This window comes from Barbus barbus, assembly GCF_936440315.1.
Source record: "Barbus barbus genome assembly, chromosome: 10".
In the NCBI taxonomy this organism is placed as follows: domain Eukaryota; kingdom Metazoa; phylum Chordata; class Actinopteri; order Cypriniformes; family Cyprinidae; genus Barbus; species Barbus barbus.
In genome coordinates this window covers 21,754,107-21,826,195 of record NC_136738.1, presented here as the reverse complement: position 1 = coordinate 21,826,195, position 72,089 = coordinate 21,754,107, and the positions used below count along the sequence as shown (strand labels likewise).

The 72,089-nt window shown below is 37.2% G+C and overlaps 6 protein-coding genes across 6 annotated transcripts; 5 read left to right on the top strand and 1 right to left on the bottom strand.

Annotated features, from left to right (window-relative positions):
• Positions 1–11,459: 11,459 nt before the first annotated feature.
• On the top strand, positions 11,460–13,594 carry LOC306875775 (oligodendrocyte transcription factor 2-like). Its single transcript, XM_079426502.1, has 2 exons — positions 11,460–11,543; positions 11,923–13,594. Exon 2 carries the CDS (start codon positions 11,965–11,967, stop codon positions 12,769–12,771), a length of 807 nt encoding a protein of 268 aa, XP_079282628.1. The 5' UTR covers positions 11,460–11,543; positions 11,923–11,964; the 3' UTR covers positions 12,772–13,594.
• A 9,708-nt stretch (positions 13,595–23,302) lies between these two features.
• LOC306875830 (oligodendrocyte transcription factor 1-like) lies at positions 23,303–24,007 on the top strand (the record flags this gene model as incomplete). Its single annotated transcript, XM_079426576.1, has 1 exon — positions 23,303–24,007. The coding sequence occupies one exon, from the start codon at positions 23,303–23,305 to the stop codon at positions 24,005–24,007; it is 705 nt and encodes a 234-aa protein (XP_079282702.1).
• Positions 24,008–42,864: 18,857 nt separating this feature from the next.
• Positions 42,865–49,608, top strand: LOC306875919 (DNA excision repair protein ERCC-1-like). The gene is made up of 9 exons (XM_079426738.1): positions 42,865–43,048; positions 45,856–46,236; positions 46,454–46,557; positions 47,744–47,843; positions 48,077–48,153; positions 48,300–48,399; positions 48,537–48,608; positions 48,839–48,907; positions 49,096–49,608. The coding sequence occupies exons 1-9, from the start codon at positions 42,986–42,988 to the stop codon at positions 49,156–49,158; spliced, it is 1,029 nt and encodes a 342-aa protein (XP_079282864.1). The 5' UTR covers positions 42,865–42,985; the 3' UTR covers positions 49,159–49,608.
• Positions 49,609–50,652: 1,044 nt separating this feature from the next.
• Positions 50,653–62,137, top strand: LOC306875640 (uncharacterized protein; the record flags this gene model as incomplete). Its single annotated transcript, XM_079426325.1, has 14 exons — positions 50,653–50,810; positions 50,907–51,054; positions 51,139–51,396; positions 51,496–51,568; positions 52,582–52,638; positions 52,820–52,964; positions 53,109–53,277; positions 53,355–53,615; positions 53,672–53,737; positions 58,223–58,322; positions 60,917–61,064; positions 61,220–61,388; positions 61,466–61,726; positions 61,828–62,137. The coding sequence occupies 14 exons, from the start codon at positions 50,653–50,655 to the stop codon at positions 61,984–61,986; spliced, it is 2,172 nt and encodes a 723-aa protein (XP_079282451.1). The 3' UTR covers positions 61,987–62,137.
• A 1,033-nt stretch (positions 62,138–63,170) lies between these two features.
• Positions 63,171–65,420, bottom strand: LOC306876234 (rab-like protein 3). Its single transcript, XM_079427243.1, has 8 exons — positions 65,385–65,420; positions 64,977–65,068; positions 64,762–64,891; positions 64,534–64,648; positions 64,250–64,400; positions 64,031–64,102; positions 63,891–63,929; positions 63,171–63,731 (listed from the first exon to the last, which is right to left on the bottom strand). The coding sequence occupies exons 1-8, from the start codon at positions 65,398–65,400 to the stop codon at positions 63,675–63,677; spliced, it is 672 nt and encodes a 223-aa protein (XP_079283369.1). The 5' UTR covers positions 65,401–65,420; the 3' UTR covers positions 63,171–63,674.
• Positions 65,421–65,696: 276 nt separating this feature from the next.
• LOC306875820 (dnaJ homolog subfamily B member 11) lies at positions 65,697–71,511 on the top strand. The gene is made up of 10 exons (XM_079426566.1): positions 65,697–65,866; positions 66,335–66,491; positions 67,518–67,615; positions 67,860–67,992; positions 69,379–69,521; positions 69,607–69,689; positions 69,787–69,844; positions 70,014–70,125; positions 70,215–70,374; positions 70,501–71,511. The coding sequence occupies exons 1-10, from the start codon at positions 65,793–65,795 to the stop codon at positions 70,563–70,565; spliced, it is 1,083 nt and encodes a 360-aa protein (XP_079282692.1). The 5' UTR covers positions 65,697–65,792; the 3' UTR covers positions 70,566–71,511.
• Positions 71,512–72,089: the final 578 nt, after the last annotated feature.

Here is a 72,089-nt window from a genome sequence, read left to right as displayed (position 1 = left end):
GAAGTCCTCAGACAGATCAGTTTAAGCAAGTAGATACTGTATACTGTAAAAATATCCGGTTAAATTTACATCAAAATAGACAGCTGTTGATACCAGAAATTCACTACAAAAATATGATGACGGTGTTTCAGGTATAATGGGATGGCATATTGATGCCTCTATATTGTTCAGCTTGTAACCATATATTTAATCAAGTGATGTATGTATATATACAGATCAACAAAATTTGTACCATGATTATCATTATAATACAGGTGGTAAAATATGGAGCCACATGATCAGTCAGAATTAATTATAGGTGACTTGTCCATAAAACATGGCCAATATTCCTAGTGCACAGTGTCATACAAAACACTATCAGGATAGCACACAACACTAAAATAATGCAAAAAAGAAAAACTGAATAGAAAATGTAACATTTTCAATGCAATACATTTCAGTAGAAAAGTGGCTAAAGTATCCGAGTGCATGTTATTTATAACAAAAATAAGAGTAAAAATACTTAAAAATATATATAATCATTTGTGATGTATCACACAGGGACTTCAGGGAATGTTCATTCACAATAATTATATGGTAATTCATAGTTTTTACTTGCAAAAAAACTTAAAAAAAAAAAGACAGTAAAATGACATATGATATAATGTACAATTTCACATTGTATATGGTAAGGTAACTCACAGTTAAGCAGTTAACAAGCTTTTACTGTAGCATTTTGAGTTTTTTTTTATTTCCATTTATTCTTTATTTAACCTCATTTACCTGAGGTTTCCATATCGGTGGTCCTATAAAACTTTAAAATCTATGTAAGAGACTTAAAAGGATAGTTCAACAATTTTGTCATCATTAACTCACATTCATGTTTTTTTTTCAAACCTGTATGACTGACTCTTTATGTGTGTGAGTAATATATATATATATATATATATACATACACATACACACACACACATATATGTATGTGTGTGTGTATGTATATATATATATATATATATATATATATATATATATGTACAGTGCTGGGAAGGTTACTTTGGAGATAGAAATATAGAGATAGAAATAGGTTACAGATTACAAGTTACCCTACTAAAAAAGTAATAAGTAGTGTAACCTTTCAGTTACTTTATTAAAGTAATGTAACTGATTACATTTGATTACTTTTTGATTACTTTTCTAAATTTCTAATGTTTTCAACTGTTAATAATTTTCAAACATGTAAACCAGGCAGGGTTAACCTTACAGTAGTACTCAACACTGATTAGTCAGACATTCCAAATCTTTCATCACTTGAATTATAATATTTTTATTTTAAAGGAGACATTGGATGCAAAATATCTTAATTTGCATATAACTAAAAATATATTAAAATACCTAACTAGATAATACTATTATTGTTAGAAATTGCAATAATATAAAAATAGAAATATAATGCATTTATACATTTAAAATTTTAATTAAAACAATAATATACAAATATGAAAAATGTATAAATACATTTTAAAACAATAAATAGTATAATGTATGTATATATATATATATATATATATATATATATATATATATATATATATATATATATACACACATACACAACAGAAATATATTAAATTAATTAAACTATAAATTAAAATTATATAAACACATATATACTCATAATATATACCCCTCAACTGAGCCTGGTTTCTCCCAAGGTTTTTTTCTCCATTCTGTCACAGAGGGAGTTTTGGTTCCTTGCCGCTGTCGCCTCTGGCTTGCTCAGTTGGGGGACACTTAATTTCTAGCGATTTAATGTCTATTTGATTTCACAGATACTATTTAAACTGAACTGAGCTAGACAAAGACATATCTGAATTCAATAATGAAATGCCTTTAAGCTATGAAGGGCCGACTTGATTTAGCCCAAAAAAACAACGTCCAAATGACGTCTGGTGCTGGGTGGGAAGTCTCATTAGCATGTAAAGAGAAATGCACCAAAACGAGTCGCTGTGAACAGAGCTGTTTTTGACAAGGTAAAAACGGTGTTGTTTTTCACGACCACTGAGACCATTTCAAGAATACCCTAAATAATCATACCAACTTGTGGAAAATGGGCATCCTATGTCCCCTTTGAAGCACAGCCTTACTTACAAAATCAGACTTACTTTAAAATCATTCTTAGGTTAAATACAGATTTAAAATCATAACAAGAAATCGTTTAATAGATATGATACTGTTTTTGAAATCAAATCTTTGATTTTGAATCTAGCTATGACAGGAAACACTGGAATCTACGGAGCCCCTTAGAGCTCATGGTGGTGGAAAGATTTTGGGGTGGGTGAAAAAAATTCGGGGTGGGAGGAAAAAATATTTTTCAAATCTTTTGCGTTCCCTCGCAAAACTTTGCGTTCTCTCGTGTGTTAAAAAAAGTTAATTAAAAAAAAAATAAAGCATAAACTCTATAAGAAATATAAAAGTTATCGGATAAGCATGTTATAAACTTCTGAAACATTGGTGTTCCGTATTTTAGAGCACTCGCTGCAATTTCTGAAAGAAATCAATTGAATCTGTATGTGGGATTGTGTGTGAAAAAATCAGATGTAACCCCGTTTGTAATCGTTAACATTTTCATAAGTAACTGTAATTTAATTACACATTTTTCTCAGTACCTGTAACTGATTACAATTACTTTTATTTTGTAATTAAATTATGTAATTCCATTACAATCCCCAACACTGTATGTATGTGTGTATATTATACACACACACACACACACACATATATAATCTGGTGGCATTTTCCTGAATATTGGTAGGCAAGATGGTTTTGTACCCTTCCAAATTCATTCTGCTACTGTCATCTTACATTAAGTCATCAGTAAAGTTGAGAGGGCCTCTTCCAGAGGCAGCCATGCATGCCCATGCCATGACACCACCTCCAGCATGCTTTACAGATGCGGCTGTATGCTTGGGATCATTTGCAGTTCCCTTTTTTTCTCCACATTTTTGCTTTCCCATCACTTAGATAAAGGTTCATCTTTATCTCATCGGTCCATAAACACAGTTCCAAAACTCTTCTGGCTCACCTTTGTGCTTTTTTGCAAACTGTAATCTTGCCTTTCTGTTTTTGGTGCTGGTCAGAGGTTTGCATCTTGGTGTGTCTTTAATTCTTTGTGAAAGTCCCCTGAGGACAGTAGATTGTCAGAGCATCACCCCAGCTTTCTGGAAGTTGTTGGTGATTTTACAGACACGTCTTTTAGGGTTCATTTTCCCAGCTTTTATGATTTGTTTGTCATCAACTACTGTTGTTTTCTCAGCCGATCAGGTCGTTGTTGGTTGGTCGCTGGTGGTTTCCAAACTCTTGATTTGTCCATGCCCTTTGTTTTTGCTAGAGCTTTAATTGACTTCCTCTTTTCTTTTAGCATCCAAATTGCTTGCTTTTCTCTCAAAGTCAGCTCCCTCATCTTCATCCTGGTTTGTGTGTGTCATCATCGAATGTATTCAGAATACAGAAGTAATGGATAGAACTGATACAACACATTCCCTTTTAATATCTGAAGAATTAATGCAACAGGACATAGATGATCACTTAGAAAGACCTGTGAGGCAACTGTTCCAATACTTATGCTCACATCAGATAGGGGGATGAAACTATAAATGTGCTGAACTTCTTAGCTGGTAAAACATCTATGTGTTGAATCACCCAATAATAAAATGTGACATTCTGTAGTTTTGTCTCATACTCATCTTTTAATCATATTTGTAAATGTCTTGACTCCACAGCCAACAGAGCAATTTTGTCTTTACTGTTCCAATACTTTTGGAGGGCACTGTGTACAGGTCCTTTTCAAAAAATTAGCATATTGTGATAAAGTTCATTATTTTCTGTAATGTACTGATAAACATTAGACTTTCATATATTTTAGATTCATTACAACACAACTGAAGTAGTTCAAGCCTTTTATTGTTTTAATATTGATGATTTTGGCATACAGCTCATGAAAACCCAAAATTCCTATCTCAAAAAATTAGCATATCACGAAAAGGTTCTCTAAACGAGCTATTAACCTAATCATCTGAATCAACTAATTAACTCTAAACACCTGCAAAAGATTCCTGAGGCTTTTAAAAACTCCCAGCCTGGTTCATTACTCAAAACCGCAATCATGGGTAAGACTGCCGACCTGACTGTTGTCCAGAAGGCCATCATTGACACCCTCAAGCAAGAGGGTAAGACACAGAAAGAAATTTCTGAACGAATAGGCTGTTCCCAGAGTGCTGTATCAAGGCACCTCAGTGGGAAGGAAAAAGTGTGGCAGAAAACGCAGCACAACGAGAAGAGGTGACCGGACCCTGAGGAAGATTGTGGAGAAGGACCGATTCCAGACCTTGGGGGACCTGCGGAAGCAGTGGACTGAGTCTGGAGTAGAAACATCCAGAGCCACCGTGTACAGGCGTGTGCAGGAAATGGGCTACAGGTGCCGCATTCCCCAGGTCAAGCCACTTTGAACCAGAAACAGCGGCAGAAGCACCTGACCTGGGCTACAGAGAAGCAGCACTGGACTGTTGCTCAGTGGTCCAAAGTACTTTTTTCGGATGAAAGCAAATTTTGCATGTCATTCGGAAATCAAGGTGCCAGAGTCTGGAGGAAGACTGGGGAGAGGGAAATGCCAAAATGCCTGAAGTCCAGTGTCAAGTACCCACAGTCAGTGATGCTGGTGTTGGTCCACTGTGTTTTATCAAGGGCAGGGTCAATGCAGCTAGCTATCAGGAGATTTTGGAGCACTTCATGCTTCCATCTGCTGAAAAGCTTTATGGAGATGAAGATTTCATTTTTCAGCACGACCTGGCATCTGCTCACAGTGCCAAAACCACTGGTAAATGGTTTACTGACCATGGTATTACTGTGCTCAATTGGCCTGCCAACTCTCCTGACCTGAACCCTATAGAGAATCTGTGGGATATTGTGAAGAGAAAGTTGAGAGACGCAAGACCCAACACTCTGGATGAGCTTAAGGCCGCTATCGAAGCATCCTGGGCCTCCATAACACCTCAGCAGTGCCACAGGCTGATTGCCTCCATGCCACGCCGCATTGAAGCAGTCATTTCTGCAAAAGGATTCCCGACCAAGTATTGAGTGCATAACTGAACATAATTATTTGAAGGTTGACTTTTTTTGTATTAAAAACACTTTTCTTTTATTGGTCGGATGAAATATGCTAATTTTTTGAGATAGGAATTTTGGGTTTTCATGAGCTGTATGCCAAAATCATCAATATTAAAACAATAAAAGGCTTGAACTACTTCAGTTGTGTTGTAATGAATCTAAAATATATGAAAGTCTAATGTTTATCAGTACATTACAGAAAATAATGAACTTTATCACAATATGCTAATTTTTTGAGAAGGACTTGTATGTATATATATGTATGTGTGTGTGTGTGTGTGTGTGTGTGTGTGTGTGTGAGAAAGAGAGAGAGAGAGAGATGGATGGATGGATGTAATGAAAGTCAGTTGGGTCCAAAACAATATTAGACTCAACTGAGTTTCACTGTATGGACAATTTGTTTGTGTTCTGAAGAAAGATCATGATGAGAGTGAGTAAATGATGAAAAAATTTTCATTTTTTTTGGTGAACTGTGCCTTTCGATGCAGATTGTATTAGATACAAAAACTTTTTCGTGATGTCATCTCAGCGTCCCCCCTCCTTCACACAAGAGCACATATGCAATCGCACACCCCTCCTTTTTATATGTCGCCCTCTTGCAGGATCAGGGGAGCAGGTTGTGGTAACATTTGTAGCATTTGGCTGCAGCAAATCCCACAGCTTTTTTCCTGAAAAGAAGCAGCCACCTTGAAAAGGGGGGGCTCTCCTCCAGTGAAGCCCCTGGTCTTTCTCCTGCTCTCAGCCTGCGCTCAGCGGTCTGCATGCCCCTCACCATCGTTTGCAAATCCCCCTTTATCTGCTGGCAGCCAGATGGGGTGGCAGGAATAATAGGCAGAGCCTGATGAGCACCATTCAATTTGTCCAGCCGTGTAAAGGAGCTTGTAAGCCGTTCCATTTGAGCAGGGTGTAATAGTAGCCAGGGGAGCAGAGGCTATGTTAAGACTTAATTACCTACTAATGGCTGTTGTAGCGACAAAAGACTTGTGTAGACCCCAACAACTTACACTCCTGTAATAGAGGAGAAAGGCTGGGAGAGGAAGGGGTTAGGGGCAACTGTTTATTGAGATGTTGTGGCCAGAAATTTGTGATGTCTATATTATTTTAAAAATGTAATCAATACAACTTTTATTCACTAGGTGTATGAGGTGTGTGAATGGAAGGAAAGAAAGGAAAGAAGAAAAAGACTTTGCTGCATGTACTTTGATTTTCTTTAGAAAGCTATTTGGGCTCAGAAACCTGGGAGAAAAGGTTTTCTTGTTTTTTTTTTTCATTCTTTTTTTTTTTTTTTTTTCTTATTCTCTTTTTTTCAGTTGGAGGGAAGATTAGCAGGATTAAGACTGGCTCACATATGCTGCTCTTCACTATTGGCATTCAACACAACACAAGCCCAACTGCCACCCAGACGGGGAGGGAAAGAGAAAGACAGAGGGAAAGTTTTCCTCTGAAATTAAAGCATTGCTACACTGAATCAAAACTGTTTGGAATAATTGTGGAAGAGAAAAAGGCTTTTTAGTGAGAATGGGAGAGAGAAATGGAACTGTTGGATGATGAGAGGAGGGAATCAGGATGGATTTATGATGGAAAATAGCTAAAGAGGCGCAGCATATACAGTAGAGTCCAAAAATGTTACACTATATTTTTTTTGGTCTTCATTTTTAAAGTAAAAATAAACAGTTTTTGATTTTGATAATTGTTAAAAAAGTTATATCGAGGGAATAAAATCTCCAATCACCGATCAATTTGAAGCAAATTTGTGACACTGAGCACACTCTAAAAAATGCTAGGTTAAATACAGCGATTGGGTTACTGCCCAGAAGTCTGGGTTAAACATTTAACCCAAATGTCGGTTGAAAACAACCCAGTATGTGTTTTGTCCAATATTTACCCAGCATTTTTTAGAGTGCATGTAAATTTCTTTATGCATAACATGATTGTCAGGTTTTAATTGTAGTGTTCATGAATGGAACAAACTTAATACTAAGAAATAATTACATTTATTTTCATTTTTCAATTCAACCTTCACTATTTATGCTGATAACATAATATAATGTATAATTATATAATGATTTATTTTAATGTACACTTTTCACAGACAATGCTTTCCCACAGTTAATAACATAAATCAAACAAAGTTTTTTTTTTTTTTTTTTTTTTTAAATGTAATTGACATTTATAATGCTGTACTTTGTATTATATTAATATTATTCATATAGTATTATACTATTATATTATATTAGTAATATTATTATATTAGGAAGATCAGCCCCTTTCTTTCGGAACATGCAACACAACTCCTTGTTCAAGCTCTTGTTCTGTCCAGGCTATGCTCCCTTGGCAGGTCTTCCAGCCAGTTCCATCAAACCTCTACAATTAATCCAAAAAGATACATCTTTAATGAGCCGAAAAGAACACACGTTACACCTCTGTTCATCAATTTGCACTGGTTACCAATAGCTGCTCGCATAAAATTCAAGGCATTAATGTTTGCCTACAAAACCACCACTAGCTCTGCACCCCTTTACCTAAATTCACTACTTCAGACCTATGTGCCCTCTAGAAGCTTGCGTTCTGCAAGTGAACATCGCTTTATTGTACCATCCCAAAGATGCGCAAAATCACTTTCACAGACTTTTTCATTGACTGTTCCCTCCTGGTGGAATGACCTGCCCAGCTCAATTCGAGCAGCTGAGTCCTTAGCCATCTTCAAGAAACGGCTAAAAGCACATCTCTTCCATCTTTATTTGACCCTCTAATTCTAGCATTCTCTGTTCTAATTCTGTTTTATCTGTCTGTTTTCTTTGTATTTATTAGTGTTTTTTCGTATCTATATGACCCTCTAACACAGGGCTGTCCAAACTCGGTCCTGGAGGACCGTTTTCCTGCAGAGTTTAGCTCCAACCCTAATTAAACACACCTGAAGCAGCTAATCAAGCTCTTACTAGACATACTAGAAACTTCCCAGCAGGTGTGTTGAGGCAAGTTGGAGCTAAACTCTGCAGGACACCGGCCCTCCAGAACTGAGTTTGCACAGCCCTGCTTTAACACTAGCTTTATTTTTTTTTATTTAAAAAACAAACAAAAAAACGAACAAACAAACAAAATCACTTGCTACGTGTACTGCGGTAAGCTAACCGAGACTTGTTGTAGCGTTTGCATATTGTTGCTCTTTTGTTGGTTTTGATTGCTTCTATTGTCCTCCTTTGTAAGTCGCTTTGGATAAAAGGGTCTGCTAAATAACTAAATGTAATGTAAATATTACTAAGGCATTATTTCAGAAAACTTGTTAATGTTGCTTTGTGGGTTTGTAACAATGACTATGAGTGATGGAAAATTTGGTTAAAAGTGTCTCCTAAATTCTCTCTTCTGACCACCATAATCAATCTCTCAATCAACTTATTTTGGTCATAGAAACACTGAAATTATCTTTTTCTTTTAGTATCAGAGCAAATGGATTCACCACTATACAAGTTACCCCAATAATGACTTCTGTTTCTCAGAATCCTGGAAATGTGTAGAGGTCCATTAGAAAAAATTGAAAATAAACACATTTTATTTTTCTATAAACTTTTTTTTTTTACTTTATTTTGTAAATAACCCCTAAAAAGAAAAATGTGCCATGACATGACAGAGTTAGATGTATCGCATGAATATTCAGGAAACATGAACACATACAGAAACAGACAAGCTTCTAAATACTGTAAAGTACTGTGCTTATGTTGAGTTTTGGGTTAACCGTGCAAAAAATACTGAAACTGAAATCCAGCTGGATTCATTAACTTAAGTGTGACTGCAGTTACAGCGCTGGCTAATTTAGCTCTTAGGGTTAACAGTTTTTACACATATCCACTCCTCTGCCCACCTCATTATTGGACACACAAACACATCATTATCTCATAAAGGTAATGAGAAAAGAAGAGTCTGGCTTTGCCAACAGGCGGAAATTAGCACTCAGTCTCCTTCCACACTCATCCACCAGGCTAACATTCATTCACCCCGAGGTGGCAAAAGCTCTTGTATCTCTCTCTCCCTCTTTTTCTGAGGCAGGCCTTCATTAAACAAATAGCTTTTAATTAAATGTTGAGTGACACAAAATGTTGCCAGTTCTGTATTTTTGCCATTTCAGTTGATTAAATTTTCTGCACCTGAACTGTGAAGTTTGAATAAGCTGTGAAATGCTGGCATTGCTTTCTCATTTTTTTTAAACAAACATGTTAAAACTCAGAAAAAATGATTTAGGTTAAAATGTTATATGTATATATGTATAAAGTAATAAAAAAGTATCACTTTGCATCATTTCATTTATTTAAATAATTACAATAGCAGCAGTGACAACTGGTTCACAAAAACCTACAATTAAGTACATTTCTCATTAGGCTTTCAGGCAGCACTTATGTAATCACTAATGTGGCCAGTGTTTATGCCTTAAGTCTTCTTTAAGCAGGTCTGTAAAAAATGAGTGTATGTCTTTGTCATTGGCTCAGTGTGATCTAAATCAAGAGGTAATGACGTCAGCCATGCATGCTCTTAATTAGCCTTAATTGGCAACATTCTCGGCGGACTACAGTTACCAAAGTTGGGATGAATCGAGGGCAGACCAACCCCTGTCTTTCTCTCTCTGTAATTGCTCCCAAGACAGTTGTCAGTCAGTGTGTGTTGTGTGGGTGCGTGTGAATTTGTGTGCATTCTTCCCCGGGTGACATTTCAGATAATTATATGCGCGAGGAATAAACTGCAGCTCTGACAATAGGGCTCTTTCTGTCCCCCGTTTCTAATCCAGACAGTCGCGGCATATATTACCATTTTGGTACACTTAACAAGTGAGATTACCGGAATCCATAATGAAGGAACTGAACTACAACTTCTCTCCGACACCGCCGGTTTAAACCAACTCATTTGCATAAGCGTATTTAACGAGAGTAAACAAGCAAACAGACAGACGGGACTGCCCGCACGGGGAAAACAACCAAACAACAAGAACTCAAAGATGCTTCAATGAAAATATGTTAAAGACCTTGATCTGGTGATGTCTCTCCTAAACTCATTGATGCGTCTGTTAAATCTTCACCTGTGGAGTCAGAAGATCAGACACATTTCCAGACACTTTTTATCTATCTATCTATCTATCTATCTATCTATCTATCTATCTATCTATCTATCTATCTATCTATCTATCTATCTATCTATCTATCTATCTATCTATCTATCTATCTATCTATCTATCTATCTATCAAACATAGGCCTGCTTCCACATATCTGCATTTATATCCAATTAATTTCCAAATAAGTGAAATGTAAATTGGTCATAAATACAGACACTGTGTGTAGCCTAATCCACCTATTTATGCCCTCCTCTTCTGCCCCAAGCAATAACTTCTGTTTGTCCATATTGGCCTAATTGAAATGTTTCAGATCATAACCGTTGAAAACCATTTTACACGCCTCGTTTATTAACGATTTAAATGCGCTTAACGGCTGAAATCAGTCAGCTGTCAGGCCCCCGCATGGGGTCACCGGGTTAAAACAATATGAGCGCATTCAAACCGCAAAATAGTGTCTGCAACTGACCGCGCTCAATCCTGCGGGAAATAGCACACGATCACCAAGAAAATCTTGCGTCGGCATTCTGCATCTATCTGCCCCTCAAACCGCTATTATGTAGCATTTTGCAAAGCTAATTGATTCATATGAATCAAGTGAGAAATGTAAAACTAATATAAAATAAGGTAATTTATTATTTATTTAAAAATGTATAATATTTCAAAAACGATGCAAAATGTTATATATATATACATATTACATCGTTTTTGAAATGATTAATTATTATATAGCCTATATATATTATATGTACTACATATAGCCTATGTAGTAGCCTATTAATTAAAAAAAGAACAAAAAAAAAGATCGGTTTATTTTATTTCGGTGTCAAACGTGCTCATGCAGTGCATTTAGAGTTAGGAAAGTTAATTAGTCTACATTATCAAACAAAGTTCTCTTAAGTTTTTATTTGTTCATGCATGCATCAGATAACTTAATAACGTAACTTAAGGACAGTCTGCACAGTTTGTTCAACCCACTCTCTGAAATCCAAACCCAACGATGTTCTGTGAGGATGCACCATATGCGAAGTGTGGCTAATGCATTTAATGAAGCCTCAGTTTTTTTTGCAATGACATCAGGTTTTAGGACCCCCACCCACTGGAGCTCATTGGTTCTTGACGGGCTGTCGGAAAAGCGTTGACATTGTCCCGGTGACTTGGCCCGGGTGATGGGGAGGAGGGACCTACTATAAAATAGCCCTCGTAACTCTCGGGCGTGCCAAACACAAACAGTGCACGAGTGAACTGGAATAACGAGTGAATTCTGCAAAGCCACACACAAGCACGCGCTTGCACCTGCTACCGGTAAGTCTGAATATATAGAAAATATTGATTAATTTGTATAAAAGTATAAAAGATATGTACACCAGTAAAGGCCCGCGTTAGTAATTTATTATATGTTACTATTTTGATAGCCTATATTAGATAATCGCTAACTTTTTTGTCATCATTTTATTCTTATAGTTTGCTGAACTGGAAAACTGTGTAACAAACTTTACAGCTTTACTTTTTGTAAACTTATTGAGTTAGTGAGTTATTAAGAATCTCTAGCACATATTAGGACTTTAAATCTGTTGTAGGCTACTGCATTTAATCAAACCGTATTAATTATTTTTTTAATTTTCGTTTTTATTTTCGTATTACATTTTTAAGTTTTAGTTTTTAACCATTCCCTTTTTTAAAGGAATATTGAAATCTGCGAGAATCTGAGAGCGGACTGAACACCATGGACTCCGACACGAGCCGAGTGTCCAGTAGACCTTCTTCTCCTGAAGGCGACGATCTCTTCCTGTCCGCTGTCAAGAAGTCCGTGGGTTTCTCCGGCGCCGTCTCCTCCACGCAGAGCGATTCTCCTCCAGAGTTAAGAGGCGCAGACCTGCAGGGCGTCTCCAGCGCCGACGAGGACGCGATGTCTCTGAAGATGCTCTCCAAAAAGGACCGTAAACTTCTATCCGAGTCCGAGCTGCAGAACATGCGCCTCAAGATCAACAGCCGCGAGAGAAAACGCATGCACGACCTCAACATCGCCATGGACGGGCTCCGAGAGGTCATGCCCTATGCCCATGGGCCATCCGTGCGCAAGCTCTCCAAAATAGCCACCCTGCTGCTCGCGCGCAACTACATCCTTATGCTGAGCAACTCGCTGGAGGAGATGAAACGGCTCGTGAGCGAGATCTACGGAGGAGGGAGCGGGGGTCATCACACCGGCTTCCACCCGTCCAGTTGTGGCGCCCTTACGCACGCGGCGGGCGCTCCGTTACCGGGTCACCCCGCCGCTGTCTCGCATTCGTCTCACCCGGTGCACCATCCTCTGCTTCCACCAGCAGTCTCCACCGCCGCATCTCTCTCCGGCCCGGGTCTCTCAGCCATCAGGCCGCATCACGGACTCCTCAAGGCACCATCAGTCGGCGCTGGTTTCCAGCACTGGGGTGCGGGGATCCCGTGTCCATGCAGCATGTGCCAGGTTCCTCCGCCTCACGTGTCCGGTATGAGCACCGTCAGCATGCCACGACTGACCAGTGACTCAAAATGAAGTACTGAACTTTGATTTAAAAAAAACTTTGAGGCACAACCATAGACTTTTATATAATAAAGCTGTATTATCTCGTGTTTATCAGTTTATGGCTGAACAATTTGTTTTTGGAAAGCACAAATAGTTCTGAATCGAAGAAAATGGATCAAAGCCACTAACATAGTTTTCTAACACTTTAGAGGTATTAGGTTTACTATCCATGTGCATTTCTGTGTATAAAGTTTGTGAAAATGGCATACCTTACTCTTTTTAGCCTTCAGACACTGGACTGCTATTTACAAAATAAGCTTAATACGAAACAGATTTATAGCATTCAATTAAGAATAAATTAAAACTTACAATTCATGCTGCAGTTAAAGAGGGCTAAATAGTTTAATGAGCCATTCATATTATACGAAATTCTACATTAAAAAGTCCTATAGCTTTGGAAAACTTAATGGACTGCACTGTGTAAATATGTAGATAGCATTTGTACAGTTTGAGAGATTTTATATTACCTTCCCCAGTTTATGTTTGGGGTCAGAATTCGTTTGCCAAGCGCTGTCTGTAACAGGAGAGATGCACCTGTTCGTTCCTGCACTGTTTTTCTTGCTCTGTCTTTATCTCTTCCTATGTCTCCCTTTGATTTTCTGTCTTTCCATCTTTATTTTTATCTGTTCTTTCAGCACAAGCTTTCCCGTCATGGCCGATGCGAAGAATGATCAACTTTTATTTTTTATAATAAAGTGTAAAATGATATTTATTTACTTATTTTGATGGTATTTTCAAATTAATGTGCAGTGAATGTTTGAGTCCTAACTGTAAAATAAATGTTTTAAAATGATGCATTTATTTGCTTGTTTGTGCTCAATTAACCTAATTATTATTTTTTGAATATACAAATTGACACAGGTTATAAATAGTTCCTCCAACATGAAAGGGACAGCAAGGAGAAACAAAATGAACAAAGACTATCTATCTATCTATCTATCTATCTATCTATCTATCTATCTATCTATCTATCTATCTATCTATCTATCTATCTATCTATCTATCTATCTATCTATCTATCTATCTATCTATCTATCTATCTATCTATCTATCCTCAACACGTCAAAAATGTTGAGAAAGAAAAATAAATTACAGCGCAGTTGATTTGACGAAAAAAAGTGGTAGTCTATTCTCGGAAACAAATAGCTTGTGCAAAGAACAAACAGACAATGCTCAGACCGACACCGTTTACTTATTGTAAACTGGAACAAAGATAGTCTAAAAAGGCTGAGAATATTCAATAACTTGCTTCGAGCTTATAAACAGACCCAAAACCACAGTCTGTTTTTATTTTAGATAATATCGTTTATAATAGGCTATAGTTTAATATTTTTTTTATTGAGGTTTATATTTTATTTTTTATTTTAGGCCAGCAATATTTTCATTAGTAACAACTAGCGCTTGATAAATTCTATAAATCTATTTTTTATTTAAGAATTATTTTTATGAACAAGGATATATTCATGATTTATCCCAACTGAATGATTTACACATTATCCTGTATTTTTTAAAAGTATGTATATAGGCAAATTAATTAAGCTGCAACTGAATACCGAGTTTCTTTTTAATTAACAAAAACAGAGATAAAGAAAATAATGTAGCTATTGATCATTCTAATCTACCCAATTAAACGAATTTTTGCTCAACTTTTGAGCCTTCATGCGTTCGATTGCGTTAAAATGATACATTTGTTTATCATAACCCAGTAATCATTGATTAAGTTCCGACACAGATTGAGACAAAATATAAATTTGGCACATCTAGGTGACATCAAGCTCTACTCGCCTTCATTTCTTCACTTCACTTCTGTGTCACCTGAGAACACCTTTACCTGTCAGCCAGTGATTCTGCTGCTGTGGGCAGCTTTCCAAACCTTGTAGATTTTCTTATTAACTTTTATGAAGCATATTCACTTCATTCTGGAAAAAATGAGATAACCTTCATGTTTTTAAGCCTCAAGGAGGGGGTCATTTATTTAGAATGCAGGAAACGCATTTGAAGTCTTGCACTACACAAAATATGCACCGAAAAAAAGGAGCTGCGAGATGGAGAGAATAAATAAAGGAGTATTAGGTGGAATACATAACTAAACGACAGCAGCTGGATGGCAGATTGCTCTTTCTGTTGCAATATTTTCCAAGGGATTTTTGAGCTGGAACGATATGGAGTGAAGCTGGCTTTTGAATATTCATATTTGCCACTTGTTTATTTGTCTATCTGTTTTAAAATTTATTATATTATATTATTATAATTCGTTATATTATTTTTTGTTTTACAACAAAGAGGGTCATTTTTATTTTATATGGATAAACGTTAGCTGATTATTATAAGATTATATTATAAGATAATAAATATATATATATTTTTTTTTTTACGGTTTCATTTACATTTTTTTATTTGCCGCTTTATCCTGGATGCATTTTGGGCAGTTTAATAACATCGAATGATTTAAATCAAACAAAAATGGCTCATGCACATCAACAAATCTGCATAGGTTATTTTTAAAGTTTCAATTAAAAAAGTTTCAGTATTGCACCCACCCAGCAGCAGTCAGTGTAATAGTAATTTCAACCCCAGATTGAGCTCCATGAAAGCAAACAGGCTGCTGAAGTCTTGTCTTCCTTCACTAACATCTGCTTGTTAGTAATTTTCAGCCGCCTCACCCATTTGCTCCGCGTAAAATGCAATTACTCCGAAAGGTAATGAGAGTTTCACACTATCACGTTTCCAAATTAATCAGAGCAGCACCTCCCCCGCAGAGCCACTGAACACAAACCACCTTAAGGAAGGTCTCCTCTCACTTACTTTCACATATTTACAGATACTAATAGACTTTAACTAATAAATCTACATAAGTAACGTGTTATGAGTCCAATGATAGAACTAAAAGTGCCAGTATCAAGCCTACTTTAATAGGTCACTGCATACATGTCATTGCATAGCAGATCATCAAATGTGATGTCAGTGTAAATTAAGTGAATGTATAATCGGTTGCATTATATAATATAACAGTGTTTAGAAAAAGTATATGGCTATGAATAATTTTTTTAAAATAGATAGCTAATATTTAACCAAAGTACTGCAGTCTCATGCATAGCATTTTCACAGATTGTGTTTAGTGTTTAATATTTATGTGTGTGTGGTGGTTTTAAACTCAGGTCTTAAAGCCATTTTTAAATCCTCTGATTCAGCACAGATGTTGGGCCATTCAGAGGCAAACACTGGCCCTTGTTAGCCCAAAGGATTAGAGCGAGAGGATTGAAAAGATGCATCAAAGGTGGTGAAAAAACACAAATAATGTGGAAAAAAGAAGAGCCAAAATAAACAAATAAATGAAGTGTATCTGTAACATTGTGGGACAATAGAAAGTAACAAGAAAGAGAGATGGGGAGAAGTAAAGTTATCCACTGTCTCCCTCAATCCTAAAATGTGTTCTGCTTCTCAGTTTCATTGATCCATCATCGTTATAGTGAGTGTCAGTCATTTATCACATAATCATTCCAAGAAGTACATTTTAGAGGAGGAGCAGACGGATGATTTGAGGTACCCATACAGTGGCCATATGAGACCACACCTCCCCTGGGACGAGTGTTTATCTCACCCTCCATCATCTGTTCATCCTTATGTAACACACCCCATGGAGTAGAGGACATCTCCATGTAAAAGACATTGTATTATTCTTGATTTTAATTTGTTGGGATTCATTAAGTGTCCTATGATGATTGCATGATTAATCAATCATGAGTAAAAAACACTGAAACAGTGAAACAAGACTGGCATGAATGTGGGTGATACATTCTACTGCATATATAAACTTCATTTTTTCATTACATTCATCATTTGCATCCCAATTTAGTATTCTTATACATTTCTTTCTTTCTTTCTTTCTTTCTTTCTTTCTTTCTTTCTTTCTTTCTTTCTTTCTTTCTTTCTTTCTTTCTTTCTTTCTTTCTTTCTTTCTTTCTTTCTTTTCGTTCTTCTTTTCGTTCTTTTTTTGTGTGGAACAAGATGGGGACAAGACATGCAAATTATTTATCAAACCTCTAAACAAATTGGTAACATATTTCTAACTTTTTTGGTGTAATGTATTAAATTAAATATTTTTGACAAGGGAAAATCAATTAATTTAGATGTTTCGACATGTAGTACCTTTTTTAAATAAATGTGTGTCTTTTTGTATTAAGCAGTGTCTTAATGTTAAATACAAAACATTTCAAACATTAGTATCACATTGATGTGACAACATAGTTCTTATATTTGTAATATTATAAAATAATAAAAATAAAAATAATAAAAATTAGAGTCAAAACAAAAGAAAAACATTTTTATTAGAGTGTGGCCAACAAACATCAAGGTTTTTAAGTGAGGCAAAGTTTTTTCAAATTGTCTCTGTTGCAGTGCTATTGGGCTTTTGGGAGAGAGAGAGACAGCATGAATGCGCATCTGTGTGTTTGTTTGCAGGTCATGAGCTGGGGTGCTGTGTATACCTACAAGTCTATGATTTTAAAGCCAGCAGACTCTCATACAGGGTGGATCAATGTGTTTACTGAGAGAGTCAATGTGTTTACTGAAAGAGACTAAGACAGATGGAATAGAGAAACTGAGAGAAAGAAAAGAGAGTCAAAGGAGTGTAAAATAGATAGAAAGATGTGCATTAGAAATGTTTGAGCGGTTAAAGAAAGAAGGGATAATCCTGTAAGGGGCTGAACTCTTGGATATTCATGACTGGCCAAGTGTGGATGCGCTGTGAAAAGAGGACAGGGCCTGGACAACTTAACATCAAAGAGCACCATGGGAGCTCTGCAGGCCAATGAGGGTTTGTGCCTGTTGGACCTTTTGTTTGTGGCTTTGTTGCTGTCCAGCTGAACCTTTTCAGAGAAATGATCTTATGAGCAGTGTTCCTTCTTTCAGAAAAACTGTGTGTGTGTGTGTGTGTGTGTACCCGATAAACTCTAAATGACTTTGCCCTGCAATCTGATTCTGTTCTGGCATATGTCTCTCTGCTTCAATCCACTGGGAACAATCTCTCATTCTCTGTCCTTCTGCAGCACAAAATTATATTAGTAACTTTAAGGAGTGAGCAAGAAACTTTCTCTGCCCCCTTCTGTTGTCTCACACACACACACACACACACACACACGCTTTCATTCATGCTCTGTATTGCTGCATTTAGATGTTGTGTGTGCATGTGTCAGGGCGGTTGATGGATGGTTGGGTGATAGAGGTGTTCCCCTCTCGGTTTGCATTTGTCTCCTGACTCTTCTTTTCTCTCATTAATCTTCACTCATTTTCAGCCGCCACGACAAGCATCTGAGAATCCATCCTTCATCAGGCCTGTGCTGCCTCAATGGAGGGCAGGCCGGCTATAGTTAACATTCAACACCGAAAATCTAAATTAGGTATTTTACTCTGTACACATGCTATATTCAAACAACGGAACATCTCAAAGCCTTGCTGCCTGTATCATGAGTTTAGAAGGGGGGTACTCTGGGTTCGGGCCATTCCCGAGCTTGGAGCCCTTCCCCAGGACAGCAGCCAACAACGTATTCCCATACTCGTCAAATACTCGTTACCTTTATCATGCTAAATATATGTAAGTGTGAACTCGTGAAAGTCTGGTAGTGTGTGATCCTCGGTCGTGTAGTGTATGATGCCCAGTTTTTCTTTGTCACTATTTACGAAGTCGGTAATTGTATCATGCCTAGTGTTTTATAAATCTGTTCAGATTTTAAAAGTCATGTAGTGTATTCCAGCCTTAACCCATTTGAACTATTTGTGAATATTTTATTTTAAAACATGAAAATTGCTCAGTTGATGTTTCTTGTCACATTAAATCACTATATGAAGCAGTTAATACATAGCCTATATTTTCAAATCAAAACAGCAAAATTTGGCAAAAAATAAATAAAAAAATAGTTTGCATAATTGTAAATTACTGTGGGTTGTTTGTCATTTCTATCTTTCTGTCTTAAAACAGTTGTCCAATATTTACCTCTGTTAAAACTGAAGAGTTGCACTGGAATTCATCTTTGGTTTCCATGAACAGTAAAGCTCAGTCTCAGTCATTTTGTTGAATGCTGTTAGACCGCTGAAGAAGATCACAAAAATGTACAAATAGGAAGTTGTGCAATGAAATGTAGCAGAGCAGCATGAAGAATATCAAATACTGGGGGGACATTTGGACCATATATGTTTAGTGGGAGGGACCCCAGGTTCACCCATGAACTGAAATGGAGTCAATTCTTTAATTTTGCACAACCCTAACACACAAAAATTAATACTTCCTAAATATTGTTAAGCATTTCAATCTAACAGAAGCCTTGCAATAATGTGGATAGGAGATATAGAAGTGTCCGTAGAAAAAAAACGTCGGGGCAAGAGCTAGCCTTGAAATAGTTACTTCACCCCCACAATTTACATGTCAAAATCAATAAAGAAATTAATGATGAAGTGAACTAACAAAAGTCAACGGTCTTTGCATTTATTCCTAAGTCAGTGCTGTAAAGAGATCAACAAAAAGGTGAAGAAAACTTTAAAAACCATGAAATGGAATTCTGCCTTACAAAAGCTTTACATTTCTTTTTTTACATGAAGCCTTTTGGCACAGCATTCTGCAATGCATATGTTCAATGTGACGTGTCAAAGTGAGTGCTCTTATTAGTGAAATGTGACACACACGGCAGCTGGCACTGAGTAGCCCGTGACGGCTATAATCAGTGTGTCCTCAGCAGGACTGCTTCAGAGCGTGCGTTTAAAGAACTATCCCCAGCACTCTCTGGACTTCAGCGACTGTGTATGATTTTGAATCTGTTGTGTCAACTGTTCTTTGGTAACTTGACAAAAGGCCCATGGGGTGACTCTTCGCCTTGTCTCATCCATCTGAGAAGCCAACCGTTCTGTCCAGGCCAACCTTTCCCAGAGCATGCTGGGAGTCACAATACCCAGCCTTCAGCTCATTGGTTCCGCCTTATTAACAGCTTGTAATCTTCTCATATCCATGGCCGCCAGCCCAGAGCAACACGTCAAGCGGGGTTCGCAGCCCTCTGAAGCTCTAGACAGCTCACCTCCCCCACATCAACTTTTTTACAGCATCTCCACCAGATACACATTCGTGAAAGTGAACGTGAATCGTCTAAGGGAGTTTGAGGCCCTCCAGTCTCGCCCTCCACACCTGCTTCCCTCCAGGGGAGAGAAAGAGAGAATAAAGTTGTGACATCTGTTAATTTCTCATTAGAACTTTTCTTTATGCAGGTTTGTTGGTGTGCGAGACAGCTCCGCAGTACGTGCAGTACGGACACAAGCTGGCGAAGGGCTGGCCAGCCGGCGGTTGAAATATCACGCTCGGCATTTAGCAGACGTTTCTCGGCATCCATGGTCTGGTAATGAATATGGAAGCAGACCTTCTCCGTTTCAATGTTACTGATTTTTGCATCAGCTTGTGTTGTGACCTTCCAAATCATGAAAAAGAGTTAGCAGTGCAAGCTGTCAAAGTTAGCACAGGTAGTCCAACTTCTTTATGTGCAATGTTTTCTTGTTGTTTGTGGTTTTGTTTCTGGGTAATTAAGCTCAGGTGTCTGTCCGAGAGTCATTGAGTTCCCACTGGTCACCCGTTTTGCCTTTGTGCTGCAGGATCCATGTTGCCCTTCGCATAAACTCTAGAAATAAGGAAATGGAGTGAGGAATTTGTTGCAAAATGTGTGGTCGATAATATGTATTTGTAAGACAGTAACTTAGAAATGTTAAAATGACAGAAAGGCCTAAAGATTGATCATTTATACACTCTTACGTTGTTCTAAATTTTTTCATCAGGGGTCAGGTTTTTCATCTTCTGTGAAACAAAGCAGCTATTTTCCAGAATGTCCTGGCATCTCTTTTTTATGCAATAAAAGTGACTGGTGACTGGGTCTGAAGCCAATATTACCTGTTTGTTATATTCAACAGGGTATCTGAAGGTTTAAGAGAATGAAATTTACAACATTTTAAGACTCTTTAGTGCAATAATTTCATGTAGTGAAGGTTTTAACACTACATCAATTCCTTTGAAATAGTGATTAGGGATATTATATTACATGACTATTTTTTAACAGCAGTTGTAAATCAATATGATATATATATATATATATATATATATATATACATTTATTAATTATATTCATTAATTAATTTAAGAAAGTGAAACTTTTTACTACCGTACATATGGTATACTAAATTATTGTTGATTTTCATGCACAGCAACGTTTAGGACTTTCTTTTTTATGTTAGATCTTTTTTATGGCCTTAAATTTTGAAGACATTTTTATGCATTTTGTTATGGATCCATAGACACTCTGTCCATTCACTGAGGCTGCATAATCTCATTCAAAATGGCAAGATGCATAATCATCTTTCACTGATCTTGATTCATCCCTCAATGAACATAAAAACATATCATTTACAGCAATCCATCTGTGATACATTAGGTGAAGACATTAGGTTTAAAATATATAGTTTTTCCCTTTTAGTATGGCATGAGGGCAGTTTAAACATGTGTTTTGTGTAGCTGCATTAAGTTATCGTGCATGTGTGTCTCAGAGATGGGAACCCCAGCAGTGCCAAGTGAACACCACCTCAGCCAGGCGTTTTACTGGTAACTACAGGAAACAGTCTTGGTGTGAAAGAGCTGATTGAACCCCCAGGTGCAGCTCCAGAGACCCAGCCCAAGCTCGCCGGCTTGGCCCAGACGGAGCACACACTGACCCCCACAAAGACAGCCCTCATCTCCCCCCTGCCTGGCTCCACCGGTCCCTGACCCGCTTCAGCCTCGCCATGAAACCCACGGAGGCAATGGGCGCTGGGGGCAGGGGGTACGGATGTGAGCCCCCCGGCACCGCGCCACCCCATTCAACCCCCCACAAGCTGGAAGGAAGGACGGAGAGAGCGGGAGGGGGGCGGTGTTGCGGGTGGACACCAGGTTCTTTCTTTCCCTCTCTTTTTCATCTCTTCTCTCTGTCTCTGTGTCAGAGCAGGTGTCCCTTTCGGCCCTCTCTTCTCGCCCTCCCTCCTTTCTGTTGCCGTTTCTTTTCACACACACGTTCACAAACGTACAGCTGACGAACATCCCAGCTCTAATCCATCACAGGCTGTCTTTTATAGGTCAGCTAGAGGCACACACACTTCCACACACCCCAACACACTGGCAGGTTGTGTTCTGTTGCCCTGCAGGTGCCTGGCGTTGTGATTGCTCTTTAAATTCTCTTTCCTGTCTGAGCCTATGAGTATGTGCGCATGGATGCCATGATACCATTCACCGGGACCGGGTGCCGCCACCTTCTTACCCTCCTCTCACCCCTGCCAGACAAACAGGAGATTCTATGTTCTCACCTCCTGCTCTCAACGTGAACAACATGCTTTCTGTTTACGTCTCTTCCTTCCTCTCACGTTTAGAGGGAGGCTAAATGAAAGTGTCTCAATAGTTTGGAAAAGGAGATAATTACACCATTTGTATGTTTTACAATCAGTCTTATCCTGGGGATGTCCGGTGTGCCACCTGTGACGAGAATCATTAGGCCTCCTGTTTGTTGGCTCACTTGTTCATTTGCTTCCTCATTCAACAGCTGATTATCAATGTCACAATGTATCCCACGCAGGCAAGAAAATGTCACAGTATTGCATTGATATATGCAGAAATAAAGACAATCCCATTCATTAAACATGGGGCATGTGCTCACGATCAAGGTTTTCAACCACTGGAAATGATGATCAAATCATTAGCATGGAGAGCAGATGAGGGGGCGTCAGGAGCAGAAAGAGAGAGAGACTGAAAGAGTAAGTCTTTAGCTCATTACAGCAGTACTTCTCTCATATTCTTCGGAGTGTGTTAGTTAGCCACAGTTTAAAAATCTCTATGAAGGACAACTACGTGGACAAAAGAGTAAACGATCTCATTGAGCATTTAACCATTACTGTTTTTAGGAAGATTAACTCACGACTAGATGAATATGGACTTGAAGAAGTGAACTGCTTTATTGTTACTCAAAGAATCCCTGGAAGAAGATCTGGAGTGTGTGGACCAAGAGCTTGAAGGTAAAGTCTTTGCCTACTAGTGGGACTGAGACAACTGAACTTTGAAGAGATCACCCAAAAATGAAAATGTTGCCATAATTTACTCACTTACTTTTCTTACTTTGTTCTTTCTTCTGTGGAGCCCAAGGGATGATATTTTGAAGATGTTTCTGTGCAATGAAAATCACAGGGGTCCAAATTTGTTTATAACCCCACTTTGATCATAAGGACAAAAACAGACATTTCTCAAAATATGTCCCACAGAAGGAAGAAAGTCAAACTTAATTTGGAATGTCATGGTGATGATAATTAAAGAATAAAATATTTTTTGTTTCTTGATAGAACACTCCCTTCAACACAATCTGTAAATCCCAAAGCTTTTTTGCTGATTTTTAAAATTTGTATTCTATTTTATTTTATTGACTTAAACATGTCTTCTTAATATCTATCTTCTCTCAGAATGCAGGCTGTGCCTGGCTTTAGGTGCAGAGAGCAGGGTGAGGGCTCTTTACAGCAATTCATGCCAAGAATGGTACAGGTAACAGGAGCAGGAGGACCAGGCTCCAGTGCTGGTGGTCTTCAGGGGCCTCACAGATCTTCAAAACCCCCTCGTGAGCTTAGTATGGAAGAGCAACAGGAGCTACGGAGAAAGATCAACAGTCGTGAGAGGAAGAGAATGCAGGACCTCAACGTAGCCATGGATGCTTTACGGGAGGTCATGGTGCCCTACTCTTCTCCCACCGGTGTAGGTGGAGCACTGCAGCACCCTTACCTCCCTCCTGGAGCCCCTCCGTCAGGACGCCGCCTGTCTAAGATCTCCACGCTGGTGTTGGCCCGTAACTACATTCTGCTCCTAGGCTCCTCCTTGCAGGAGATGAGGCGTCTGCTGGGCGAGGTCAGCATCGGGATGGGTGTCAGCGGGACTGTACCACGTCTGCTGCTGACAGGGGGGTGGCCATTTCTTACCGGGCCAGGACAGTTTCTGCTTTCCCCTCCTGAGCATCAAATGGGTGCAGCAAAGTGCCCTCTTCTGCCTCAGGGTACCCAGGAGGAGCTCTTGGCATGGGGGTCAGGCAGCATGTCAGAGAGCCCGGTGTGCCAGTGTGGGGTGTGCCGGACCCCACGGATGGTGCATGTTAATCCCGCCACACGTTTCCCAAAATGATTCCAACATGACTTGGAGGAAGGCTAAAAAAGAACAATAGAACCACATGCAGTTTTTAATGTCTGTGAAGGGTGGGGTGTCTGGTTCATTTTTTGGTAACACTTTAGAAAAAGGTTCAATTTGTTAACCTTTAGGAATAGTTCACCCAAAAACTAAAGTTCTTTCATAATTTCTTCACCATCTTGATGTTTCCAAACCTGTTTGACTTTCTTCTGTGGAAGACAAATGAAGAAATCAAACATTTTTATGTTCCACAGAAGAAAGAAAGATACATGGTTTTGAAATGCCATGATGGTAGACAAATGATTTATGAACATTCTTGGTAAACTGCCCTTAAGTATCTAAACCAAACACTGAGCAAAACGTTTACAGCATTTATTACATTTTGGTTCATGTCAGTTACCACATATACTAATACATTTTTAACATTTCAACTTGAATGTGCATATTTGCATTTGGCTAACTAAACCTTTTTTAAGTGTTACCACTTTTTCCTTTTGCAAAATGCTCCTATATATGTTTCCCATACAGTTGTTCTTTTCTTTGTGTTTGCTAAGAATTAAACTAGTAATACTGAAAGTGTGTGTGTGTGTGCATCGGTTGTTTGAAACTAGTGCAAAAGTTAATCTCTCAGCACATTTCCTGTTTTTACATCTCGTTCTCTGTAGTAAGCGTGTGCATGTGTTTGTGCTCGGCTGCATCCAAACGGATTGAAATAATTAATTGTGCACCCCTTTTGCAGCACAAGGACAGAGGCTTTCTTTCACCCCAGCCTTCCCTGAACCCACCCCATTCAACTCCCCAAACATCAAACCCGGCAGCCCTGTAATAATTAGCAGACACTCTTTCTCCAGCTTCATCATGTTTAATCCACTCCCTCGTTCGGTAAATGCGTTTACACGGTCCGGTGTAGCTCCATTCAGTACTCTCTGTGAACCACATATTCAAACGCCCGGAAAATGTGTTTCCACCAAAGGAGTTCACTTACCTAAATTACAAACAACACCCTCTCCAGCACCCAAACTCTGACATCCACCCCTCCGAAGACTTGGCGGTTGAAAAAAAGAAGCAATTCTTTCAATCTCAGGGCACGGTGAAAGCCATGAAAGGAGGGAAAAGCAATTCCATCTTGTGGATAGGGGTGCATGAATGAGAATGCAGATTATAATCATAAGAATAATGATAAAATACGAGGAATAATCGGTCCCACTGCAAAAGGGGATTAGTCCGGCCAGGCGCGTGAAAGAGGGCGAGAGGCTGAATGGAAGGAGTCTGTTGCCCATCGCCTGGGACAAAAGGAGAGGTAGATGCCATTAAGTGAGATTAGGGTTAATAGGCCTTGATTTTCTTACAAGGAGGTAAAAAAAGAAAAAGAAGTACAGAGGGGGGAGAGGTGGGACAGAGAAGTAGGAAAGATCAAAGTAAGACTTAAAACCCTTCTCTTTGCGAGGACGCACACACACACACACTTTAACTTGCCACCTTTTACATTTACATATAGCTGCCTTATATCCGCTGACAACTTGAAGAGATTACCTCACTAATTTGACCTCACTGCAGTGCTTTTCTTAAAGCCATCTTCTCCTGTCCTTCTCTCCTGAGGTGATAACTTTTTCTCTGATGATGGTGGGCGTATTGTGAGAAGGATGTAGGGGTCTGCTCTCTCTTTGTGTTCATTCTTCAGCTCATCAGTGGAGCTAAATCCAGCCAAAACAAAATGAGACAAAAGAAGAGAAAGTAGAACGGGGTGTCCTATTGTTCTCCACTAAATGCCAATATATGCTGTATATCTCACTGATATATGGCTTGACCAACCACTGTGTGAGTGTGTGTGTGTGTGTGCGCGCATGTTGGAGAGAGAAAAACAGATCGATTTGCCTGAGAATTTGTGAATTCACAGAGAGGTCAGTTTCATTAACTCTTTAATGAGAGGGAAATGTTAGTAAAACCAATCAATAAAGTATGTAAGAGAATGTGTGTGCATACTTGTGAGGACCAAGTAATAAAAAAATGTCACATAAACAAATAAAACAATACATGTTGAAAATCAAATTATAATGGAAAATGCAGCGATCTTCATTAACTGCAGGCTCTAAAATCATGTTTTGCTTTTTTTCTACTGATATCAACAAGTATGTTTTTAATGCTTTGGTGCTGAAATAAGTTTACGGAACTAAAAAAAAAAAACTTGTTTTTGGAAAAGTGGTAATTCATAAATAAAATAATGAATAATTTTTTTTTTCTTTTTCTTTTTATATTTAAAAAAATGTATTTCAATATTTTATTTAATTGCTTTATTTAATAACAACAGAAGTCTTGCTATAGGTAAACGTGTGTGTGTGTGTGTGTGTGTGTGTGTGTGTGTGTGTGTGTGAATGTCTGAGTCATTGCAAGTTTAAGACTGATTGAGGGCCATCCATCCTTAGCTATTGGTGAAAAGATGAGTGTGAGAAGATCTCCACTCCTCCTTTCAGAGCCTCTGCACATGTCCCAGGATTTATTTCTCTCCTCTTCAGGTTCTTTATTCCAGCAACCCGGCCAAAAAAACAACCTCTTTGTGACTTATGAAGGGTTAGAGAGTCATCAATATATCACACACACACACACACACACACACACACACACACACACACACCAACACAAAACACACCACACACATAGATTAAAAACTGATATATTTTCTGAAGTGAGGAGCAGAGGACTGTTTTTATATTCACTATGCAATTACATTATTAGTTGAGGTAAGCATCACTATTACTTTTGTTCATCCTTGCTACATTCAAGTAGTAAACGATGTGTAACACCATTTGTGTTACGGACTTAAATGTTGCAGCTTAGGAGAAATGTACAGTTATCGCATATGTTGGTAATTAGACTTATTGATTATAAAAGAAACTTGGCATGGGTTCATTTACCACAGGCCAGTAAGCAACCACCTAGTACACACTAGCAACCACAAAGCAACACCCTAGTAATCATCCAGAACACCTTAAAAACTCTCTGGCAACTACCACACTGGGAAAAAACAAAAACAAATTGGTGTAGAAATAATTTTAACTCAGAAATTGCTAGTATATTTCACAAATAATTATTAATAAACTGAAAGTAACATAGCAAATTAAATGTGAATTTTTAAAGTAAAAAGACTAAAAAAATAAAAATTTCTTGTAAAATATGCTCCAATGATCTTTGTTTATATTTTATATATAATTTAGTCATTTAATTATTTCAAATTAAATTATTTATTTAAAATAAAATGATCTAACTTTTTTTATTATTATTTACACCAACAAAAGTAATTTAAATAAGAATAATTTAAATCAAACATGATTTTCACACACTTTTCATGCTTTTCTTAGTATTATCTAAGAATCTTTTTCAAAAACATCTTCAAACTTTTTCTCTCTTCTGCTCTCTCCCTCTCTGTCTTCTCAACGTGGGGAGTCTTGGAGATAGGAAATGCTGAGCCATAAATTGGAACATGTGAATGAAAGAGAGAGTGGGAGGGAGGGGTGGAACAGGGGACCCCTCTCCTCTTCCCACCCCTCTTATTTATTTCCTCGAGCATTAAAACTCCCGTTTTCCCTCATCCATCCATTCCACCCTCCCTGCCTCCCTCTCCACCCCAAATTCTTGCCTACTGTTCTCCAGGCCAGATCAGCCCAGTACACACACTTTACTGGGCCCAGTAATGACCTGTGCCATTAACCCGCCGATCCTCTCACACCCTCTCTCTGTCACACACACAGTTTTATTGGCTTCCATAACAGCGTCTCATTACCCTTATGCCCCTAAGGACTGTGAGTGATTCAGGGTGGTGCGGCATGGGAACAAACCAGACCCCAGCAGTCAAACACACTCACACAGACATTAGAAAAGAGAGTTCAATGTCTTGCCAAAGATATCTGAAACATCACCAACAAGACATGTTGTTTTGCTTCAGTTTATGCCTATTAAATCTGGTCTGCTACAAAATTATGTGGCATTTTATACAGTTGCCTTGAAAATAATTGGGACATTTAAAGCAAAAATGATTGCATTACCAACAAAATATAAAATTAAGTGGCATCTGCAAACAAATGATGCTAGACATTTTCTCAGAGCTAAATAATTACTTTCAACTCACTAGTCTCAAGTTCATTTTAGTGGTAAGTTAGTTCCCCTCAAGTTCACGCAGGTATCCTGAAGCATAAAAAGGTGAATCTCTTTATATTAAATATGTACATGTTTCAATTGCATTTGACAACCAGAAAAAATCTAAATACTTTGTTTCTACATTTTGTAACATATATTTTCATTACTTCATTTAAAACTGTAGAAATTCTTAGAATTAAAAATATAATATAATATAAAATAATATAATATAATTAATGCTGCCAAATGATTAAATTGTGAAAGAAATGTTTTTCTTTACATAATATGTGTGTGTACTGTGTATTTATTTTGTTTATATAAATACACACACATACATGTATATTTAAAAAAATATTTTCATGTATGCATGTGTGTGTATTTATATATACACATAATAAATGTACAGATTTCACTATATTTTATGTAAAAACAAAAACCTTTATTTTGGATACGATTAATCGTGATTAATCATTTGACAGCACTAAATAATATACTATAATATAATATAATATAATATAATATAATATAATATAATATAATATAATATAAAGAATATATATATAAAATGTCAGATTAAAGTATCTAACTATTTTCTATACAGCCAAACAAACAAAAACCCTGCATTGAAATACCTTAGTGTTAAGAAATAAAGTTCTACAGGGGATTTGCATTCAAAGCAAAAACATAGTCATGGTTCAGTTCTCATAAGAGTCTGTGAAGTGCAATATAAATACACACTCACTCGCACTCTTGGGCCAGAGAGAGTTCTCTCCAGTCTGAAGAGAAGAGCAAACACACACACACACACACACACACACACACAATCACTCTCTCTCACACACAGACACACTGTTCGGATCGGGTGTCCCTGTCGGCGTGGCAATGACCCAGTGGCTCTTAGTTTGACCTGTGCCCCAGTGCTGCCCTGGGGTCCGGAATGCCAGTTAACACATCACAGAGCTTTCTCTTTTCACTCCCTCCCTTTTTTCTTCTCTTCTCTTCTTTATCTCTGACGTGTTCCTGCCCTTCTTGCCCTACAGAGGCGGCTGCGCAGCTGACAGGGAACAGGCTTTTCTTTTTCTCTCCCTTTCCCTCTCTCCTCTGTTCCTTCTCTTTCTCTTCCCTACTCTTTTCTGCTTAATTGAGTTGTTTGGCAGACGGGCTTGTCAACCCGCCGCCACTGCGTGGGGAGTCTATGTGTGTGTATAGACACACAGTGTGTGTGAGATGCTCTTTGTGCTCCACTAGACGGGTTAGTTTTTCAATGTTAGCGCTGCTTGACTAGATATTCCACAGTGCAATAGAGACAGAGAGTGGTAAAAAATATATATAATGATTTTAAGGTGTGAATATTCAATAAACAAACAGTTTCACTGCATTCCATCAATATTTATGTTTTAGACAGTATATGTTTTCATTAATCTCTATTATAAAGTAGTTACAACTGTATAATAACTGTGGTATTTTGGCTGTAACTACTGTCATCATGGTAATTTTGGGGAAAATTGTAGTGTCATTATAACAATTACTAGAAAGATTAATTCTCTGCAGACAACTGAAAATATTGAAGGCAATGAAGATTAAACTAACCTGTTTGATTTGAAAATAAAAGCAAAATGTGCTTATTATACAAATGAGTGTAAAGAATATGTAGTGTTCTAGTGTCAGAGGAAAAGTGCATAATTGTTTCATCAAATATATTGTTTTCTTTCTTTAAAAGGCACTGTGAAAAAGAACTCTCAGCTCTGACAGCCAAGCAAACACCATAAATATACTTCATTTGAGTTCAAGTTCCATTCATATGATTCTATGTGTAGTTATACTTCACCACAAGAGGCTCGCAAGCATATCTTTTGAACCACAAGACAAAATGGAAGTGCTCAGTAAACACTACTTGTGTGTAGCCTATTAATCACACGTGCCTCCTAAAACATAGGCCTACAAGTATTTTCTGTACATTCAAAGATTAAATAATATTTTAATATTTTTATGCAAGCATTATAAATTGGGTTCAGCACCTTATACCATTGCAAAATAGAACATTTTGAGAAATACCATAATCCACAATACTGCTGCTTCCAGTGAAATGCCCTCTCCCATCAAAATGCTTAGAAATGTTTTAGTCTGTTTTCACTTGTAAATGATGCTTGATCTGTGCATATTTCTCTCTTGATTGAGATGACCTAGAGAAGAAGAGGACTCTTAGCTGGAAGCAATGATGTAAAGTTAAAAATAATTTTTTTCAAGCATTATTTTAAGACATTAATCGATGGACTAGATTATGAATCGAACATATTGTGAAATGTAATACTTGAAAAGTGTGCTTTTTGGATTATATGGCACATATGTATCATACTTCTCTATTTGATGAAGTTGGCATCACCGATTCTGTTGCTTCTCTGTTTAATACGGTGAAGCTGTTTAGAAATAAACTCTATTGTAAGAAGCGTGACTAGATTTGTATTTACAAAAGTAACGGATCCACAATGACATGCTTTTGAATTCCCATTTCTCATTGCATTTGGTATGAGCCAGAAAAAACCACCACGGTAGTTGCTTATATGTGTGTGCAAAGCATGTGCTTTTCGCTCAGTGTGAGTGATGCTGTCATGCCCTCTTCCTTCTCCCCTGTGCACCCTGCCACTGATCAGAGACAGGGAAGGGCAAACGCTCTCTCTCTCTCTCTCTCTCTCTCTGTGTGTGTGTGAGAAAGAGAGACACGAGTGTTTGTGTCATTCATAGACAAGGTCTGGACTTGAGCCACCTTACCTCAGCTTTTCCCCACGCTACAACCCCAACCAAACATACACACCTCTCCTCATTTGGGAAACACTGACAACCATGCCAAGTCTCAGCACACACACACACAAACACACTCACCCTCTGGAACTGTACTGACAGCAGAACTCAGCCAGACTGTGGACAGACGTTGTGCTGACCAGCACAAACCTAAAAGACACATCGGCACAAGGGCAGTGGAGGGAAAGAAAGAAAGATGAGGGGAAAGAGAGAGAGGGGTCAGATCCTCTCCTCTCCAGCTTGCTGGAATGCCAAAACCAGCAGGCAGGATCAAAGCACACCGTGCTGCAGAATTCATAAACGGCTCAAAATCTGCAGGTGTATTTATGACTTACCATTTATCAAATGGTGGTTTACCAACATTTTTAATAGTGCATAATTTTTCACATGCCATATTCTGAAGAAAAACTAAAACTATTGATTTAAAAAAAAAAAAAATTAAAAGCTGAAATTAAATAATTAATGCAAAGTTAAAAAGTAATTAATCCCTGTAATGCATCATCATCAGTCATTACTTCAGACTTCAGTGTCACATGATCCTTCAGAAATCATTCTAATATGCTGATTTGGTGCTCAAGAAACATTCTTTATTATTATCAGTGTTCAAAATAATTATGTTGATGATACTTTTTTGGAGAAAAATTTATACAATTTTTTTTCAGAATTCTTAAAAAAAATAGAAAGCATAGAACAGCAATTGAACACCATTTATTTAAAATGTAAAAATCTTTACTATTAATTTTGATGATTTTAATGCATCCCTGCTGAATAAAAGTATTAATTTCTTGAGAAAAAAGTACTGTAGCCAGAGTTCTGAACGGTAGCGTATATAAAAAAACGTATTATTTAGGGATTTCATTTTTTTTTTTAAATATATGCGAAAGTTAAGGAAAGTAACAGTGCATGAAGTAATTGAAAATCCAGCTATTGACCATGAAGTCAGCTATGTCTCAGCTCAGTGGAGCTCAATTCCAGATGATTTTATTATTTTGCACATATCTCATGCTGATTATAAAGTCATTTCATTCAGCCTGTGTACAAATGTCCTTATGCTTATGGAGGGCAGTGAGAAAAGTGTGTGATGTAAAAATGCACTCTGTTGGAAGGGCACGTTCATACATACACACACACACACACGCACAGGTCACTACTGGTCTCGACTGGTCAGGTCCGCAGGTGCTGCTTGGCTTGACCGCAGCCTCATTTGCATATATTTGCATGCTGTCAGAGAGCGTCAGAGAGTTGGAGTTAACCCAAAACCAGAGAGAGAGAGAGAGAGAGAGAGGCAGAGAGATGCTGCTAGTTTGAACTCTAAATACAGAGAAGAGACAAGGTGATTAAGAGAAAATGAAAATATCCTGTTTTGACTATACTTTGTCTCCTTTTTTTGTCCTGCAGGTGTATATCTACTTATTAGCATTATTACAGTTATTTATATATTAAGTGTTTGCCGTATAATACAAGTTATTGTCTATAGACAGCATGTCATCATTCTTCAGTTTGAAAAAAGTGAATAATGCAATGCAATAAGCTTTTTAAAATATTCAACTATCAAACTGTTTGCTGGAGATGGGAAAGCACATACATTTTTGAGTATTAATTTGGACTGTATGCAAGTACAAACAAACTAGTAAGAGAGGTTTAAGACAAGTTGCCAAATATATGTATTTGATTTTCTTCTTAATTTAACATATCACATTCTAAAATGAATCTCTGCCCTCCCTTTCTCACCTTCTCTCTCAGTTTGTCCTCTCCTGCTGAGGGACACTGATGCTTGTTTACTGCCGTGGTGTCTCTGGACAGGGAGGCTTGTAGCACAGCATGAGTCTCACACAGGTGTGAAACAAACGCAAACACTAAATATTACAAAGTGAGCGAGGAAACGTTTCTGCAAAGTGTGGGTTTGATTTGATGCAGATTCTTGGAAAGGTAATTATTATCTTTGAATGTTTAATGTTGTATGCTGCTAAAAATGTATTCAGATTTTATATTAATAAAAAATAGAAATAATACATAGACATTGTGTCTTGTTTTATTTTTTTTAAATAAAAACTATTCAATGATCACCTTTACATAATTATATTTAAGAATAATAATAGCAGATTTTGGTATCTTGGCAAATCTGACCAATTTTGAGATAATCTATTGTTTTAAAAAGCTTCAGGTAATTTATTTATTTATTTATTTATTTATTTTTTATTCATATTTTAATTTAGCAATGATGCATCCCATTGATAAAAATGACAGTAAAGACATTAATAACATTACAAAAGACTACTATTTACTATTCTCTTTATCAAAGAATCTGGTTTCCAAAATAAATAAATAAATGCATTAATTAATTAAGCAGCACAACTGTTTTCAACATTGATTGTAGAAAGAAATGTTTAATGAACACTAAAATCAGCATATTAGTCTTTAGTGCGACAAGCTTTATGCTATATTTTTTTGTCAAATAAATGCAGTCTTGGTGGGCATAAGAGACTTATTAAAATCTTACCAATCCCAAACTTTTGAATGGTAGTGTATTTTCTGAAACTCGAGAAGAGACACATGTGAGGTTACTGTTTTTTTTTCTTTCCCAGGAACCTTAACCTGTAGTCCTCAGTCAATCTCATTGCTAGCTGAGAAACAATCAAGATGTTAAAAAGATATTGATCATGATTTGGGTCTGTTCACCTGATCATTCAAAACCAGAATTTCTAATTCACACCGAAAAGTCCTATCGCCATAAAAGGACTTGAGTGTTGATGGATGGAGAGATAGATGGATGGATGGATGCGAAAGTGTTACAGAATGACAATCGCTCTCTTTCTTTTGATACAAAGACGGGTCTGTTCCACAGCAGCTACGAGTAGCCTGACCATCTGTCAACAAACCCCCACAGTACAAACATTGTGTTTATAGGATGGACCGACACACACACACACACACACACACACACACACACACACACACACACACACACACATACACACACACACATGCCGGCACACGCACACCTGACCGGTCCAAAGCATTACATCTCAGATTGTATTCCTGCCAAGAGTTTATCACAATGGAGCGCATCTCTTCCCTGTGCAATGATATCATAGAGAACCCGCTGGGCTCTTTTCTCTTTTCTAACTCTCTCTCTCTCTCCGTTTCTCCCTCTGACACAAACCCTCTTTCTCAATGTGTGTGTCTTAAGCCGGCACAATAAGATCTGGTCCCCATACAGCAGGCGTGACAGTAGAGTATTGAAACGCTATTGGAGAAGAGAGACGCCACTGTGTGACAGAGGACAGAGAAGAGACAGCATGAGTGAGAAGAAGAGAGAGCGTGTTTGTCAGTCCTTACAGCTTATGGAGCCATCTTTCACTAAGATGCTCATTATTGCTGCGTTTGTGTGTGTGTGTATCTTTTCCAGCAGGTTCTCTCACACACACAGCTGTGAACAGGGTGTAAAGGGAAAGAAACCCCCAGACTGCACCAGCCATCACCTAGGAAACGAGATACCACCTGCATCTTTCTTTCTTTCACTCTTTATCTCAACTAAAGTTTCTGTAGAAATTTACATTTTTTCCAAAAATAGAGTGCAGTGTTACACTTTGCAGTGTAAAAATGTTTTGTGATCACTAAGTCATGGCAGTTTATGTTTTTCTATTACTTTAACTCATTAATGGAACCAATTTCAACTTAATTTTTAAGTTAAACAAGATTCAGCTAGATTTAAAGTAACGTGTACAGCCAGTTTGATTATAATAAAAATTTAAGGTAACTTAACCTAAATTTTTAAATCGAATTAGAAGGACATTTTAGTGTACTCCATTTTTATTAACTTTGAGAAACAATCTATTTTAGTGCACTCTTTAAAATGACAACAATATACTGATTTACTTTCATTTTTTATATATATATATATATATATATATATATAAACAAAAAATATAATGAACTAGGCCTACTTATATATATTTACATTTGAAATGTACAGCCTTTCTCTTCCAGGAAATCATTTGGTTGATTTTTGTCCAGTCAAATGCATTTTAAAATAAGACACAACTACAAACAGCAAGCAATTATCAAATCATGGTTCATGGCTTTGATGTAACTAAAAATGTTGCTTAAATATATCTAAAGTCTTGATATTAGGGCAGTGCCAATACAATTATATACAGATATACTGTATTATAATTCATTCTATGATAAAACTGCTTCAGGTTCTCATATCAATGTATTTATTTAATTATTAGTTTAAATCATCTTCCTACAATTCAGTTAATGAAGACGCAAGTTGCCAAAATAAGTGTAAACTCTGAAACTGGGGTTCCTCAGTTTGGCTAGGGCCACTTCTATGAGACATGTTATTTCACAAAAGTGAAGTGAACCACAAAAGAGAGATTGAAACTGATACTCCATTGGAACATACCTTTGGTGCAGTTATAACCTCAATGCAGTTATGAAATTGCGATGCACTGCAGTGTGTTGATTCGTGACATATGTATCGCTATGTATAAGTGTGGTAGTTGTGAGGTAATTGGAAAAAACTGGCCCAATTTGATATGCCTTGTTCAAGCCTAACACTACACAACAGAAAACTGTGTTTTTCAAATTAAATTTTGCAGTGTAGCTTTGCTGACTTTAAATGGTACATCCTCGTTTTGACATATCACGTCACTCTGGTGCAGTACAGAAAATGTGTAATTCCATAGTACCTCATGTCAATTTAAACAACTTGATAAAAGTTTTCTTGACTGTGAATGTGTATATGTTGCTTCAGCAGTAAATTGCACCTGTTACATGAGACTGCCAACATGGGAGGTCAGAATAGGGCAATATTTGGAAAGCCAAGTTCAGAAAAACAGTCAGGTTGCCAGCGTGCATGCAAGCAACAGTAACAATAACAAGGTGAAACAGTGAATGCATTGGGCTTAATTTCCCAAGTGACCCTCTGTTCCTCTCTCTAGCACACACACACACGGCAAAAGGCAGGGGGAGGATGATCTGCTCAAATAAATGTTGTCAGGTGTGTTTTGTGCTTTACCTCTAATTCTGGATGTTTATCCGCACTAATGAACAACTGAGTCAACGCAAGAGAGCTAATTGTGTGTGTGTGTGTGTGTAGCGGGAACATGGGTTAATTTAGTAGAAGAACACTGGAGATTCAGTGACTCTGACATTTATAGGCAATTAAGGATGGAGGAAGGATGACAAAAAAAACATGGCATATCTAAGGGAGAGGGGAAAGTAAGGTATATGTTTGGGTTTATGCAATTTCATACCAGTATCTGACACACTACAACTCATTTGATTGTTTTTCAAGAATGTTATCATCTATAGAATGAAGGTCATCAGTAGATATTAGCGCATAAATTGTTTTAGACAAACTGTGATGTTCAATACCTTTAAACTTCAATGAAGCATCTTATTTCACCATGGCCAAAAGTACATATACACCCCATTTTAATTAATAGGTTTGTCTATTCCAGTGAGGACAAATCTTAATGCTATGGCATACAGTACAATGACATTCTAGGGAATTGTGTGTCATCACACAAAGCTTTTACAGATTTGCTATGTGGCAACCGTTAAGGAAGCCCATTAAACAACTTTGGGATGAATGGGAAGACTTTTCTCTAGTTAGCATACACACTGGCTTGCTTAGAAAAATTCTCTTCAAACTGTTGCTCCTGTCATGACAGTAGTTGACCTGAAACAGAAAATTGACATACTGTAAGACAGTTTATGCTAATGCACCCATTAGCACCACTTGAGGCAATGCTGTGGATACAACATAAAAGAGTTAGTGCAGCTTCAAGTGATCTTATTTACATACTTGTGTAAAGTATGTTTCAGGCTAACATTTAACGTCTAGGGCCTGAAACATACTCTATGCAAGCAAATGAATACAGACACTTCTGGCTATGCTATAGCGTGATTTAGCCAAAAGGAGCGACATATCGTTTATTAGCATAAATGTCTTCTTTTTTTTAATCAGTTTCCTTCTTCAATGTCAAAAAGGTTTGGTAGCACTTTAGTATAGGGACCGATTCTCAGTATTAACTAGTTGCTTATTAGCACACATATTACTAGCACTAGCTACTTATTAAGCACATATTCTGCATGACCACATTCTACATCCCTAATCCTATACCCAATGCCTAAACCTAACAACTACCTTACTAACTTTTAATAAGCAGTAATTAGGAGTTTATTGAAGTGAAAATCATAGTTTATAGTTTGTTAATAGTTGGAACTGGACATAAAATAAAGTGTGACCAAAGGTTTTCTCTTAATTGCTGCCATGGTAGAGAAACAGGTGGAAGAAAAGCAAGTTAGCTAAAGTTATAGTGACTCAATAATAACACATAAGGATAATGTCACATGAATCTATCTGAAGGTAAAGCTTTATTACTACCAGATTAACCAAAGTACAATCATGTTCAACCAGAACATTTGTTGGCCAAATGTTTGTGATAGTTCACCCAAAAACGAAAATGCTGTCATCATTTACTCACTCTCATGCCATCTCAAAACTTGTCTGACATTCATTCTTCTGTGGAACACAAATGAAGATACTTTGAAGAACTACAGGTGCTTTCCAAATGAAGCACTCTTTAACAGACATCTTAGAGATGTACATTTGCTGTCTAGGTACTTGCACACAATATGTTTCTGGCCTAAGACTGAAAAATGTGAATGAATGTCACCACATGTCCTGAAACATAAAAACCAGACAAACCCTGGCAAAAATGATCACCCAATCTAAACTCACACACACATTGAGTCATCGTGCCTGATGCCCAAACATTACACAATCCAGCACGGCTGACAGTCATGCTCGTTTCCATCGGCAACAGCTGCTGGGAGGCGATGATGTCGTGCCACACAATACGGCATGTGAGCGCTGACAAAGGCGGCACTGTGTTGGCGCAATGCCGTCACGGCCCGCTTCCTAGTTCGGCTGCCATCAACGTTTGCTTTTTTTGTTGTTATTGTTGCTGCGGTTGTTTAGAGGCCTGTTTTGGAGACTGGGCAGAACACAAGGGTCTTAACCCCCTGGTCTCACAAATAGCCACAAAAGAAGGGTGCATTCAGCAGCCGCAAACACACAACAATGCACCACACGAGGGGGGAAGTAGGTCATGGGAAGAAGCTCTGGATCTGGATGGAGATGTGTTGTGGGTAGACAAGGTCATTTAGTGCGTGGAGTTTTGTGAAGGAACATCATGTATATTTGAGTCTTAGTGTCTGGTGAGGAAGTATTCCCGAGATATTCACCTTGACGACCTCTCAAATCCAGTGGGCAGTGTTTGCCCTCACTCTTTCCCACTTGAGATTTGGGTGTATTCTCATTAGTGGGCATTTTCAGTGTCTTTGTTAATTGCGTCTTGGTTCTCTCCACACCTGGCTGCACCTATCCTGTCCAAGATTATCCAGTCTTTCCCAAAATACATATTTTTTTGGTCTTAATTTCAGCCAACCTAAGATTTTATCTTCTTTCAGAAACTTCCAGAACGTCTTGTACATCTTTGAATTTGTTGTTATTTCTTATTCTTACCATTTCTCTGGTTAATTGTGCTCATAAGGATTTCCTCCCTGTCACAACTGGAGAACAGACCGTACACAGACAGCATGCAGCCTGCTACCAATGGCCCCCGGAGGCCCTCAAGATGGCCTGGCTGTCCCAAGGGCCACACCCACAAACACAAGTGTAAATGTACATTCAAACACATCTTCATCTCATTTAAGCCTTCTTACTGTATACACTTACTTTGTAATTTATATTGTCTTATGTAGCACACATAATCGCCTTAATTTCTCTCTTCCTCACTCAATGTGTGTGTACAGATGTACATGTCGGCAAGACAGAGCCACCAGGGGCCAATGAAAAATGGTGCATTGATATTGTAGCTAACAGGCAGTTTTGGGAATTGCTGGTCCCAGGATTGGAGGATGGGGGAGGTAAGATAGAGTAACGAAGCCTAACTGGGAATTCTCTTAATATGTGGCACTGGGACGTAGGGACCAATGTATTGTAACCTGACTGAGAAAACACACTTCATTATGTGTCTATGTGCTGAAAGGCGATGTTATTAATGTTGTAGACAACAACAGGCCTCCTGAACTAGTGTGTCTGCTGCAATAGGAGACAAATGCCATGATATATGGTGACAGAAACTGTAGAAGAAAAATAAAAGATGTATCTACTCGCATCAAGCCAGGGTATGATACAAACCAGAAGTTGTTTAGCTAATAAAGCAGCTCTGTAATTACTTATGATGCTCTAGCTTAAGGGTTTTGGCAACTATAATCCAATACACCCAGACATACTCAAACATAAAATTCACTCAGCATGACCAGAAGGAAAAAGAAATCTATGAACAACAATAACATATTACAGAACACACCTCCTTCTAATGGTAAATTTCTTCCCATTAATGATATTAGGGTATTTCTTCAATGTTTGTACACCAGGGGATTATTTTTTATTAACATAACAAACTTTTTATTCTGGTTATGTGAAGATCAAATTAAAACGTGTTGTTTATTTCTCATTTGCCTTTTATGTACAGATTCTATTGTTTTGTCATTGTCACAGACCCAGACCTTCAATCTGGGAAAAACTATGAAAATTTAGCTTTAATTTATGAAATAAGAAACCTGTTTAAAACTATGATAATCTAAACAAAGAGTGAAATACAGAGAATGTTTATTCGATATTTATTTTGTTACTCCAGTGTCATTTTTGCTCATAATAAATTTTTTTTTTTTTTGGTAAATCACTTTTGAGCAGAAGGTTTTATATTGATTTTATTATTTGATTGTATTGGGGAAAAAATAAAAAATATACCGGTATACAAAATATATACAAATGTTAAATTAAAATATAAAAAGGCATTTTTCAATAATAATAATAATTTCCATCACATAACCACATCACATTATTTAAAATAAGATGAAAACGACACTGTAATGGCAATTTTCATTGCTTTAAAAAAAGAAAATGCTGGGGGCAACTCAGGTACCCCCTGAAAAAGAAAAATTAAACTAGTCTAAGAAAGTGTGATAGACTGGTTTAAGATGGTCTCGCAACCTGGTCAGCTTAGGCTGGTTTAAGTTTTTTGTTTCCTCTAAAAAAAATACTGTCTTTGGCTCTGCCAACTTTAGTTATGACATTGGCTACTGCGCTTAGCTCAGTGTGGTTAAACGACACTGGAGCAGTACTGATAAAGTATATATGTTTCATACTGAAAAAAAGCAGTTTTTCTGAACCTGATGGGTAAGAGGGTACTTTGGCACATTTGGCACAGGATGGTACAGTCAGTGTGCTGCTGAAACGCATATGTTACAGCTGAGGGTGACTCGGTGTGTGTGTACGTATCAGAGAATGTGTTGATCTCAATAAGATATGTGTGTGTATGTGCGTGTTGTGTATCAGGGCATGTGGTTTCCTCAGTAAGGGGTCTTGCGAGTCCTTCAGTCGGACAGCTGGAGGGCCAATCTGTCCTCTCGCTCGCCCAGCGATGGCAGGGCAGATAAGCGGCCACTACGGACCCGACCGTTACCCCTCTGCCCCAACACACGCGCACACACCCACACCGGAGCCCAGGAGCGGCCCGCAGCCGGGGGCTGACAGCTCTACACAGCCGGCTCAGCATGGGGTCTGTGAGGGGAGGGGAGGAGAGACCTGAGGGAGGGGCCGGAGGTCTGGAGGTGGCCGTTATGCAGCCAAAGCCAGGCTCACTGCCAACATTAGAAAGGGAGAGAAAGCGAGAAAGAGCGATAGAGGAAGGAGAAACAGAAAACTGTGTCCAGATATACCAGCCAAGTGTTAAACAGCATTAACGCCTCTCTAATGCATCAGTAACTTATCTCTCCTCACACTTTTTGGACAAGAAAATGTCTAAGAATGTGAAAATTGGTGTTGGTGAAAAAAATAAAAAAATAAAATAAAAGTTCACATGACATCTAGCACTAGCCTGGGTAGATCTTGCATGTTTTCAGCCAACAAAAACAAAAAACAGCTCAATCAGGTCTGGGATGTGGGATGCAATTGCCTGTGCTTTTCCCTGCCTTTTTTTTTTTTTTTTTTTTTTTTTTACATAACAGCAGTAAATTTTCATCTTATGTGCTGAAAGTATCAAAAATTAAACTGGGGTTTGGGGAAAATGTCACTGAAAATGAAAACAATGCAACTGAAAAGTTTGAGGGCAAAAAGTCCACCTTTATTCTGTTATCTAACAAAAGATACATTTCAAAATATTTTAATGAACAAAATCTTCATTTGTTAAACACCTTAATATCTATAATATATCTGTATATGTCTGGAGCTAATAGAAAGAGTTTTTTGTTGCTGTTGATGTTGTTCGGAAGCAATGGACATGAAAACACACACACACACACACACACATATCAAAATTGTAATTGTTCTGACTAAGAATTTATTTTCTGGTAAATGAGTGAAGAAACTCTAACTTTGTCCTTGTCATACTATGGTTAACCAGACAAATCTTTCATGGTGTGTGTGTGTGTGTGTGTGTGTGAGTGTGTGTGTGTGTGTGTGCTGCTGCTGAAACGTGTGTGTATTTGTGTGTGTGTGAGCCTGTGCATGCATACTCTCTTTCAGCTTATAATATTGTCTGTTTTGACCTGAACAGTGACTGACATACATTGGTATGATGCCAAAGGTTTGTGTGTGTTGTGTAAATGCATAGCATCTCTTGGAGGGCATGAACATGATCTCAGAATGAAGCTGGCACCATCTGTCTGTGGGACCCACGATGCTATGGCACAGTGGCAGGACGTCCCGAAACGCCATCCATGCACACACACAAACAGGGTTAAATGGGCAATACACAGATGTCTCTCAGACTTTGGGTTTCTTAATTGGATAACCTCTAATTTATCACAAACACTGAACATGATGTTCCTAGGGCCGAGATGAGAGGATTAAGCCATGAATCAGACTTTAGATTCATCAGTTAATGTCCATTAATGAACAATTATTTACATTATTGAAAAGAAATAGATATAAAAACAAAAAAAGCTATATAAATAGTCAATAATTATAATGAGAGGTTTTACACTTAAACAGATCATGATGATAGCATGGTAGCTACTTAGGGGATTGTTGTCACATGGAAAAGTTGTCACAAGGACTATATCTCAGAAAAGGTTGTGAATCAAATGTCCAGTAATACAAATACACTCTTAAAAATAAAGATGCTTCACGATGCCATGTCTAAATGGTTCCATAAAGAACTTTAACATCTGAAGAACATCTTTTAACATCACAAAAGGTTCTTTGTGGCAAAATAAGGTTCTTCAGATTATAAAATGGCAAGAAAGAGATGGTTCTTTAAAGAACCTTTGACTCAACAGTTCTTTGTGGAACCAAAAATGGTTCTTCTATGGCGTCACTATGAAGAACCCTTTGAAGCAGCTTTATTTTTAAGAGTGTAGTTATTTCTAGCAGTGTTTTCCCCACATTATTATTATTATTTTAAATAAACTGTATTTTTTTCCTCAGAAATAATAGTGTGCTCCTTCAGTCTGAACTGTAAATTAGCATAGTATTATATTGAAAAACTATGTTAATAAAAAAAAAAAAAGAAGTTTAAAATATACTCTGAGTAAGAGAAAAAAATCGATAGGCTACATCAGGGGTCCTCAAATCTGGACCATTCCTGTAGAGTTTAGCTCTAACCCTAATCAAACACACCTGAGCATGCTAATCAGAGATCAAGATCATTAGAAAATCACAGGTAGGTGAGTTTGATCAGGGTTAGCTAAACTCTGCAGCAGATTGAACCTCCAGGGTAAGATTTGAGGAGCCCTGGGCTACATTTTCACGATATATAAAAAAGGGACCCCATATGTGAAAACTGTAAAATTCTGCTGCAATGTCGCCATCTGTTGGTTAATAGAGCAGGCGTTTCAGTGTCGATCGATGTTTCTGTGTTTGACACGTTTGTCTGACACTGTTTGATTAGCTGCAATGGCGGCAGATAGACTTATGTTTGGTTTCTCTGGTTTGTGCATTTACTGATTAATTAATAAATGGAAAAAAAGAGATTCAATATCAATTTGGACGACACCGCGTTCACAAAGGAAAGAAGTCCGGTGAGGTTCCCCCCCTAATTATTATGATTCTATAGTGTTTTGTAGTGCCTGCTAACTGTGAGGATGGATGTTCGAACCATATACATAAATATACTGTATATCTATGGTTCGAACCCCACAAAGCTTCATACATAAACTATCATCTATCAAACTAATCCGTGGGATCGAACTTGTAATGCATGTAGGCTACTTTAAGTATCCAAACTGCGTCAAACAGCTCTACTAAAAAAAACAAAAAACAACAGACTATTAGGTAAAGGGAGGACTGTCACCCTTACAGACAAAATCATTAAAATCACAAGCGCGATCTGCCAACTTAATGTGCAACTCTTTGCAAGTGTGCCCGTAACAAGGTGTTGATGACTCAAAACACTGAAGCATCACGTTGCCGACCACAACAGCAGCCCAGCACATGAACTACTCTCGACTTATATACGTGCAAAACTTGCGCATTGTTCACAAGAAGCCAACTGCTTGTTCTCATCTGCAAAACAGTTAACGTTAGTTGGCATAAATTATTATTGGCATATATCAAACATCAAATACGATTTTGGCCCTGTACACACACACACACACAGACACAGACAGATAGACAGAGACTACTAATTTTATTAAGGATGGAAATTGTGCTTTGGGGTGAAAAAAAAAGGCAAATCTGTGGGACAGTAATTTAAAACAACAAAAAAACATTATTTTCACAAAATAAATATTTAACTTGTTTTCTTCATTGTTTGTATCATCATAGTTGTACACTGCACATTTGAACGTGAGTCATGGACAAGGCTAAAACGATAAAAATCTGATGTTCAGTAAAGGCATAGTAAAACGTGTCCAAGACTGTTTTAATGTGACCTTCATATAACAAAAATGTAAGTAGTAAGAAACCTTGACTAACATCATAAGTGGATTTAAAGGTGCCATAGAATGGAAAACTGTATTTACCTTGGCATAGTTGAATAATAAGAGTTATGTACATGGAAATGACATACCGTGAGCCTCAAACACCATTGTTTCCTCCTTATGTAAATCTTGGGCAAGAAAAAGACCATTGAAAAATAGGCGAGTCAGAACATAACACCGACTGTGACGTTACAGTCGGGATCACAAACAGTTACGCCCCCAACATTTGCATATACCCACCCATGTTCTAGGCCAGCCGCTAGCCGAACCATCAGATTCAGAAGTTCTGCAGGCACTGTGAAGAAACAAGCGAAAATGGCAGATCATGGAAATAAATGTTATGTTCCAGGCTGTGCAGGTGATGTGATGTGCAGGGATGGGTTGGTGTCTGTATTCAGAAAGGCACAGTGAGCAAATAGCGTGTTCTAATATAATAACGCTAGCCACTAAAGGGACATGGTTAGGTCCTTGCTAGCAGTAGGCTGTTACATTACAGTACATAAGATTTCACTTACCACATAAACAGAGTAAGGAGAGATGACCCGCCTTTTTTTTTTTTTTACAGTATAATTACCCAACGATATAACTGCGCGAGAAAGTATTGAAATATATATTTTCCCTGTTTCCTTCCTGCTGTGTTAGCTACTGAAATGAGCTGCACTGTGAAACAGCCAATCAGAGCAGACCTCAACATTATTATTCATGACCCTTCCAAATAAGGTAATAACAGACCATTTCATTCTAGGGAGAAATCCTAGGGTTGTAAATGGACATGTAAAACCATTTCTGGAGATTGTTTGCCCTTACCTAAGCCACAATCCTTCTATGTAGATATCAGAGAATGATTTAAAATATTGTGTCAATGCATTCTATGGCACCTTTTAAAAACATCAAATAATGGTACAAAAGTACATATGGCTTAGGGATGGGCGGTATATCGAGTTTGTACGATATATCGTTATATATTTGCGATACGGTATGAAGCAATACAGTTAATATCGAGTTTGATACGAGCGCGTCTGAAAAATATCTATAGGGAGGACACAGAGACTGAGCTGTTGCAGAGAAAGTGCATAATACACTTTGTTCTAAACATGTGACAAGCTTTATATGACGGGCTTTAAAAAAAACTCGCAAGATATAGTAGCCTATAGTTCATAGTTTCAGTTTAAAGCGGCTCGGCCCGTCAGATGCTCTGACAGCAAGGCTACATTTTCTTCTGACAGAGACGCGCTGGTTTAAGCTGTGTGTTCTTTTCCTAAAGGCATAACTTCCATGTCACAGGTATATTCTACATCTGTAGATGTTAGAAAGCTATGGAAATATTTCCATTTTGCTGTCAGAAGTGCATGACCTTTTGCTTTGCGATTCTCCGCTAAACTTCACAGACTTTGTTTAGAACAAGCGTCGCCGCTCGCCAAACAGCGCCATGAAATGGGCGCAATAATTGTGACTAAATTATACATTTCGTAGTTGAAGAATATAAATATGACATCTGTAGAATTTTAAAACTTCCAGGTAGTGTATTTGTATGATAGTACTGACTGTAATGGGGTAATCAAAATAGCCTTTTTACTCAATTAGTTTTTTTACTTTCATTTAATGAAAGTAAAAAATTTAACTTCTGCTTTAAAAGCATTGTTTTTGTTTTTAGATTACAATGTTAGAATGTAGTGTGATTTTAACCCTTTTTTGTCTACATGCTTGCATTCACTTTATTTGTTTAACCCAAATACAAAATGCCAAGATATATACCGTATACCGCAAATCAACCAAAAAATACAGAGATATGAATTTTTACTCATATCTCCCAGCCCTAATATGGCCCCTTTAAGATTCCATTAAAGCAGTCAAGTGGCAGTGTTTCTTAAATGACTCAAGTAACCCAGTTCTTTTTGTTCACACAGGTGACATCTTTATTTAAGGCCAAAGATGGTCAAGTAGAGAATTCAACTGCTCAGAGTGCTCCTCCTGCTCCTGGCCAACCACTGTCCTATGCAGAGTTTGTTGTTCAGAGCAAAAACAGGGCTCTTCAGGGAGCAGCCCATGGGCCAGAGAAACAAAGTAGGAGCGATGATGCTGCAGGGCAAAGCAGTGTAAACACAGCTTGTATTGGATCAGTTAGTACATCCTCCACAGACTCTGGAAAACCTGAGACTGAGCAGCAGGGACCAGAAAAAGTACCAACAGAAGATCAAACAAAAGAGGAAAGTCAGAGTTCTGAGAGTTGTATCATTCCTCCTCATCTCTTAGGATCTGGAAACAGTATTATTGTCAGTCCTCGACAGGTCTGTATACTGTATGTTCAATAAGTCAATGCTCAGTCTTTTTCCCTATCCATTTATAGAAAGAAATAAACTGTAAAATGCATCCATGCAAATATGTGTCAGTATAAACATCCAAACAGAATTCGAAATACACTGACCGTAACTTTTAGTTGATTTCCACTATATAAAGTAAGTATAGAACATGATTATATAAAATTATGTATTCATCTGTCTACAGAGAGGCAACCCCATCCTAAAGTTTGTGAGAAATGTCCCTTGGGAGTTTGGAGAAGTTGTGCCTGACTATGTTTTGGGGCGGACAACCTGTGCTCTTTTTCTCAGGTTGGTTTTTGGTTTGGTATAGTACAGAGAAGATACATTACACTGGTTAGGAAATGAAATTATATGTAATACTACAGTTGTCAGTGTTTTGTGCTGTATGCCCTCTTAAAAAATCAATTAAAATCAAAATACCTATTCAAAATAGGAATGCAAATATAGACAAAGAAAACCTAGATGCTTCACCAATCATGTACATAAATATGGAACCAGTGCTGTCTTGCACATTTGAGGCCAATTCCAAATCAACTTATTGTTGGCTTTTAATGCAGTGAATCATGGAGGAAAGAAATTAATAAGCTGATATTTGTATGATGTCAAATCCTGCACCAGTTTTGTATGTTAAAAAATATGAAGTATAGCAAGCTCTAATGTACCCTTCATCTGCTTACCACTCGAACGTGTATTTTTTAATTGGTTTTTGTTATTAAATTAGTTGCTGAATGTCTGTGCAGATATTTTAAATACCAAGAAACCGTAAATAATACTTTATTAATATTTAATGCAATAAAATATTGAGTGTTAAAATATAGAAACCTGGGTCCAAACATGTGTGAACTTAAAACTCATTTTGTAAGTGTTAAGAATCCTCTCAGTTAGTCAGGTGTGAAACCACATCATCCTGTCTTTGCAAAGAAAATGAGTGAGAAGGTAGCAGACATGGTGTTGCTGACAATGATTGGTATGACAGCAATACATCATAGACAATGTAGAATCAATTGAGAAATGTAAATTAACAAAAGCATTTTGTATTTGGCTTGCTTCGGTGTATAATAATGTAATTTAATGTGAATGGCAAGATGAGGCTTTGTGTGTTAAAAGGGATGCTTCTGAAACTCACCCTCACCCTCCACTTGTTCCAAACCTGTATAAGTTTCTTTCTTCTGTTGAGCACACAAGAAGGTATTTTGAAGAATGTTGGTGTTTTTTCCATACTATGGAATTCTATGGCTACCATCAACTGTTTGGTTACCAACATTCACACAGGTTTGGAACAACTTGTGTGGGTGAGTAAATCATCTGAATATGAATCATTGCAAAGGCTTTTAGTCCCTTAACCAATGGTTTAATTTTACTAAATTGCAAATGGAAAATGTAAATGAAATTTTTCTGTAGGTGTTTATATTCACCAACCATATGTCAGTACAGTGTGTGATGCTTTAGTTTCTCTTTTTCTCCATGGTTACAGTGTGCGTTACCACAATTTGAACCCAAACTACATCCATGAGCGTCTGAAACAGTTGGGTCAGAGTTTCACCCTCAGAGTGTTACTCGTCCATGTTGACATGGTGAGTCTGTCTGTCCGTGTCACTCACTAATGAACTAATATTTGTTTGTCTTTCCCATACTTCACCCTTTCACTAACATGTGAGGTTATTTAAATATTTCTGAATTAAATGCTAAATAAATCTTGTCAGTAAAAAATAGCCTCTTAGTACCAGCTTTTGAACATTTAAGCAGCTCTAATTCAGTTGGAGCCTGTTGATGTTCATGTCCTATTTCTCTCTTCCTCATTGATCAGAAAGACCCTCATCATGCACTGAAAGAGCTTGCTCGAATATGCATCATGGCTGACTGTACCCTCATTCTGGCCTGGAGGTGAGGGGATGGTTCAAAATAATCAAGTGGGAGGGGAATTTCTTTAGTGACTTGGGGAAATATAAGGTGTTAAAGTTCCAACCCTGTAGGTTTTTAGTGTTTCAATTTAGTTCCTTTAACTATATATATCTGTTTGTGTGTTTAAGTCCTGAAGAAGCAGGCCGTTACCTTGAGACATATAAATCCTACGAGAAGAAACCTGCAGATGTTCTGAAAGAACAAGTGGAGAAAAATTACCTGTCCCAGGTTAGAGCACAAAAACCTATTAATAAATCTATAATAAATATGTTTGGTTCATTTCATTATACCCTGATGACATCATTCCTATGGAAATATTTCTGATTATTTATTGTCATTTTTAATACTTCCTTTTTGTTTAACAGGTTTCAGATTGTTTAACCACAGTGAAGTCTGTCAATAAGACAGATGCCATGACTCTTCTGTCTACGTTTTCTGTAAGGAATACTTTTCCTTTATACGTTACACATTTACTGTATTTTTACTGTTCAAATGTTTGAGGTCCATAGGATTTTTTTAAAAGCAAGGACACATTTAATTAATCTATTAATTAATTAAATAAATACAATTTATTTAATTAAATTTAATCCATTTAATTTCATCACAAAAGCCCATTGCCAATAAACTTGAAAAACATATTTATGTTGATGCCATTTTATCTCTTCAGTCTTTGGAGGGCATCATTAAGGCATCTAAGGAAGAACTAGTTTTGTGTCCTGGACTTGGTCCACAAAAGGTATGTAGAGACACTTTATGTTTAGAGCAGTTGACTTTATATGTAGCATGTGATATCATTCTACATATGTTACATAGTTTTACTTGTATTGTTTTTGCACACAAATTTTAACAATAAGTACACTTGACATTTTAACTTGTCCAAAGATTTTGTGTCTTTATTTCCTTTCCTGTTTGTGGTTCATTTAGGCAAGAAGGCTTTATGATTTACTGCATCAGCCCTTCATAAAGACCCAAAAGAAGGAAAGCTGATAAAGCCAAACTGCTTTTAATGAAATCACCAACTGTCTTCAAACAGAGGGCCTAGAATAAGGATCTGGGACATATAGCACATGGTCGTCTGGAGGCTTCAGGCACTTTGGCCTATCTCAGCCTGCAATTGGGGCAAAAACAGCCATATATGCAGTGGTTTATTTATAAATTTTTGTATAAGGTGTAACATGCTTTTGTAATTCTGTAAATTCAATCTGACTTAGTAGAATGAGGCAAGGTTAGAATTATATTGAAAATAAATACACAAATTGAAATAAACATTTTTATGTGTTTGCAAAAAAATCGATAAATTTCAATAATATTTAGCAGTAATTGTATGTTATGTTGTTGTTTTAGAGTGGCTGACGATATGCTACTATTATTCTTACTGCAACTGACACAAAACCTGTTGAAACCACTTGTCATATAATAAAAAAATTGTGGAAACTTAAGAACGGACTCAAATGATATGTCAGAATTAGACTATGGGCAAACTGACTCAGAGTATGAATGTGTTTCTGGGCCAAAAGTGTATAACCATCACAAATACCACAGAAAACAACACCTGCCTTTACGGCAATCTCACAACTAACTGACTGGCACAAAACAAGTAACAAGCCATGTGAGAGCTTTTATACTACAGACAATGATAATTAGAATCTTCTTCTCTAATCTAAATCTAGTAAATTAATGTAGAAGTGATATTGTTCTCATAGTTCTTAAAGAGATAATCCAACCAAATGAAATTCAAATTGTGTCATCATTTACCTAACCTCAAGTTGTTTCAAACCTGCATGACTTTCCTCTGTGGAAAATAAAGGTGATATTTATTTGGTCCATATAATGGAAGTCAATGGCCACCTAACTGTTTGGTTACTAACACTCCTCAAAATATCTTCTTTTGTGTTTTGCAGAAGAAAGCAAGTAATGCAGGTTTGGAATTATATGGTTGAGTAAATGATGACTCTATTATTTGGGTGAACTCTCCCTTTAGATGAAGTTCACAGTACTAAAAAAAAATCCTGAGAACTCGCATTGTTAACAATACATGTGCCTCAGATTTTCCCTTCACCTTTCCGTTGTGCTCTTTCTTGTGTGGCAGAGGCTATAAGTGAGAATATTTTCTGACCTACTTACTCTGTCACATATAAAAGTAGACCCCAATGAGGGTCAAATATGTTCATGTTCCAGTCCTGCATCAGCACAGTCATACATCATGCTGCACAGTGTCTGTCTCCTGCTGTCTGTCTTCTCTCTCTCCGGTAAGACGTTTACATCTTACATCAATAAGGCCAATTCTGTTGGGAGGGAATGTTTTAATTGAATACAATGAATTTACAAGACATATTTCTGTATGTATCCACATTTTGTTTTCTTGTATCAATGGCTTGCTAGCAGTTTCAGTGATTTATTTGTTAAAATATATCGATAATAATTGGCTGGTTTGACTGTATCCATGATTCAACTATATTTACCATGACAACTTCTTGTATCATGATCACAGGAGGGTTAGAGAGTGGTATTGTAGGTGGCAAAGAGGTAAGACCTCATTCCAGACCATTCATGGCGTTTCTCCAGTATAGAAGACAACATAAGTGTGGAGGGATGCTGATTAGGGATGATTATGTGCTGACTTCAGGTCACTGTTTGGAGTATGTACAATTTGAACATATTTTTTTATAAACAATGTACTAACACGATGCTCTGCAGTTATCACCACTTAAACTAATCTCAACATGTTTTCACAGCAAGAAGACCACCTACTTAGAAGTTGTTCTGGGAGCTCACAATATTACCCAGAACGAGGACAGCCAGCAGATTATCCTAGTAGACAAGTACATTAAACATCCAAATTATGAGCACAATCACAGGACCTATGATATCATGTTACTAAAGGTATTATTCTTGCTCAAATTGGGATGGATCTTTTTTTTTCTTCTGCAAAACTCTTAGAGGTATTGACTGACTAATATGTTACAGTTGAAGACCAAAGCCGTGCGGAATGAGTTTGTGGATGTTATTATGCTCCCTGAGAACAATAAGAATATTCCTGCCCATGTGAAATGCTCCATTGCTGGCTGGGGCAGGACAGTACCTGGAGGAAGAGGATCAGATGTTCTGCGGGAAGTCAGCCTCAAACTGCAGTCCAGCTTTCAATGCAAAAACAAGTGGCAAGAGTATTTCAACTCTGAGAAAATGATCTGTAGTCTCTCGGATGGGGAAAGGGCATTCTGTCAGGTACTGCAACATTACTTTTGATAATTAACAAAAGGTTTATGCCATCTGATATTTCACATAGTGGCAGATACATTTTAAGTCTTTCATTTGTGTCTTTAGGGTGATTCTGGCAGTCCTCTTTTTTGTGACTCTGAACTTAAAGGAATGGCTGCATACACATATCCTAATAACTGTACATTCAAGGAGTACCCTGAAGTCTACATGAAAATATCTGCCTTCCTTCCATGGATTAAAAAACACATTAAGTGACTGAAATGGTATCATTTATGCACGTAAATGATCTATCGTATATAATTGAAGCCTAAAAAGCTCTATTATTAATTCTTGGCTACTCCCTGCTACCATTTCCATATGGAATGTCATAAAAATTATTTTTTTATCTTTTTGTCTGTATTGCTTCCAATGCTGTGTTCAGGAAAAACAAATGAGGCCACTAAGGTTCTGTATGATATAACCTGCTTTTATTGAACTAGCCTTCTTAAATTGCATATAAATAAATTAAAAAAGCAACAAAAAGACAAACAGATGAAAGTGCAATAAATAAATCGTGTACAATCCTAAAACAAAACTAAAATCAGCTGTAGAACTTTTGTACATGGGAAGGTACCTAACATTATTCATTCTTGATGTTGAAAGGTATAGATTATCATACCATTACATATAAAAATGTTTTGAAATGGCAAAGATACTACCAGCTATGACTGCAAAAATGAAGATGCCCATACAAAAGTAAAGAACAAATGTCATGACCTTCATTTTAGGGTTTAGCAAAATCACTCACTTCTTGTATGTTACAGGTGCACCCCCCTCCCTCCTTCCCATCATTTTTTTATGCTTTTATGTTTGCTACAATCAATGTACTGTCAAATAAAAATTGGCTGCAAATAAAATACTATGTACATTTAATCAGTCTGTGTTTGATCTCTATAGGACACCAAAACTTCATTCCAACTATTTTATTTATTTATTTGTTTATTTTTGGATTTAGAATTAAGGTACTTCTTAAGGTAGTGTTTTATTTCTTTTCTGATAACCTGGGAATAGTATTTCATTACTCTTTGTTCCTGTGACTCTCAGTAGTTTGTTGGATAATGGCTTGTTATTTTGTACACACTTTGTGGTTTGAGGTAAGAGGGGGAGGAGTTATACCTAGTGAGGGTAGAGAGTGTTTTTTTGTTTTTTCAGGCTATTGCACCATGGTTCTTTATTCTTTTCTTCTTCTACTTGTTATCTCTTTGGCTGGTATTTTTTTTCCAGAATTTGTTTAGTGCCTCATTTTATTTATTTATTTATAGTTATAAAAATTATAATTAATAAAAACAAAACTATTATAAAAAATGTTGGAAAACTATTAAATATTTAAAGCTAATATATAATTTAAATAGCCTGGTAATAGTGTGAATTACTCATGTTTTTATCATAGGTGGGATGGAGAGTGGTATTATTGGAGGAAAAGAGGCTAAACCTCATAGGCCATACATGGCATCTGTTCAGTGCAGAAATCATCACACATGTGGAGGGATGCTGATCAGAGAGGATTATGTGCTGACAGCAGCCCACTGTTTGAAGTGAGTATGTCTCTGGCTGCATTATTATGATGCTTTTCAAAAGTAGCCTCAAGACTTTTAGTTTACCTGTAAATTTGTGCTTTTGTTATTCAAATACTTTACAGCTGAAATAACTTAATTACAACGTTTCGATTTCTTCTGCAGTGACAATGTCTACTGTGATCAGGACCACTTTGAGGTTGTTCTGGGAGCTCACAACATTTCCAAGGTGGAAAAGAGCCAGCAGAGAATCCCAGTGATGAAATTCATCCAACATCCTATGTTTAAACAGAACAATGAGAAGAACTACAGCTATGATATCATGTTACTAAAGGTATTATCACCTTCACCTGCTGTCACTCTATATTATGCACTTTATTTGCTCTCTATAAATTATTTTGCTATTTGCAGCTGAAGAAGAAAGCCAAGCTGAATACATTTGTGAAAGTTATGCCTCTTCCTAAGAAAAATGGAAAAATACCAGCTAATGTTAAATGCTCCATTGCTGGTTGGGGGTTAAAAACTCCAAAAGGAAACCAGTCATCAGATGTGATGCAGGAAGTCAAGCTTAAACTGCAGTTCAACTTCGAATGTAAAAACAAGTGGCAGCAGTACTTTGATTCTGAGAGAATGATCTGTAATGTTTCAGATGGGAAACATGCTTTTTGTTCGGTATTTCTATATTATATTATATATTAATGTATTTCTCTATCCATCTTATTCACTAGGGGGATTCAGGCAGTCCTCTTATCTGCAATGCTAAACCACAAGGAATTGCATCGTATACCATAGCTGTACAAATACCAAATATCCTCAAATTTATGTAAAAATCTGCTACTTCCTCCCCTGGATTAAAGGGAACATTAGATAGATAGATAGATAGATAGATAGATAGATAGATAGATAGATAGATAGATAGATAGATAGATAGATAGATAGATAGATAGATAGATAGATAGATAGATAGATAGATAGATAGATAGATAATCTGAGTTCTTACATTAAAGGTGTTTTTCTATCTTTTAGATTTAGGTATTCTGAACCACTTGTTAATCTGCTTTAAATAATCGTTACTTTAACTGTGCTGTGGTTAATGTGTGAGTGTTTCTCATCAAACGTCCTCCACAAAAAAAAATTGTTGTTCATAACTTGTTGTTCATGTGATTTCACACCTCTTTGCTCCCTGAGTGACCTTGTGAGAAGTCTCACTTTGAAGCTTCTTTATTTGAATGCAAGCATGTGGTGAGAGGTATGAAAACTAGAGGTGTATTTGAGCCAAAGTTGAGAACATTCTTAAGGTGTCATCATGTCTACTACATGATGAAATACATAAATTCAAATCCTATTTGGACAATAATTTGGCACCGAACTCCCAACTGCTCCCCGGGCGCCGCAGCATAAAATGGCTGCCCACTGCTCCGGGTGTATGTTCACTGTGTGTGTGTGTTCACTGCTGTGTGTGTGCACGTTGGATGGGTTAAATGCAGAGCACGAATTCCGAGTATGGGTCACCATACTTGGCTGAATGTCACTTCACTTCACTTCACTTAAATAACAAGGAGGTTGCTGCAGGAAGTCACTCTCTGCTGCTCACCTCAGAATATAACATCATGTGGTAGCGATACTTCAGTTGAGAATTATACATTTGTGGTCAGAATTACTGGCACCACTGGACTCTGGAGCAGTGGAAATATGTTCTGTGGAGTGGCATATCACGCTTCTCTGTTTGGCAGTCTGATGGGCGAGTCTGGGCTTGGTGAAGGCCAGAAGTTACCTGCCTGACTGCACTTCGCCAACTGTAAAGTTTGGTTGAGGAGGGATAATGGTATGAGGCTGTTTTTCAGGGGCTGGGCTCAACCCCGTCAAACACCTCTGGGATGAACTGGAACGGAGATGGCTAGCCAGGCCTTCTTGTTCAACATAGTGTCTGACCTCACAAAATTTTTACAAGAGCACTCACCTCTCAACAGTAGTCACCACAACTGTTTGATTACCAACATTCATCAAAATATCTTCTTTTGTGCTCTCCAAAAATAATGTTTGACAGAACTTTTTTGGAGTTGAGTCAGATCTTTATCTTATACCTTTCTGGTGTGCACTTTCATATGCGACAAAATAGTCTCTGACCTATATGCTCTGTCACATATAAAAGTAGACCTCACTGAGGGTCAAATCCTGTTCATGTTCCACTCCTGCATCAGCACAGTCGTACACCATGCTGCTCAGTGTCTGCCTCTGTGTCAGTTTTGAGTGATTTATTTATTTTTTTAATACATAATAATTTAATGGTTTGTAATGCACCCAAGTTTTAACTGTACGTTTATACGTGTATGCATCTCACAAAAACCATGCTATTATAGAGACAAGCAAATAAAGTAAAAAAAATAATATTTGGTTTATCAAGCAAATGTCATATAAATGCTAAGCAAAAAATTAAAGCAGCTTTAGAATTTTGGCCTACATGAAGCTTCAATACATTACATTGCTCCTTTTTTATGTTGAAAGTTATAGATTACCAAACATATGGTAATGGTCCTAAACATATGGTCCTCCACCTCCCACCACTTTGATAACCGCTGACGACTTTGCCTCTTTTTTCACAGACAAAACTAGAACAATCAGTAACCAGTTCTCAACTCCACAGGACCTCCAATCAACCTCATCCACTGCTCTAACTCCCATCTTCTCCTTCTGTCCCCTCACCGAGGCAGAAGTATCCAAACTTCTCCTCTCCAGCCATCCTACAACATGTCCTCTCGACCCAATCCCCTCACACCTTCTCCAAACAATCTCTCCCACACTCTTACCGGCACTCACACACATCTTCCCCACAGCATTCAAGCAGGCTCGGGTAACCCCACTGATCAAAAAACCTACATTAAACACTCCTCTTTTAGAAAACTACAGACGAGTTGTCTTCAACCAGCTCTCATGGTTTCTTTCACAGTACAACAAACTGGATGCTAAACAGTCAGGTTTCAGGAGTGGCCATTCAACAGAGACTGCGCTACTCTCAGTCACTGAAGTCCTGCGAACTGCAAAGGCCGATTCCAAATCATCAGTCCTCATTCTGCTGGATCTTTCTGCTGCTTTTGACACGGTCAATCATCAGATTCTCCTGTCTACCCTCTCATCACTGGGCATCACTGGGATTCCACTTCGCTGGTTTGAATCCTATCTCACCGGTAGATCTTTCAGGGTGGCCTGGGGAGGGGAGGTATCCAAACCACATCAACTGGTCACTGGAGTTCCTCAGGGATCGGTTCTTGGACCCCTCCTCTTCTCCACATACACTACATCGCTGGGTCCAATCATACACGCACATGGCTTCTCCTATCACTGCTACGCCGATGACACGCAGCTCTATCTCTCTTTTCAACCAGATGACCCAACGGTAGCTGCACGGATCTCAGGCTGCCTGGCGGACATCTCGGCATGGATGAAAGAACATCACCTACAGCTCAACCTGGCAAAGACGGAACTTCTTGTCTTCCCTGCCACTCCGACTCTACAGTATGACTTCACGATTCAGTTAGGCTCATCAATGATTACCCCATCAACTTCGATCAGAAATGTTGGTGTAATCTTTGATGACCAGCTGACCTTCAAAGAGTACATTGCAAAGACTGCTCAATCCTGCAGGTTTGCACTACACAACATCAGAAAGATCAGGCCCTTTCTGACAAAGCATGCTGCACAACCTCTTGTCCAGGCTCTTGTCGTTTCTAGACTGGACTACTGCAATGGTCTTCTGGCTGGTCTGCCATCAAACACAATCAAACCTCTACAAATGATTCAGAATGCAGCGGCACGACTGATCTTCAACGAGCCCAAAAGAGCGCATGTTACACCTCTCTGTGGCAGCTCGCATCAAGTTCAAGACACTGATGCTTGCATACAGAACGACCACAGGCTCAGCACCCTCCTACTTCCACTCACTATTACGAACCTACATCCCCTCCAGAAGTCTGAGATCTGCTAGTGAGCGACACCTTGTGGTACCATCACAGAGAGGCTCAAAATCACTCTCCAGAACATTCCAGTTCACCATTCCTTGCTGGTGGAATAATCTTCCCACCCCTATCCGGAATGCCGGATCCCTGTCAATCTTCAAGCAACAACTGAAAACTCATCTCTTTCGGCAGTACTTGACTTCATCCTAAACTCAAAAAAAAAAAAAAAACTCACTCTTTCCCTCTATCTTTCTCTCCCTCCCTTACTAGCTTGTACTTATTTGAACAATGACTGAGACTTGGTGTTACGAGCACTTCCTCTGTCTGATTGCCTCTTCAAGATGAATCACTTTTTGTATTCCCCAATTGTAAGTCGCTTTGGATAAAAGCGTCTGCCAAATGACTAAATGTAAATGTAAATGTATATGCACCATTACATATATTAATAGTATATTGCATACTGTATAATATGAAATAGTGATTGTACATAAAATGGCAGAAAGTGGTGCTGCCAGAAAATAGCAGAGATTAACATACAAAAGGGAAGCGAAGTACAAATGTCATTAGAGGGGAGAAACAACTTTTTTTTTTCAGCCAGTATCTTTTTGATGTCACACATTGTTTGTTTTTTTTTGCTTTCCACAAGCAATGTCCAGTCATTGACCGCAAATGAAATAGGCCTACTACTTGATCAGACAGTGTGTGATGTCGGTAACGCTTTATTTCGATAGTCCACTTTAGACATTCTACTAACAGTAAGTAACTTTGAAACTACATGTCAACTAGCAGTCATTAGAGTATTAGTAGACTGTCTGCTTCTTCTAACACTTTATTTTGATGGGTCCACAACATACAACATAGGCCTACTGACTATGAGAAACTTTGCAAGTATATATCAACTTATTCTACTAATCCTAAAGCTACCCTACTGAGAGTTAGTAGACATGTAGTTGCAAATGAATGAGAATTAGTTGACATGTAGTTACTAAGTTACTTATAGTTAGTAGAATGTCTAAAGTGGACTACAGAAATAAAGTGTAACCATGATGTCTATATGACACCAACATTTCAACCCAATTAATGTTTTTAATTAACATGAGATTTGGAATTAAGGTACTTCTTCATTTCATTACTTCTCTGATAACAGTACTTATAATTGAGTACAGTATATCAGTACTTTTGTTTCTGTGACACCTCTTTGTTAATCGGTCTACCGCTGCTGCCTGGGTTTTAGCTGGTATTTTATACACACATTCATGGTTTGAGGTAAGGGGGGGAGGAGATACAACAAGTGAGAACAGATAGTGGGTCTGAGTAATTTAACAGCATGCGCACTTAATGCTTAAACTCAGACTGTACTTCTCAGTCAACAATTGCACCATGTTTCCTTACATCTTTCTTCTCCTCATTGGTCTCCCTTTGGCTGGTAAGATGTTATTCATTTTGTTCTGTCTGAAATTGCATTGTGCATTTTTTTTTTTAAATATTGATGTAATTTGGTTTTTGATTTTATTGATTTTTTAATTTATTTACTTTGTTTTATTTACTACTTATTTTATTTGATGCTGTAAAGCACATTAGTCAGCTGATGCTTTTGTAAATGGAGCTATAAATAATATGAAATTTTAAAATATATATATTTATATTATTTGAAAAGCTAAAAATTAGTGCAAATCATCAGGGTCCAAGTACCAATGAATCATGTGGATGATTAGGTGTTGCAATTGAAATGTTTCTTTTCAAATATAATGTGGTTTTTACAGAAAATCCCATTTTGAATTTTTACTGATAAGTTAGGGTTTGATGAAACAGCAACACCCTGGTGTCAGAAGGTACGACCGCCTCTTACCGTCAGACTGAAAGAGAAAAAGAGAAAAATCACTGTAAATATTTTTACTATCACAAGATATTGTGATCAGAAAATGTGGTGTACATTGGCTTGTGTAAAATTTACATTTAGAAGAATTGCATTTCACTGATCAAAATATAATACAAAATTAGGTTCCACTTTATATTAGGTGGCCTTAACTACTATGTACTTACATTTAAATTAATCATTTGGTACAATGCACTTATTGTGTACATGCATGTTTTTACATTGTACTTATATTTTTAAAAATACCTGCATGTAATTACATCTGTAATTAATTTCTGTAATTACATTTATAATTACACTGTTGACCCATCCCTTACACCTTAACCCACCCTTAAACCAACCCATACCACCAAACCCGTCCCTAACCTTACCCGTATCCCACCTCAATAGCAGCAAAAGTGTTTTGCAATACAGTATGAACACAATAAGTACATTGTACTTATTTTTTGATGTAAGTACATAGTAGTTAAGGCCACCTAATATAAAGTGTGACCCAAAATTATTTTTTATATATGTACTATATTTCTATATGTGTGGCCTTCCAACCTTTCAAATTGTGTATTTATGTTTAAACTCTATTGAGGAATGTTTTGTAAAACTGTAACTACTAAGTAAACACCCTAATAAATACATTTTCAGCTCAAAAGGATACACAACTTTTGTGTTTTGGTACATTGATAATATATAAACCTTCTTTGGTTGTACAGAAACAAGCAGATATTGAATGGTGCTTACATGTTATTTTGGACAGCAAAAATTATTAATTCATATATTTAGAATATAGCAATACTGTGGTGCAAAAATACTGCAGAACAAATTTTCATATTACTAAACACAACGTGTTAGACAAAGTAAATAAACTCAAAATCTGGTGCTTCTGAGCTGGTGTGGAATTTTACTAAACTTTGTGTCTCCTCAGAATGTCCTGTTGTGTCAAAGTTTGTTAAATTGCGTTCAGCAGATGTAGGTCAGCTTGTAAAAATGGGCATTGCCTGACCCATTAATTAACTTGTACACTCACCTGCCACTTTATTAGGTACACCTGTTCAATTGCTTGGTAACACAAATTGCTAATCAGCCAATCACATGGCAGCAACTCAATGCATTTAGGCATCTAGATGTCCGACTTGCCGGAGCAGAGGGGGGTAGTAATGCACCAAAAAGCTGGATGCCAACCGACATAAAACTGGGAAGAAGAAGAAGAGACATAATGCCAAGTATGGTGACCCATACTCGGAATTCGTGCTCAGCATTTAACCCATCCACCATGCACACACACACCCGGAGCAGTGGGCAGCCATTTATGCTGCGGCGCTCAGGGAGCAGTTGGGGGTTCGGTGCCTTGCTCAAGGGCACCTCAGTTGTGGTATTGAGGGTGGAGAGAGCACTGGACATTCACTCCCCCCACCTACAGTCCCTGCCGGCCCGAGACTCGAACCTGCAACCTTTGGATTACGAGTCCGACTCTCTAACCATTAGGCCACAACTTCACGTTAACTAATGTTAACTAACTCTCTAACCATTAAGCCATGAAGAAGAAGACTTGCTGAAGTTCAAACCGAGCATCAGAATGGGGAAGAAAGGGGATTTAAGTGACTTTAAACATGGAATGGTTGTTGGTGCCAGATGAACTGGTCTGAGTATTTCAAAAACTGCTGATCTACTGGGATTTTCATGCACAACCATCTCTATGGTTTACAGAGAATGGTCCGAAAAAGAGAAAATATCCAGTGAGCGGCAGTTGTGTGGACGAAAATGCCTTGTTGATGTCAGAGGAGAATGGGCAGACTGGTTAGAAATGATAGAAAGGTAACAGTAATTCAAATAACCACTCGTTACAGCCAAGGAATGCAGAATATCATCTCTGAATGCACAACACGTCGAACCCAGAAGCAGGTGGGCTATAACAGCAGAAGACCACACCGGGTGCCACTCCTGTCAGCTAAGAACAGGAAACGGAGGCTATAATTTGCATAGGCTCACCAAAATGGGACAATAGAAGATTGGAAAAGCGTATTGCGTATTATGTCCACATACTTTCAAGGCAGAACAATAAGGAAGAAGAATAAGAAAATCTGTACAAATACCGGTTCCAGCACCCAATTCCGCCTTAAGTAATCGTGTAAATTTGTTTTTTGTCACAGGTGGCATGGAGACCAGTATTATTGGTGGAAAAGAGGCTAAACCTCATTCTAGGCCATACATGGCATCTATTCAGTGCAGAAATCATCACACATGTGGAGGGATGCTGATCAGAGAGGATTATGTGCTGACAGCAGCCCACTGTTTGAAGTGAGTATGTCTCTGGCTGCATTATTTATGATGCTTTTCAAAAAGCCCTGTTGTAGCCTTGAGACTTTTATTGTATGTGAAAATCTGCTTTTTAGTTATTTAAATACATTTAGTCCAAAATACCTTCATTAAACAGTTTTCCATTTTTTCCACAGCCGCAGTGACTTCTCTAGTCGAGACCACTTTGAGGTTGTTCTGGGAGCTCACAACATCAAGGAGAAGGAGAAAAGCCAGCAGAGAATCCCAGTGATTAAATACATCCAACATCCTATGTTTAAACAGAACAATGAGAAGGACTACAGCTATGATATCATGTTACTAAAGGTATTATCACCTTCACCTGCTGTCACTCTATATTATGCACTTTATTTGCTCTCTGTAAATTATTTTGCTATTTGCAGCTGAAGAAGAAAGCCAAGCTGAATAAATTTGTGAAAGTTATGCCTCTTCCTAAGAAAAATGGAAAAACACCAGCTAATGTTAAATGCTCCATTGCTGGTTGGGGGTTTAAAACCCCAAAAGGAAACCAGTCATCAGATGTGATGCAGGAAGTCAAGCTTAAACTGCAGGAGAACTCAAAATGTAAAATATGGTGGCAGCAGTACTTCGATTCTGAGAGAATGATCTGTAGTGTTTCAGATGGGAAACATGCTTTTTGTTCGGTATTTATATTATATTTTATATTATATATTATATTATATTATATTATATTATATTATATTAATGTTAAGTATTTAATTTCTCTATCCATCTTATTCACTAGGGGGATTCAGGAAGTCCTCTTATCTGCAATACTAAACCACAAGGAATTGCTTCATATACCATTGCGGAAAACTGTACAAATACCACATATCCTCAGGTTTATGTTAAAATCTCCTACTTCCTCCCCTGGATTAAAAAGAAAATTAAAATGAATGAATAAATTTAAATCCGATTTTACGTTAAATATATATATTTTTCTCTTAAAGACTTTTTTACATTTTTTAAAAGGTTTTTTCCCACTGCAACTGTCAATCTCAGTGCATTTGTTTTCAACCTGTTTGAGATTACTAATAAACAAGTGATACAATTTGATTTCTGCATTAATTGATTGACCGTGAAACCTCTAGAAATAAAATTCACAGCAATATTCATTAAACTTTGAAGATTTATTAATGATAATTGCTTGGAATATAATGTTGTTATATGGGCCAATCAGATCAATCTTAATATATCAAAAGAAAAAGATTCCGTTCAAAAAAAAAAGCCTGATTGCAGTTTTGCATCATTGCTTAAATTGTTTTTAATGAAAAGAACAAATATATTGCACAGATTTTTTTTTTCAAATAATGGTTATTTTAACTGTGCAGGGGTTTGTGTGTGATTGCTTGATGCTTATCTTCCTGCCAAAACCTCTGGAGTGATGTTGTGAAAAGTCCCCTTCTGAAGCCCTCTGTTTGTATGCAAGCATGTGGTGAGAGGTATAAAAACTAGAGGTGTATTTGAGCCAAAGTTGAGAATATTAAAGTGTCAACATGTCTACTATACGGTCCGTCTTATCAAAAGTAGATGCTTTCATTGACAACCATCAACACTTGTAAATATTTAAAATAAAGCTTTTGAGTACTTGAAATATACAAGTTCAAATATTCTTTGGGCAATGACCGAGCTCTTTGTCTGGCTCTGGCAAATGAATATCAGAGTTCATAAAAGTCAGTGCTGATACGAAGTAAAATGCATCTCATGCTTTCTTATCTGATAACTGACTGAATCACACCAAAGCATTTTTGAAGTTAACAATTTAATATTGAAAACAATTTAATAATATAATTTCACTTTTTGCAAACAAAAAAACTAAATATGTTTTAGATTTGTGGAAATTATGTAAATTACATTATTGAGGGATGAAAAATCCTAACTAATGTGACTGTGTAAGTGCTGCTGGAAGTCTCTCTCAAACTGCTGCTCAGTGCACATCTCACAATACAGAATAACATAGCAGCGATACTTCAGTTCAGAATATGTGATGTCTGTCTAGTAGCCCAAAACCATACAATTGCGGAATTTGACAATGTATATATATAGAGAGAGAGAGAGAGGTGGAAAAAAAGAGCCAAACAGTTTATTCAAATTGATCTTTATTTATTGTTGATATTTCAAGTAAATAGTTCTGTACATGCACAATATTAACAGCTTGCTAATATAGCAAAGAATTGTGAATCAATTTTAATTTACAATTAATGTAATTAAAAACAAAAACGGTAAATCTATGATGATATTAACAACAATTCCTAACAATTAAGCAGAATGGTTTCAGTTAATAAAAAACCTAGTCATATCTCCTGAAATGATACTATAAACAGCTAAACCGTTTACATTACCTCTTACCAAAAAAAAATGATAAACAGTAAACATTTCTTTGTCCATATTTTTACTATTACGTATGAAAATACAAATATCTAGAATACAGCTGATAATCAATTCACGTAAATTGTTCTGCCGTGGTAAGCTGGAGGTTAATGTTAAAAAACAACCCTCAAACTGATTGGACTTTACAGAGAAACATGACTGAAGACTATTCATATGCTTGTCCAGGGTACAAACAGGACTAAGCCCAAAGTCTGTGTAAACTCAATCATTGTGGAGACTCTTGAAATTAAAGCGCCTCCTGTCGGTGAAACTCTGCATCTAGAGATAAAAAACATAATAGGTTATTAAATAGCAAAATAATAACGCATTTCTCTACATTAAAATTATAAATGAATTACATATACAGTTTGATTTAGAATCTTATAAACATGCACACAAATGTGGTCACATGCAAACAGAGAAAGTACACACTCTCACCTGGCTAGGGTCTCTTGTGAAGTATCTCTTCTCCATTACCTAAAGAGAATAAATAATCATTTACACACAACTTGCTAATACACAGCACAGAGACACAGTATATTATGTATTTTATATTTTAGTTTCAGTGAAATCTCTACCTTGTCAAAGAATCGGCTCAATTTAACAGCATTTGATGATCCAGCAGCAAGATACCGTGGATTGGTACAATCCTGTCAAAAAAAGAAGGAAAAAGCTCAGAATTCATAAGTGCAAAATCCCCAAAGGAGATTTAATACAACAAATGGACAAGTTTTGTTTTTGCTTAATATTATATAAGGTTGGGTTAAGACATTATAACAGCACTAAAAAGCACACACCAAATTGATCTCTTCCGCATTAAAGTCTTCAGATAGGAAGGCAGTGCGGGTCAGCACATCATTCCTCTTGTTTTCCGGGATCTGATCAAATTTGGTGCCAATAAACAGAAGGGGAACTGAGTTCTCTGCAAACTGTTCTCTGTCGTAATCCCTACAAGTGCAAAACATCAGAATTATTTCCTTTTGACCTACCTGGGAATATATAGACAAACTAAAGTGTGGTATTCTCTCTATGTATTCTGATATATAATCGTCTTTGCATCCAGAAGTTAACCTTGACTCACCCATTTGATACAATGATGCCAGTTGGAGAGGAGTCTTTGCTCAGTGCCTCCAATGACCAGCGGTACAGATTCTGGGAGGATTTCTTGTTGGTCAAATCATGAACTAAAATAATACCTAGAAGGGAAAAAAGTGCTTTAGCATTAAAGAAGAGTCATTACAAATATTCCAGCATGCTTTTATTTGTAAATATGTAAGAAAAACTTTTAATGGTGTGTCTGATACTTAACCATTTACAGAATTGTAAAACACAGCTCTGGTGCTTTTAACACTGCTGGCACTGCCAACAGATCCCCCAACGTCCCAGAGTTCAATGTAGTATGTCTTCTCTTCTGGAGTGCCTTCTCTGTAGTCATGAACCTGTACAAAGAATCAAGACTGAGTTTCTTATATTTCATAGGTTTATAATGACACAGTAAATTAATAATAATCATTGTCACTGTACCCTGACGTCCACTGAGCAGCCCACAGTCCATGACGGATTCCCCAAAGCTTGATTCTGGCAAAGTAAATGTACAAGAGAGGACTTCCCTACTCCTGTAAACAGACACAAAGAACACTGATCAGAACAGAAATACTGAGGCTCACAAAAGTATTTATATTTAAAGGAAAAAACATCGAAAGTGTGGTTCCTCGTGATAGATATTATCAAATAATAACGAACATAATAGCAATATTGTAAAAAATCCAAGCAAATGTGGCAGGCTAACACTTCTAGCTTGAGTCGAATCAGACAACACGCTTACATTTTAAATGTACATTCACAACATATTTGAGGAGGTTACTGAAAAAAAAACAAAGTCGACATATTATTTATGTAATATTTCTAACCAGAATCTCCTAAAACCAACACTTTCCAAAGATGCCATTTTCCCGGAAGTACGCTGTGCTCTCTGTAGTACAAAATAAAAGTTGCAGAAATACTCGAAGACTGTGCAGAGCTGGGTATTGTGACAAAGAAAAATATGACAAATAAAATAAAGTTTTGTATTTAATAGTAGCCCTTGTGTGATATACGGTTTAATTTTCATTATTAGCCTCGCTTGCTTGCATTTAATATCAACATTACTTGGCTTACAGTTATATAATATAATATAATATAATATAGTTCATTTATTATGAGGAATTTTTCGATTTAACTTTTATATTACTTCCGTTTTAAAATGAGGCGGGACTTGTGACAGAGCAGGAAGAGGCTTTTTTGATAGACATCACAGAAAGCCGGTGTATTTTATTGGACTTCTGAAAGAAACAAGGACCCATGGCTGTTAGAGGAATGAAATTATCGAGTGTTTGTTTTCTACTTTTATATTTGATATTGACAGTACTGGCTGGGTAAGTGGATATCGTGTTATTTTCAGGGTTTAGGTTTAGTGTATTAAAACACTAGTAGTGTTATGTAGTACTCTGGCTGGTAACGTCCACATGTTTCACTGTGATTGGTCTACGCCACTGTCCTAGTGAAGCTCGCCATAAAATACTTGATATCACCTCTCTTATTTATTGTAACGTTACTTTAATGCGTTTATTTAAGACTAGGATTGTTGTTGTTGTTGTTCAAAATAGAACAGCGGGTTTTAAAGTACCGACAATTACTGAAATGAGGCTGATAACTTGTCATTGTTGCCACATGTTTATATAAATGTCACATTTCTTTCAGAAAATGTTGTCTTCTTGCTGATCTCCTCATCAAGATGTATAGATGTTAAACATCATGTCAATATTGCTGCATCTATTCATCATTAGTTTGAATGAATGAACTGGTGTACGATTGAAAAGTTCTAAAGTCATGTGTGTTTTCAGGAGGGATTTCTACAAAATTCTGGGGGTTAGTAAATCAGCATCAGTTAAAGACATTAAGAAAGCCTACAGAAAGCTGGCATTGCAGCTTCATCCAGATAGAAACCAAGATGACCCAAATGCCCAAGACAAATTTGCAGACCTCGGAGCTGCTTATGAGGTATGATTGTTTATGTTTTAACAAGTCCTTATGTTTTTCGTTTTGACCCTCACGCATTATATTGAACAAAGATATTGTCATTCCTGGATATTAACGTGATGTGTATTAGGGAATGACGTTTTAATGCGAATGTTTCGCGTAATTTTACTACAAGTATCTAAATTGGCGATGCTTTGTGTCACTAAAGCATTTCATTAGAGATTTATCATATTTTTATAAACAAAACCTCAATAGAAAGCCAGTGAATCTGACCAGCATGAGCGTTGTTGTTAGAAACGAACTGATGGAGCGATTTGATTGGTTGGAAGAAATGTGTGGCCGCCTCTGATTGGTTTAAACATCTGCTTATTGTTATTCATTATATTTATGACGCGGATCTCTAGTGTAATTTGTAATAATGTGTACTGTGTGCAAAATTGAATTCTTATTACATAATAAATTATTTTCTGTTAATGCCAAGTAGTCAGTGGTTGGCTCCATTATAATATTATACATAAATATATATATATATATATATATATATATATATATATATATATATATATATATATATATATATATATAAATAATTTAAATATTGCATAAAATGGTAATAATTAGATTTAAATATTTTTTTTATATTTCAATATATAATATTAGATTTTTGATCAAAGTTTTAACTTTTTTTTTATTTATTATTATTATTTTAAGCAGGTTGCTTTAAATAAAAAAAGGAGTGCAATTGTAATGTCTATAACCATGCCAGAAATAAGAAATGAATTAGGGGTTGCTTAGGGGAAGGAAAAAAAAACTTCCCTGGTATTTAAAAGAGGAAGAAAAATGTCAATTTTTTAATCTATTATTTAACATTTTGTATATTTCATAATATCTAATTATGGCTTTAGACACTATAGTTACCTGTGTTTTTTATGTTAAACAGAAATTGCCCCTAAAAACAACTTCAGGGTGCAAATATTCCTCATTGCTCAGTTCAAGATGTTTTTCAGGGTGAAAGGACTATTTTCTGATAGTCTGTTTTATTCACAGGTGCTCTCAGATGAGGAGAAAAGGAAGCAGTATGACACATATGGAGAGGAGGGTTTAAAAGAAGGCCATCACAGTTCACACGGTGATATATTCTCCAGGTAAATGAGCCTCAGCTTAATTAAGCATTTTCTTCCACAGTTAGCTACTGAAATGTTTGTAAAATTTCCTAGAAATGTTATATGAGCACATGAGATTTGCAAATGACTGATGTATAGTTGGTATTCTCATTTCAGATGCATGCCCATTTGAAACAAAACTGTTGGTACTCTCACTGCACATTCACGCAGTCTGTGACTATATTGATATTCAAATATGTGTTTTTTTGTTTGTTTTTTTTTCAAGTTTCTTTGGCGACTTTGGATTTATGTTCGGTGGAAATAGGCAGCCAGCCAGCCGGGATATTCCAAGGGGTAATGATATAGTACTGGACCTTGAAGTAACCCTAGAAGAGGTGTATTCAGGGAATTTTGTAGAGGTGAGCTTCTTTTTTGTTCTTGAGCCCTCTCCATTTCCTTCCTGGGGCCTGTACCATGAAGCTGGATTAGCTGGCTAGCCAGGTAGGTATCAGTTTAGTTTGCACCAATCCTGGATATTAGGTACCATGAATGTGGCTTGGCTTTTAGCTGCGTTCATTGCCATAGTAATTTACACTCCACAGCTAACCTGCTCTGGGGCAGGTTATGTTCTGAGTTGGAGATCTCAAACTGAAATTGGACCAATCAGATATGAGCAAAGTGACACATGTCTGAAAAAAAAGTCACCCAGTTTCTCCTGCTCCAAATGAAAGTCACTACAACTAAAAAAAAATTGTCTTGCCAAAACCAAAATTTTTGTTATTTTATGATTTATATAATTATATGATTTGTTATTATTAATCCATTACACACAAGCTATTTTAATTTAGCAGTTATTATAAATCATTTATTTTAAATGAATGTTAATATATACAGATCGTATATAATATAAATCAACTGTAGAATCAATAGATAACACTTTAAAAATGACTGTGACCTTACATGTCCGAGTCTCTATCGCTGTATATTTCCAACTACATAAACAAACTTAACAAGTTTCACTTGTGACTGCACTGATCAAGCAAGATAATTTTTCATTTGTCCTCTTTCATGAACAAGTACTTTTTTCATTTTAAATGCATTTAAATTCATCATATTCTTCAATCTTTTAACCTTTAGCAAAACCTTTAACCAAGGCTGATGATTGGCTATTCGCCAGTGATGTCACACATTCATGTGCACGTGCTCCACAAACTCCGGATCAAAGCCTGAGTTGACAAAGAAAGTTGATGATCAGCATCATGGTACCTGCAAAGCTAGATTGGAGTGGTTTGGTTTTGTTAACTCGAAACTAATCCTGTAGCTCTGAATTTGTTCATCGACCATCATGGTACCATCAGGGAAGTCGTGGCCTAATGGTTAGAGAGTCGGACTCATAATCCAAAGTTTGCGGGTTCGAGTCTCGGGCCGGCAGGGATTGTAGGTGGGGGGGTGAATGTCCAGCGCTCTCTCCACCCCCAACTGCTCCCCGGGCGCCGCAGCATAAATGACTGCCCACTGCTCCGGGTGTGTGTTCATGGTGTGTGTGTGTTCACTGCTGTGTGTGCACGTTGGATGGGTTAAATGCAGAGCACGAATTCCGAGTATGGGTCACCAGAAGTGACATACTTGGCAGTATGTCACTTCACTTCACTTCATGGTACAGGCCCCTGATGTACTGTAGTATACACACTCTTTGTGTACTTCTGTAGGCTTTGTCTGGCAGTGAACATTCATAGTCACATGGAAATGGACACTCTCCTTTCCTTTTTCCTGTCCTTTTGTTTCCTCTCATCTTCAACATGTAGGTGGTGCGAAACAAACCTGTAGCAAAAGAAGCCCCGGGCAAAAGAAAATGCAACTGTCGACAGGAAATGAGAACCACACAGTTAGGACCAGGTCGCTTCCAGATGACACAAGAAGTAGTCTGTGATGAATGCCCCAATATCAAGTAAGTTTGCTTAGTAATCACTCTAACTTTGACTCAGTAGGACATATTGTGGCTTTCTGTTTAAACACTGTATCATTGTTTCCAGGCTTGTGAATGAAGAGAGAACGCTAGAGGTGGAGATTGAGCAGGGTGTGAGAGATGAGATGGAATATCCTTTCATTGGGGAAGGTATAGAAAATAATTATACAAATAACACAATACATTAACATTTACTTTTATGAATCAGAATGTTCATGTGACATATCTGTTGTTTGACTGACTTCAGGTGAACCTCACATTGACGGTGAGCCTGGAGATCTGCGTTTCCGCATCAAAGTTTTAAAGTAAGAGTAGTATTAAATTACAGCAATTAGAAAAGTGAATTGAACTTTTCTCTTAATGTATGTTTAATATAATTTAACTTAATGTGCCTCCATTTATTCTCTGTCTTCAAAGAGTGAGACTTTTTAGAACTCTTTCCTGTTTGTCACATGTAAATTTCTTCTTCTCCAGGCATCAATTGTTTGAGCGCAGAGGTGACGACCTCTATACAAATGTCACCATCTCTCTGGTAGAGGCTCTGGTCGGTTTTGAGATGGACATTACTCATTTAGATGGTCACAAGGCATGTTTTGTTTAATTTTTAGAATAAATATTTACATTTCATTTCACGTGTGCAACTAAAAGCCGTGACTTAATAATATGGTCTTGTAGGTGCACATTGTCAGAGATAAAATCACTAAGCCAGGAGCTCGTATTTGGAAGAAGGGTGAGGGCTTACCAAATTTTGACAACAACAATATCCGTGGGTCGCTCATAGTCACCTTTGATGTAGATTTCCCCAAGGAGCAGCTTGACGACCAGCAGAAAGATGGTAAGAGAACATCTAGTTAATATGGACAATGGGCTATTTTAGCAGACATATGGTGACTACTGTGGAGTTTCTGTATCTTTTTGTGCATTTGTGAGTTAATAAATGAAATAATGAATTTTTCCTCAGGTGTAAGGCAACTTCTGAAACAGGCACCATCTCAGAAGGTTTATAACGGACTGCAGGGATACTGACAAACCAGCCAAGTAAATCAGGACTGATTCCCCTGTCCCTGTCTGCCCTTCACACACACACACACTTAAATGCACACTGAGGAACAAGCAATGGGGTGTATTTTATTTTTTTTCTGATTATTCTCAGGAAGGGTTGACATTTAATGTTTTTATTTTTTTCTTTAATTCACATTTTAAAGGCCTTGTTTTCTCATGGAAAGCTTTTTTTTTTATTTGACTCATGTTTTTGTCCAAATTATTAATTTTTCATCAGTTTAAGTGTTTGGACACTTACTTTCTGCTATGACCAGTCAGTCACCATCCACTCATGGATCAGCATAATGTTTTGTCCCAGTTGACCTGAGATTGACTGGACCACAAAAAACAGAAAGAGGACTGAAACTTCAAACCAGAGGACAATTTAAACACCTGCCTCGGCACTGTACATCTTCAAGACCTTTTTCTTCAAATCTTTTAAGAAAGAAACAGTTATATGAATGTAAGTTCATTTAGCTTTCTCAGCTTAGACTCTTCAGTCTTTGGTCTGCTTGTTTTGAAGAACAGATTTATTGCAGTTAGTGTTGTTTTGTACTCAAGCTGCAAATTTGTGTGTGTGTGAGAGATTGAGATTGCCTTGTTCTGATTTGCTGTCTAGCTACAGCTGTGTTTCCTCGGAGGCATTTACTTGGGTTTTGAAGTTTAAACAGGAGACCTCTTAAACTGTACAGTTCAACTCTTTCCTGTGAATTTTTTTATGTGAACGACTCACTTTCTTGTTTCTTTTACATCCCCTCCTGATGTTCAGCCCATTGGGTCTCTTAGTTAGTATGTTTCCTTTGCTCATTTGTGGACTGTACCAGAATAAATCAACAACTTCTTAGGATAAACTGTGCACAAGTGAAGGAAATATCATTTGTCGTTTTCAAATTAAAAGTTTCTAATTATGGTTAAAAATGGATTTGAAATGAAAACAGAGTATTTGTTTATTTTGGAAGATTTCTGACACATGGATACAAATGTCAACTTCCTTACCTAACTGGGTTTCTTTAAACTTTAATGGTTACAGTGAAAAAACTGTATGCATTGGTGTGGTTTCAGCAGCTGTTAGGTCGGCAGTAACTGACTTGTCCAGTAGAGGGCAGCAAATGATAGGTGATCTCCAGGATTAGTCCTCTTTTAGAATTTCTTGAGACTGGTAGTATGTATATTTAAACTATTGTATATATTACATAATATTATGCAGAGTATGTGTTTAAATGTAATGAATTTTATATTTGTACAGTTATATTATTAGTGTTATTATATTATTAGCCTATTAAATTACAAGTGAGGGCAGCAAATGATAGATGATCGCAGGATTAGACATATTTTAGGATTAGAGTTTCTTGAGTCTAGTAGCTTATGTATGTGTGTATATATATATATATATATATAATATTATGCAGTATATATTATGTAGAGTTTATGTTGAAATTGTAATTAATTTTACATTTATTGAATTACACTTCCAGTCAAAACTTTTGATGTTTTTTAAAGAATCCTCTT

Coding starts and splice junctions, on each gene's coding strand:
- LOC306875919 (XM_079426738.1), top strand. CDS start 42,986: ATGGAAAAAAAGAGATTCAATATCAATTTGGACGACACCGCGTTCACA. Junction 47,844..48,076: donor TACTCGTCCATGTTGACATG/GTGAGTCTGTCT, acceptor CTCATTGATCAG/AAAGACCCTCATCATGCACT. Junction 48,908..49,095: donor CTGGACTTGGTCCACAAAAG/GTATGTAGAGAC, acceptor TGGTTCATTTAG/GCAAGAAGGCTTTATGATTT.
- LOC306876234 (XM_079427243.1), bottom strand. Junction 64,892..64,976: donor GCTGCTCAGTGGACGTCAGG/GTACAGTGACAA, acceptor TTCTTTGTACAG/GTTCATGACTACAGAGAAGG. Junction 63,930..64,030: donor TGAGCCGATTCTTTGACAAG/GTAGAGATTTCA, acceptor TATTCTCTTTAG/GTAATGGAGAAGAGATACTT.
- LOC306875820 (XM_079426566.1), top strand. CDS start 65,793: ATGGCTGTTAGAGGAATGAAATTATCGAGTGTTTGTTTTCTACTTTTA. Junction 67,616..67,859: donor CACGGTGATATATTCTCCAG/GTAAATGAGCCT, acceptor TTTTTTTTCAAG/TTTCTTTGGCGACTTTGGAT. Junction 67,993..69,378: donor ATTCAGGGAATTTTGTAGAG/GTGAGCTTCTTT, acceptor TTCAACATGTAG/GTGGTGCGAAACAAACCTGT.
- LOC306875775 (XM_079426502.1), top strand. CDS start 11,965: ATGGACTCCGACACGAGCCGAGTGTCCAGTAGACCTTCTTCTCCTGAA.